At 45.8% G+C, this 60,625-nt stretch overlaps 1 protein-coding gene and 1 long non-coding RNA gene across 2 annotated transcripts; one reads left to right on the top strand and one right to left on the bottom strand.

Moving 5' to 3' along the window:
* The first annotated feature begins 30,842 nt into the window (after nucleotides 1–30,842).
* PPIF (peptidylprolyl isomerase F) lies at nucleotides 30,843–45,157 on the top strand. The gene is made up of 6 exons (XM_007660804.3): nucleotides 30,843–31,132; nucleotides 35,622–35,652; nucleotides 36,821–36,909; nucleotides 40,537–40,633; nucleotides 41,705–41,780; nucleotides 43,540–45,157. The coding sequence occupies exons 1-6, from the start codon at nucleotides 30,944–30,946 to the stop codon at nucleotides 43,673–43,675; spliced, it is 618 nt and encodes a 205-aa protein (XP_007658994.1). The 5' UTR covers nucleotides 30,843–30,943; the 3' UTR covers nucleotides 43,676–45,157.
* LOC114810181 lies at nucleotides 34,781–41,757 on the bottom strand. Its single transcript, XR_003757902.1, has 3 exons — nucleotides 41,675–41,757; nucleotides 35,916–36,007; nucleotides 34,781–35,013 (listed from the first exon to the last, which is right to left on the bottom strand). It is a non-coding gene; the product is annotated as an uncharacterized LOC114810181 (long non-coding RNA).
* Nucleotides 45,158–60,625: the final 15,468 nt, after the last annotated feature.

The raw sequence follows: 60,625 nt of genomic DNA, 5'->3' as shown, positions 1-60,625 counted from the left end.
ACATTGCTTTGCCCGTTGTTTCTCCAGGCCCTGAGCGATTTTATCAAGGGATTTTTCTTTTGAGTTGAGCGTGGCCATTTCAAAGCAGAAATGTTTAGGACCATTCTGGAAAATTGGTCATCGGGCAACTGCAAGGCTTTGAAGTGGCCAACCTCTTGGGAGAAACAGAAATGGAAGGGTGTGGGGAGTGGAGACTGGCAGAGAGGGAAGAGGCTTGAGTGTCTTTTTTTTTTTTTAATCTGTCAAAGGCTTCTTTGCACAATGGAATGCCCTGAAAGTGACAGCTTCAGATCATGTGGATAGAAATGCTTAGAACCTAGGGAAGGTTAACAGGAGGTATGTTTGGGGGGTGGGCGGGTTGCGGGGGGGGGGGGGGGGGCGGGAGGGGATTCTTTTTGGTCTTTACTTAACATGCTGTTGGGAGTTTGCTGCATGTTCAAGACTATCCCTCAGCTGAATTCAGGCACAGTGTATTTCCCAATGAAAAAGGGTCTTCTCTGTGAACATTTGAAAATCGGACCTATTTGAATATGTTCACTGCCATTTTGCAAAAGTTGGTGGGTGGGAAAGGAATACTAATTATGATGAGCGTCATTTTTTAAGCTTTTATCTATGTATCAGATTTTCAGTAGCATTTTTTTCTGATTTTTTTTTTTTTGAAATATATCGTTTCCCCCTAAGGAAGCCCGAAAAAACCCACAGAGATCTAAAGCTCTGCTGTACTGACAGGACGTAGGACTGGCAGATATATACTGGTGTCTGCAGCAGAGACTCAAGGGACGTCTGTACATATGTAAATGACAAATAGAGACCTGTTAACAGAAAAGCATTCATTTTCCTTGGAATGTGCATTGTTTTTATTTTGCAAAAAAAAAAAAAAAACAAAACAGCTTGGAGCTCCATCTTATGTGGAAAATGGATCCTGTTTGTTAGCGTTTGTGAAGTCTCGGCCTTTGTTTCACTTATGTAATATACTCTGACCCTGTGTGGAAAGACATTTTTGTTTTTGTTTTACCTACATGTAATATTTAGCTTCAGTGTACTAGTCTATCACCTGTGTATTTTTAGGGTGCTACAAAAATAATGAAGAAAATGAGGGGATTAAAAAAGAAGATTGTAACCAAATTCATACTTTGTACAATTTTTGATATCATGATCAGAGGAGAATTCAGTGCACACACATACCACACACACACACCCACACACACACAAACACACAATCAGAAGTAACAAGCAAAAATGGCCATTGTCTTTGTTTGTACATCGTACGTACAATTCAATCATTTCATACTTAAAACTGGTCAGAAAAACTAATTGTGATTTCTAGTCTTGCAAAACTGTATGTAGTTAGATGATGTGACAACCTAATATTTATCTAATAAATATGTATTCAGATGAAACCTGTATATTAGGTGTTCATGTGGTTATTTTGTATTTAAAGATCAAATTATTTGACTATTGCTAGACATTTATATACTCTGTTGTAACACTGAAGTATCTCATTGGCCCATGTTATTTTTTTTTTCTAAATAAATTTGCAAAATTGAGGTTTGGTGAATTAGCCATTTTGTAAATACTAAGGATTTTTTTACAAACCAACGAGCAGTTTGTGTGTTGATTTTTTTAAAACCACTCCAAACCACCACGTTCAGATTGAAGGAATGGAGAATTGTTGTGGCAATCATTGGCGTGAAGTGGGTAGAAGGGGAGAGAGACTGAAGTTCAGTTTGTATTCCCCAAAGCCAACAGACACAAATTCAAGCTTCTGGTGATGGACAACACCTCAGGCTATGCAGTTTGTATTATGCAGGTCATCCACCGACCACGCTCCTTAGACTGGCCGCAGCAAAAGACTCTGAAATCGTTTCGCGTCCTGTGAGTCACTACGGTGGGATTTTGTCCCTTGTGTCGGTGTGTGTGTGCGTGTGTGATCTGTAATATGAGATTCTTGTCCGGTCTTTTCTGTGGAGAATCCATTTTGATGGCATTTCATTGGACCTTCAGTGCACCAGCCCTTTGTAGTTTTTTCCTGGGTTATCAGTCTCCTGTGGGGGTTTCATTGTGATAATAATAATAATTATAATAAAAAACAATCAGAACTACGGATTGGAATTCAATTCGGAAATCAGATTCGTAGATAATTGATCTCACCACAGATACCTTAAATGGGGTGAAAATGGCATCTGGAAAGAAAAAAACGGTGGGTGGGTGGGGACTTTGGAAAGAAGCATACAAACCGGAAATGATTTGAAGAGGAAAAGGTGGGTGGGCTGTCAATACGGTACTATTATTGCATTAATAAAAGGAAAGACTATTAACCTCACTTATGCTTCTGTCTTTAATGCCTTACAACATCAAATGTCACCCACGGTCGTGTTTAGCCACAAAGTTCTTACATTCAAGGAGCACTCCTTCCCTCAATCCCCCTAGGCTCTCGTCGTCTTCCCTAGAGAAGTCAAAACCAAGGAATCTCCAGGAATATCTGCTTGTCCACTGCCTTCACACAAAGTTTTCTTGGGCCCATACAACCCCCATTCAGACCTCAAAAAATGAGGCAAATTCTCTTTTCATTTGCCACTTGGGATTCCAGGAGTACAGGAACTGTACTCTCCCAAGGTCTTAGTTCAGTGCTCTACACAAAGTAAGTGCTTAATAAATACCGTTGATGGATTGGTTGAAATAAAAGATGCCTCCTCAAGGAGTCTCTTTTTTTGCTTGCCTTTGCCCTGGGAAAGCTTCTAGTCAGTGGAGAGCTTGGCCATAATCGAGTGGGTGGGGGCGGTGGGGTGAGGGAAGTGAACAAGGAAGAACTAATTTGAGCTGTTGCTCTGCCTGACATTGTAGATGGAAGGAAAGCAGGACCCGCAGATCACCAGAAATTCTCCATTTCCATGAAGCAGCGTCACAAGAAGGCCACCACGCGCTCCGCAAACCAGCCCCTCAACCCGCCCTCGCGTTTGATTTGCTGGCTCATGGTCTCAACTCCAAAGAAGGAAACCTGCTTACCACCTTCATTAGGCTCCATGTCCCTGCCATTACATATGCCATTTTTACTGGCAGGAGCATCATCTTCTCAAATTAAGGTGAAATAGCTCTTATCTGAATAACCCCATCTCACAAAATCTTGTCCTGCCCCTCTTTCCAAACCCTGATCCCTTTCTCCCTAAAGCCTAGAAGCAGTGTGACCTAGAGGATAGAGCACAAGCCTGAGAATCAGAAGAACTCGGGTTCTAATCCCTGCTCCTCCATTTGTGTGCTGCGTGGCCTTAGGCAAGTCGCTTGGCTTTTCTGCGCCTCAGTTACCTCGTCTGTAAAATGGGGATTAAAACTATGAGTCCCATATGGGGCAGGGACTATGTCTGACCATATGAGCTTGTATCTATCCCAGCGCTTAGCACGGTGCCTGGCACCTAGTGAGCGCTTAAATACCATATTTAAAAAATCCAAAATGCGGGATTTTCAAAAGCCCCACCAGCAGGTATGTTGTTTTTTTTAAGGTGTAGTGGGTTTTGTGTGTGTGTGTGTGTGTGTGTGTGTAAGTGTAGTTCATTATTCTGTCGTCGGTGTTATAGGCTATGCAGGCGGAAGCCAACCCAAAGGCTACATGCCGGGAGCGTGTAGAGGGAGCCACACACCAAGTCATAGCACCAAATAAAAGTAGGATGACTCCACCCCTATAGCAAAGAGAGGGCAACACCAATTTCAGCAATCTCTTTCTACAGCTCCCATCACTGAAGATGACTCTCAAAGAAGAAGAGCCAGAGAAGCGGTGAGAAGCAGTGTGGCCTTGGGGAAAAAACAGAGGCTTGGGAGCCTGAGGACCTGGGCTCTAATCCTGTGAAATGGGGACATGGACTGTGTCCAACCTGATTATCTTGTATCTACCTCAGTGCATGGTACAGCCCATTGTAGGCAGGGATTGTTTCTCTTTATTGCTGTATTGTACTTTCTACATGCAGCATATGCTCAATAAATATGAATGAATGAATGAATGAATGAATGAGTGAATGAATGAATACAGTGCCTGGCACATTGTAAGTACTTAAATATCTTTTTTTAAAAAAAAGTAATGTGCCCAGTGGAAAGATCCGGGGCCTGGGAGTCAGTGGACCTGATTTCGAATCCCTGCTCTGCTACTTGTCTGCTGTGTAACCTTGGGCAAGTCGCTTAATATCTCTGCGCCTCAGTTACCTCATACGTAAAATGGGGAATAAATCCTCCTCCCTCTGACTTAGACTGAGTTCCAGGTGGGACAAGAAATGTGTCCAATCTGATTATCTTGCATCTACCCCAGCATGACATAATGGATAGAGCACAGGCAGAAATCCCCGCTTGTCTGCTGTGTGACCTTGGGCAAGTCATTTCACTTCCTCTGTGCTTCAGGTACCTCATCTGTAAAACGGGGATTGAGACTGTGAGCCCCATGTGGGATAAGGACTGTGTCCAACCCGATTTGCTTGTATTCACCCCAGTACTTAGAACAGTGCCTGGCACAAAGTAAGCGCCTAACAAATACCATGGTTATTATTATTATTACCCCAGTGCTTGACACATAATAGTAATGGCATTATTATCATAACAGTGACAGTGACGCAAAATACTTTACAAATACCATAAAAAAAAAAAACAGCCAACCAGCCAGCATGTGAAAACATGGCTTTAACTCCAACTTTCAATGAATTCACCCCCATGAAAGAAGCCAAAACGCCTGAAACCACTCGGCATGTCTAAAAGCAGATAGAGTGTCTTCTTAGTAGCCTTACCAGGCCCATTTTCATCCTGATGATGCTGCTAAGAATGTTGGAGATTGAAAAAATGCCACTATTATCATCCTCTTCAAGGAGAAAAGGGAGAGACTTGCCTGCAGAAACGAACACGGATTGTCACTCCACTGCTATAGATTTCCTTGTCGGGCTGATCCCTGAAGAACATCATGAACAGCGCAAGCCTAGAATCGTAATGTGACTTTAGACCAGAGCAGGGCTTAGCAAATAAGAACGTTGCAGTGTATCAGAAGTGAAAGTGAAGGAACAGTGTCACTGCTGCCTGGTGTTTGAAGACTGTACCAAAGTGTTGGATGGCAGCAGTAGAAGTAACCTAGTGACTTTCGTAGTTCAACTGCCCTGAGAGATTTGTCAATATCTTAAAATGATTATGTGATGAAATGTCTGACTCATGAAATCAATGGAGCCTTGTTTGAGGTGTCAGCATTGGCGTTATAGAAGAGCTGTGCATTTGCTCTTAGCTTGTTCGAACTGTTTTACGTTGTCATGCGTAAGGAATTAAGGATTCTATAGCTAGGATCACCCTGTCCTCTGGGAAAACCAAAACAAGCTGGACAACAATCCTCAAGAGTCTTTCAATCAATCAATCCATCAATCACTCATATTTATTGAGCACTTACTATGTGCAGAGCACTGTACTAAGCGATTGGGAGAGTACAATTCAACAGAATTAGCAGACATATTTCCTGCCCATAATGAGCTTACAGTCTAGAGGGGGAGACAGACATTTATTTGAATAAATGAATAATTTTTGAATCGCTCCTCCCGGTGCTGTTAAATTCTGATGACTGTGCTCTTCTCAGAAGCAGAATGCGTTTTGGCCTGACAATTTATCTGAAGGCAGGGGTTTGAAACCAGCCAGAACCTTGGAAAACTCTATGTTTGGGGTACCAAGGATCTCCATTGACAACAAGAAGCTAACTGCAAGCATTGAATTCTGCTGTCCTGGGATTACGCTCTTTAATGATATCAGGATAGACAGGGATAGAAAAATCAAATTGAAAACACCATCCTGCCATTTGGAAGTGAGAAGGTTCAGCACCAACAAGATATTCATTCATTCATTCAATTGTATTTATTGAGCGCTTACTGTGTGCAGAGCACTGTACTAAGTGCTTGGAAATTACAATTCAGCAATAAAGAAAGACAATCCCTGACTACACCTGGCTTAAGTCTAGAAGGAGGGAGTCGGACATCAAAACAAATAAACAGGCATTAATATTAATAAATAGAATTATAGATATATGCACATCAAAACAAATAAACAGGCATTAATATAAATAAAGTGCTGTGAGGGGGGGGAAGGGCAAAGGGAGCGAGTCGAGATGACGCGGAAGGGAGGGGAAGCTGAGGAAAAGGGGGGTTTAGACTGAGAAGGTCTCTTGGAGGAGATGTTCCTCTATAATATCAAGAGACTGTGTCTCTCGTTTTACAAAACCTTAGTAGACGGCATAATATTTAATATCTGTCTCCTTCACTTACATAACAAATTCACTAAGGGCAGGGATCATTACTAATGCTATTGTACTCTCCCAATAATTTAATACTCTACGCTGGGAGTCAGAAGGTCATGGATTCTAATCCTGCCTCCACCACTTCTCTGTTCCGTGGCCTTGGACGAGTCACTTAACTTCTCGGTTACCTCATCTGTAAAATGGGGATTAAGACTGAGAGCCCCATGTGGGACATGGATTGCGTCCAATCTAATAAACTTGTATCTTCCCCAGCACTTAGTATATTTCTTGGCACACAGTCAGTGCCTAACAAATACTAAAATACTAATACTTAAAAAAAAAGTAGGAGCAGTGTCCTCTCTCTCCACAGTGCCTAGTTGTTAGATTCTAGGATCTTGAAAACATCTCAGAACCAGGAACCAACTCAGAACCAACACAGGAGAGAGAATTTAATCCATGCGGCATTCTATGAAAGATGGTCTTAAATGACAGAAAGAGAGAGTGCGCAGACATAAGCATGCGTGCACATTATCTCCTTCGTTCATTTATTTATTCAATTGTATTTATTGTGCTCTTACTGTGTGCGGAGCATTGTCCTAAGCCCCTCGGGAGAGTTCAATAGAAAAATAAACACAGTGAACTTATAGTTTAAGGGGAAGATGGACATTAATATAAATAAATAAATTACAAATATGGACATGAGTGCTATGGGGCTAGGAAGGGGGATGAATAAAGGGAGCGAGTCAGGGCATTGCAGAAGGGAGTGGGAGAAAAGATAAGGAGGGCTTAGTCGGGGAAGGCTTCTTGGAGGAGATGTGCCTTCGATAAGGCTTTGAAGGGGAAGAGAGTAATTGTCAGATGTGAGGAGGGAGAGCGTTCCAGGACAGAGGCAAGATGTGGGCTGGGGGTTGGCGGCAAGATAGGAAAGACTGAGGCACGGTGAGAAGGTTAGCATTAGAGGAGTGAAGTGTGTGGGCTGGGTTGTAGGAGAGTAGTGAGGTGAGGTAGGAGGGGGCGAGGTGGTGGATTGCTTTAAAACCAAAGGTGAGGAGTTTTTGTTTGATGTGGAGGTGGATGGGCAACCACTGGAGTTTCTTGAGAAGTGGGAAAACACATCGTGAGCATTTCTGTAGAAAAACGATCCAAGCAGAAGAGTGAAGTATGGACTGGAGTGGGGAAAGAAAGGAGGCTGGGAGGTCAGTAAGGAAGCTGATGCAGTAATCGAGGCAGTAGAGGATAAGTGACTGCACGGTCTTGGAAGTCAGAGGTCATGGGTTCTAATCTCGGCTCCGTCACTTCTCTGTGCTTCAGTTACCTCATCTGTAAAGTGGGGATTAAGCCTGTGAGCCCCAAATGGGACAACCCAATAACCTTGTATTTACCCCAGTGTTTAGAACAGTGCTTGACACACAGTAAGTGCTTAACAAATACCATCATTATTATTATTATTCCCAGACTGAAGCCTCCCCTTTCCCTCTGCTCCCCCTCCTCTCCTCTCCCACCCCACCCTCTGCTCTTCCCCCTTCCCCTCCCCTCAGCATTGTGCTCATTTGTATATATCATTTATTACCCTATTTATTTTGTTAATGAGGTGTACATCCCCTTGATTCTATTTATCTTGATGATGTTGTCTTGTTTTTGTTTTGTTTTGCTTTGCTGTCTGTCTCCCCCGTTTAGACTGTGAGCCCGTCACTGGGCAGAGATTTTCTCTAACGGTTGCCAAATTATACATTCCAAGGGCTTAGTGCAGTGCTCTGCACATAGTAAGTGCTCAATAAATACTATTGAGTGAATGAATGAACGTGGTAGGAGTTTGGATGGAGAGGAAAGGATGGATTTTTGCAATGTCACGAGGGTGAAACCGACAGGATTTAGTGATGGATTGAACATGTGCGTTGAATGAGAGAGAAGAGTCAAGGATGACGCCAAAGTTACGCTTGTGAAACAGGAAGGATGGTGGTGTCATCTACAGTGATGGGAAACTCAGGGATAGTACAGGGTTTGGGTAGGAAGATAAGGAGTTGGTTTTAGACCCGCTAAGCTTGAGGTGATGGGAGAACATCCAAGTAGAGATGTCTTGAAGGCAGGAGAGACTGCAGAGAGAGAGAGAGAGAGAGAGAGAGGTCAGGGCTGGAGATGTAGATTTGGGTATCATCTGCATAGAGGTGGTATTTGAAGCCGTGCTTCGCTGATTGGCGAATCCCATCTCCTGCTCGAAGATCTCAGTTTCCCAAAGATATTCTGGGAAATGTAATCCTTCTGGGGCTTGAGAAATGGTATTCCCCTAAGAGGACTGCAAAAATAAATTCCCTACTCCTCCTTCAATCCTCCTCGATTATAGTTCTGCTTCTATCAGGGACTTGAATAGTTCACTGTCAACTCTGCCGATGCAGTATAGGGCTCAGTTTTCCGAATTTACACAACAGACACTGTAGATAGAGCTGTCACCTGTCCTTGGAACAGATGTTTCTTCTCAAAATGTGATGGGTTATCTTGGCCTCATTTTGGCTGCCCCTGGCTTCCTTCTTCTCCATGCTCACAAAGAACATCCGCTCCTGGGAAGTTGACCGTTCCTTCACTCGGAAGTGTGAGTTTGCTCATTCTGGCCACAAGGGCCCTCGGAACACATTAGCGTGTTTGGAGGGGAATTCGAAAACCTCCTTTTACCTGCAAAATGTTTTTTTGTTTTTGTTTTGGAAATCTTTCCTCCTCCTATTTCCTCTCCCCATTGTCCTCACCTCCTAAACACTTACCCTCTCGCCTCCACAGAACTTATGTACAGATCTTTAAATTGTATAATTTATTTAATGTCTAACTGCTGCTAGATTGCAAACTCCTTGAGAGCAGGAATCATATCTACTGACTATTATACTCCCCCAGGGGCTTAGCACAGAGGTCTGCTAAGTTCCTTGTGCAGAGCACGCCCTGAATAACTATGATTGATTGATCATTTCCACAGGGCTGAAAGGATGGCTCAGTTGCATCCTTCTGAATCAGTGTCTGCCTTCACTGTATCCAAATCAAACCATGCTGTTTACTGAGTGTTTACCGTGGGCAGAGCACTGTGCTAAGTGATTGGGAGAGTACAACAGAGTTGGTAGATCTGTTCCCTGCCCACTATGAACCTACAGTCTAGAGGTTTACAAAAAAGCCAGTCTCCCTCCTTGGGTTCTTCCCAGAATCCTGGCTCAACCTTATTATTATTAATAATAATAATAATAATAATAATGGTATTTAAGTCCTTACTATATGCAGGCATTTTACTAAGCCCTGGAGTGCTTGCAAGCAAGTCGGATTGGATACCGTTTCTGTTCAAAGTAGGACTCACAGTCTCAATCCCCATTTTACAGATGAGGTAACTGAGGCCCAGAGAAGTTAAGTGGCTTGCCCAAGGTCACACAGCAGACAAGTAGCAAAGCCTGGACTAAGATCCAGGACCTTCTGACTCTCAGGCCCATTCTCTAACCACTACACCTTGCTGCTTCTCTACACCATGCTGCTTCTCCTTTCTCTCTCCTCTCTGAAAACCGTTAACTGTTCCGGTCCCCAGTTCCCCGCACTACTGGGGATTTGTCCATGAGCCTGGGCTCAAGCAGGAAATTAAGGGTTGTGGAGGCTGCCATGCCACAGTTTTGGTTTTGCCCAACATGACGTTTAGAGACTAGTAATGATAGGAGGTCTGAGGAAAGATCAGACTCGGGAGGGGGCAGCTGGAGAGATGTGGGATGAGCATTATTTGGATTCTGGCTTGGAGTGAGCTTCTGGAAGCAGCCTTCCCAGGTTCTGCAGGAGGCTGTAATTAAAGTTCCAGGCTCCAGAGAGAATTGGGAACTGCCAGCGCTAGGATCGGACAAGTGGGTGAAAGGCTGGGACTCAAGGGGTTTGAAGCAACATCATCCAGCTGTGAATAAAGCACCGGCCTGGAGGTTAGGAGGACTTGAGATCTAATAATAATAATTGTGACATTTGTTAAGTGCTTACTCTGTGCCAGGCCCTGTTCTAAAAGCTCTGTTGGATATAAGCAAATTAGGTTGGACAAAGTCCCTGTCCCACATGTGGTTCACGATATTAATCCCCACTTTACTGCTGAGGTAACTGAGGCACAAAGAAGTGACTTGATCAAGCAGCAGACAAGTGGCAGAGCAGGATTAGAACCCAGGTCCTTCTGGCTCCCAGGCCTGTGCTCTATCCACTAGGCTACGCTGCTTCAAACCCCTTCAGTCCCAGCCTTTCCCCCACTTGTCCGATCTGCTGTATGACCTTGGGCAAGTCACTTAACTTTTCTAGGCCTTAATTACCTCATCTGTAAAATGGTGATTAAGACCGTGAGCCTCATGTGAAGCATGGATTGTATCTGGATTAAACGATTAACATATACCTACCCCAGGGTGTGGTACAGTGACTGGCACAGAGTAAACACTTAACAAATACCATCTTGGCAAGAGGCGAAGCGGCGGCGGCGGGGCCTGTCAGGGGAGTGGCAAGACCGGAGCAGGACCTCCTGGTCTCCCTCCTCACCCCCGCTGAATCACAGAGGTGACCCCCGAGGTGACGCCCGAGGTGACCCCTGAGGTGACCCTCCCCCAGTGGACCGTGGGGTCCCCCACCACCGGCCTCACCATGGTAAGGCTGGCTCCCGGCCCCCAGTCCCCGCCCACCCCGGAACCCCTCTCTAGCATTCTATTCTCTTATATTAATAATGGATATAAATCTATCATCCCCCCTTTATTCATATTGGTGCCATCAATGACCCTTTACTTGTTCTGATGCCCATCTTCTCCCCCTTCTAGACTGTAAGCCCGTTGTGGGCAGGGTTGGTCTCTCTTTGTTCCTGAATTGTACTTTACCAGCGCTTAGTACGTGCTTTGCACACAGTAAGCACTCAATAAATACAATTAAATGAAATACCATTTAAAAAAATCTTTTAGGGCAGTGGCCCTGAAACTTTCAGGGAGAGGACCTCTTTAAAGGTGGGAAGAGCCCACAAGGTACACGTGCTCAGAGCAATAGCTTAGTGACATTTATCATTACTGAATACAGCATGTAAAGAGATTTCATATTGCTTTTCCAAAGGTTTTAGAATAGGCCATAACTTATAACATGTAGATCTAGGTGGAGACATTATTTTTATGTCGGTCTACCTCTCTAAACTGTAAGCTCCTTAATTATTTTTTAGTTAATTATGGTATTTGTTAAACTCTTACAATGTGCCAAGCACTGTACTAAGCACTGGGGTGGATATAAAATAATCAGGTTGGACACAGTCCCTGTCCCACATGGAGCTCACAGCCTAAGTAGGAGGGAGAAAAGGTGTCGAATTCTCATTTTATAAATAAGGAAAGTGAACTGCAGAGAATTAAAGTGACTTGCCCAAGGTCACACAGCGGAGAAGATGTAGAGCCAGTTATTAGAAGGCAGGTCCTCTGACTCCCAGGCCCATGCTCTTTCTGCTAGACCATGTTGCTTCTAGGTAGAACACAGGCAAAAGTAAAAATCACAGATTAAAAGAAAAAAATCTGTTCTCCTTATAGACAGGGATCTTATCTACCAACTCTGCTATACTGTACATTCCCAAGCACTTAGTACAGTGTTTTGCTCACAGTAAGTGTTCAAAAATGCTATTTATGGATTGACTGACTGATATGGAAAATAGACACCCCTAAGAAACCACGTCATCATAGGAAGCAGCCTGTTTTATCACAGGGTCTGTCCACACCACAGTATGTGGGCATGAAATACCTGAACGAAGAATTGAAATTACAATAGATTAAATACATCACTATCTAAATAGGGAGGAGGGGTATAACTATGTACAAGAGCTCCGGGAGGCTGGTGTGTTGAGCCGACCTGGGATGCTATTGCAAACAATTATTCTGACAGTGACATTTTTTGAGTGCTTACTGTGTACAGAGCACTGTACTAAGTGGTTGGGAGAGTATAATGGAGTTGGTAAAGAGGATCCCTACCCACAAGGAGCTTATTCTTTAGGGGGAGGGCTCATCAGCATCCCTAGAGAAGCAGATCCCCAGTGGCCGACTTGAGACTCAGCTCTGAGGCAGAGAGAAGTCCAGAATCCAGACTGGAGATCCCAGCTCAAGTGCCTGGGGAGGAGACCCCAGGATTCAGGTGATTCAGGTGGTTCAGGTTAGTGTGGGCAACAGGGTGGGATGAGGGGGAAGGCAGAGGGAATCAACCCATCCTTTCTGATCTCCCAACCTCCTGTCTCTCTCCACTTCAGTCTATACTTCCCTCTGCTGCCCAGATTATCTTTCTACAGAAACACTCTGGGCATGTCACCCCACTCCTCAAAAATCTCCAGTGATTGCCTATCAACTTCCGTAACAAACAAAAACTCCTCACCATTGGCTTCAAAGCTCTCCATCACCTTACCCCTTCCTACCTCACCTCCCTCTCTCCTTCTACAGCCCAATCCGCACACTCCATTCCTCTGTTGCCACTAACCTCCTCACTGGGCCTCGTTCTCGCCTGTCCCGTCATTGACCCCTGGCCCAGCTCCTACCTCTGGCCTGGAATGCCCTCCCTCCTCACATCTGCCAAACTAGCTCTCTTCCCCCTCTTCAAAGCCCTACTGAGAGCACACATCCTCCAGGAGGACTTCCCAGGCTGAACCTCCTTTTCCTCTGCTCCTCCTCCCCTCCCCATTGCCCCTACTCCCTCCCTCTGCTCTACCCCCTTCCCTGCCCCACAGTACTTGTGTATCTTTGTACATATTTATTAGTGTATTTATTTTATTAATGATGTACATATATCTATAATTCTATTTATTTATTTTGATGCTACTGATGTCTATCTGCTTGTTTTGTTTTGCTGTCTGACTCCCCCTTCTAGACTGTGAGTCCGATGTTGGGTAGGGATTGTCTCTATCTGTTGCTGAATTGTACTTTCCAAGTGCTTAGTACAGTGCTCTGCTCACAATAAGCGCTCGATAAATACGATTGAATGAATCAATCAATCAGTCAGTCGAACAATCATATTTATTCAGTCAGTCGATCGTATTTATTGAGCGCTTACTGGGTTCAGATCACTGTATTAAGTGCTTGGGAGAGTAGACTGTAACAATAAACAGTCACATTCCTGTCCACATCGAGTTTACAGTCCAGAGGAAGGGAGACAGATGTTAACATAAATAAATAAATTACAAATATGTACCTAAGTGCTGTGGGGTTGAAAGGGGGGGGGGGAAGAACCAAGGGAGCAAGTCAGGGTGATGCATCAGGGAGTGGGAGAAGAGGAAAGGAGGGCTTAGTCAGGGGAGACCTCTCGGAGACATGCCTTCAGTGAGGTTTTGGAAGGGAGGGAGAAGAATTGTCTGTCGGTTATGACGAGGGAGGGCGTTCCAGGCCAGTGGCAGGATGTGGGTGAGAGGTCGAAAGCAAGATAGACGAGCTCGAGGTAGAGTGAGAAGGTTAGCATTAGAGGAGCGAAGTATGCGAGTTCGGTTGTAGCCTAGAGCAGTGAAGTGAGGTAGGAGGGGACAAGGTAATTAAGTGCTTTAAAGCCAATGATGAGGAGTTTCTGTTTAATGCAGAGGTAGATGGGGAAACACTGGAGTTTCGTGAGCTCTTATTGAGCCTTACCATGTGCAGAGCACTGCGCTAAGGGCTTGGGAGAGTATAATACAACAGAATTGATAGACATGTTCCCCACCCACAAGGAGCATACGGTCTGGGAAACAGCAATTATTTCATGTGGAGCTCTCGGTAAATACCACTAATTCATTTGTTGATTGATTATCCAAACCCAGTTGTCTATCTAATCCCAATTTCTTGGGAAGTTCATGTTGAAGACAAACCTGAATACCGGGAGGCTGTGGCCTCTGGTTTTTAGTGCGGGCAAGAGGGAAGCAGCATGGCCTAGTGGATAAAGCACAGACCTGGCAGTCAGGAACTAGGTTCTAATACTGACTGTGAGCCTCAAGTGAGACAGAGGCTGTGTCCAATGTGATTAACTTGTATTCACCCGAGTGCTTAGACCTGAGCTTGGCACGGAGTAAGGGTTTAAAAATACCATTTTGAATACCATTTTTTAAAAAAAAGCTGGGGTTATATGTGGTTAAGGGGGAAGAGGGAAAAGGGAAGGGAAATTCTTCCCATCCAGATTAATAACCCATTGCTAATTTTCTCTAAGTGCTTCAGGCCCAGATTTACAAAACGAAGATCACCCTCAGCCACTGAGATCCAGAAATTGACTCACCTTTCCTAGCCGGGTCATTAATTACATCTCTAATTGGTCCTTGTCGCAGTATTAGCTTCCGTGTAAATATGCCGTGACCCAATCCAGGTGTGTGTCCAACCAGCAACCTTAAAGACAGTGTGGACTGCCCCAACAGGGACTGACAAAAGAGGTGATGCTATTTTGATGTGATCTTTTCCTCTTGACTCATTCCAGTCCAATCTGGACTGCCCATCTGGCAAAGTGTCACAAGATCGCCTTGCTCACTGAAGCACAAAAGGCTCTAGGAAATGATCCCACTGTCCCCATGATATCACATTACACCGAGAAGAAAAACCACAGTAACTTGTTATTCTGATTGTTGTAAATATTACAGGTGTGAATCAGCCTGATTATTTTCTCTGGGTTTTTTTGTTTTATGATATTTGGTAAGCACTAACTTACATGCCAGGCGCTGTTCTAAGCGCTGGGGTGGATACAAGGTAAACAGCTTCGACACAGTTCATGTCCTTCATGGGGGTCACAGTCTTCATCCTCGTTTTACAGAAGAGGCAACTGAGGCACAGAGAGGTGAAGTGACTTTCCCCAGGTGCAAATTCTGACCCCCTCTCAGGGGCTCCCAATTGGAGGAGCAGAGTTCTACTTTGCACAGCAGTGGCTTTAAAGCTCTGTGGGGGGTGAAAAGAAAAATCAAAGATGTAGAGTAGCCAGTGGGGGTGAAGCAGGACTCCTAAACCACAACTGACGCTGGTCTATAACTCCAACTGAAAACCAGACAAACAATTACTGCTTGCAAGGTTCTCTAAGATCATAACGCCATGTAACACTGCAGTCTTCTCCCCCTTCTCTTTTCAACCAGCTGGAATATTCTAAAGGAATGGGAAAACCTGAATTAGCTTCGGAGGCAATGACGGGAACAGTACTCGTAGTGAGAGGATGTATTAAGTGCCCAGTGGGTGCTACTCTCTGTATTAAGAGCATGTGAAGTTCAAAGCTCTGGGTATGTGATTACTCTGGGGTGGCAGAAGAGAGCTCTACCTCGGAAGCTTCGCCTTCCTCATGCCTGGTTTCCTAGCTGATCTTCCCCTAGACGAGTACCTGTACCTGAAGAAGCTAATTCCCTGCCAGAGTTTGCAAAACCGATGCTGCTTCCTCCAAGGGGTGACTGAGGACAGCTCCCCTCTCCCCGCTCTCTCGACAAGGAGAGACTACAACTAGAGTAGGGGCCGATGGGAGCCCGAACCCATGTCACCATCTTGGTGACTGGGTGGGTTTGGGCCGAGTCACGGTGCATCACCTGGATGGGAAAGGTCACAAAGTGTCCAGATGCCACAAAATCAGAGAAGATGATTCAAGGACAAGGGCCGAAGCTCTTTGACTCAGCTACCTCCGGGCCGGTTTGAGACCCAGTGGGCTACCTCTATCAGTCCCCTCCTTTCCGGCTGCTATAATGGCCATCATGATTCTCAGGAAACACTTGGGAGGCCTTGGGGAAATTTATTTGCTTTAGGTTTGCCTGACCTGTTTCCTCCATTAGACTGTAGACTGGATTTGGATTGGTTATAATTCAGTCATATTTATTGAGCTTTTACCTTGTGCAGAGCACTGTACTAAGAGTTTGGGAGAGTACACTATAAGAATAAACAGACACATTCCCTGCCCACAACGACCCCAAGCCTTACTGGGGCACCTGCTCCTGTCCTCCAGACACTGCTCTCCAAGACTCATCAACCCAACTGCCTGGCTCCAACCCAGGTGAGAATGTTCAGTACAGTGCTCTGCACATAGCAAGTGCTAAATAAATGCAATCATTACTACTTCCCAGCTCTATTTCCTTGAATGATCAGAGCATCACTCACAAAATCATTAGAATTTTTGGCACACCTTGGGCACTGACACATGGAGCATTGCCAAAGAATGAATGTGTCACACCCGGAAAAAGTATCCCCAGAGCACAAATTGAGTCTGAGCAACTGAGTTTGGGTCATGGCGCTCCAGGCTGACAATTTGCATGTCATCGTGTTCCTTTCCTGACAGGCTCCATGTGATGAGCGGCTTTACTGTCCACTCTCCACTTCCAGTTGGAAAAGATCTCTAAAAGCCATCTGCCTCTCCCCCCATTTCTAGAAAGGGCCAGGGAAGTCCTGATTTTTAAGAAAATCCCCCCAAAGAGAGGGTGTAGTTCTTATCTCTTTATGTCTTCAAAGAATCCTAGATTTGGGAGGCAGGGGGAGGAGGGGGTGGGGACGCAAGGGGAAATGGAACCTGAAGGGGTCATCTAAGCCAATCCTCTGCCACCAGAAAGAGAGAAAATGGAAAATACAGCATCCAGGACAAGCAACTTGGACCTTCCTCTTGGTACGGAAGAGTCGTCTCGTTTTCCAAAGGAAACTTCAACACACCTGTTCCTTACAGTCTCTATTACTTCCTCCTATTGGAAGTTAATTTGAATGTCTTCCGTCACCTGCTCTATATTGTTAATTCCTTGTGAGTAGGGATTATCGAGGACAGACGTTGTGTCTGCCAACCCTCCTGTATAGTATTTTCCTATATGCTTAGAACAGGGCTGTGCACTCGGTAAGAACTCGGTAAAATATCACTGGTTGATTGATTCTTCTCCTGAGTCAAGAAGGGACAAAATGGGATTTAGTTTTGAGACAGCAATTGCTCTAACCTCATCTCCAGAAGTGGACACTGTCCTACCCAGAGCTTTCCAACTTCTTGGCTCTTCTAACATCCAGCTTGGAAACACTGAGCCGGTCACCCGCATTCAGGGATGTCCCTCACACAATAATAATTAACAGTAATAATAATAATCGTGGTATTTGTTAAGCGGTCATTATGTGCCAGCCACTGTACTAGCATTGGGTTGGATGTGAGCAAATCGGGCTGGAGAGAGTCTTTTTTCCATGGGAATCACAGTCTTAATTCCTATTTTACAGATGAAGGAACTGAGGCAGAGAGAAGTGAAGTGTCAAGGGGGAAGTCAGCTTGTCCCATCATGGTCCCAGGAAGAGAAGCTTAAGGATGGTTCATGCTCTTGCCCAGGCCTTGCCAGGTGAGACTGAAAATTAGAAAATGCAGATGGTGTGTGATACCCTAGAAGAATCTCAATGTCTATGAGGCAACAGGTTTCCCGCTGCTCTCCAGATGGAGCAAAAAAACAGGAAAAACAGAGAAGCAGCATGGCCTAGTGGAAAAGAGCACAGTCCTGGGAGTCAGAGGACCTGGATTCTAATCCCAACTCTGCCATTTGTCTGCTATGTGACCTTGGTCACTTCTCTGTACCTCAGTTCCCTTATCTGTAAAATGAGGACTAAGACTGTGAGCCCTATGTGATACATGGACTGTGTCCAACCTGATTAGCTTGTATCTACCCCAGCATTTAACACAGTGCCTGGAACATAGTAAGCACTTAACAAATACCATTTTTTTAAAAAAGCCTTTACTACATCAGTCATCAATGATAATAATTTTGGTATTTGTTAAGCGCTTACTATGTGCCGAGCACTGTTCTAAGCGCTGGGGTAGATACAAGGTCATCAGGTTGTCCCACGTGGGGCTCATGGGTTTAAACCCCATTTTCCAGATGAGGTCACTGAGGCGCAGAGAAGTCGAGCGACTTGCCCAAGGTCACACAGCTGATAAGCGGCGGAGCCGGGATTAGAACCCATGACCTCTGACTCCCCAGCCCGGGCTCTTTCCACTGAGCCACGCTGCTTCTCAGAGGTGGCACAGAAGGGAAGGAGGGTTAAGGGCCCCCGGCCGGGCCCGAGTCTGACGTGGAGTCAGGGCGGGGGGGACGTCGAGAGAACCCCCTCGGCCTCGGGGACCGCTCCCCCAGACACCCACTGACCACTTAACTTGGATCTTGGGAATCAATCAATCATAATTATTGAACACTTACTGTGTGAAGGACACTGAACTAAATGCTTAGAAGAGTTAGAATTGGTAGACGTTCCCTGTCCACAAGGAGTTTACAGTCTAGAAAGAAAGTATACCAAAAGCCAGATATGCGATCCCTGCCCTCCAAGAGACTACAGTCCAATAGGGAATAAAGACAGGTTTAAATTATTTACATTATTATTTATTATTATTGTCTCCCTCTGATTTGTCCTGTGAACCCCATGGGTACAGGAACTTTGTCTGAACTGATTATCTTGTATCTTCCCCAGTGCTTAGTACAGTCCTTAGTACTTAAGTGCTTAGTACACATAGTAAGTGTTTAAGAAAAACCACAATCATTATTATCACCATCAAACAGTGGGACTTGGTGGAAGAACAAGGAAGTATAAAAGTATTAGGCTGGAACACAATGAATATATAAATGAGAGTTAAATTTTAGTATATTTTCATATAAATAGCATATTCATTTATATATTCATTATGGAATTCACATGGAATATACAGATAAATATATTAAGATATACTAACATTTCTATGAAAATATACTAAAATTTTCATATATTTATATGTACATTCCATTGTTTTTAGTCATTTTATCTTGATGAGTCTGTACTTCTTCCTGCTGAGGCTTGCCCATCGGCCAGTTTTTACTCTCTGTAAATCATTTTTTCAGACTCCCATTCCATTATAAACTGAAGACAGAATATATATGGCTTGCTTCTGCTGTACTCTCCCGTGCACTCAGCATAGAACCCAGCACTCAGGTGTTTATTAAGTGCTGTCAATTGATTGAAGTAAAGATAAAAACTGGTCCATAAAGACTGAGGACAGGAATTAAGCACATGATATTGGTCATATTGGGTTGACATGACTGGATTGTTATGAATTAATTGGAGAAGCTTCCTGGAGGAATTCCAGCCAGCTTCGCTTTAAAATGATATTTTAAATCTGTTTGCTTTTACTTTCTTTAGGCCCCTATCCCTCTGTAGGACAAAGTTACCCATCACCCTAATGAGCTTGTGTCCATATCCCATTTTGTGTTTTAGAAAGTCCTTAAAGCCTGTTCTCCAGATCATCTAGTTTCCATAGCTCAGTCCTTTCCTTCTTTATTTTCTTTAATGGTATCTAAGCACTCACTATGTATACTGTACTAAGCACTGGGGTAGATACAAGCTAATCAGCTTGGACATAGTCCATGTCCCACACGGGGCTCACAGTCTTAGTCCCCATTTTACAGATGAGGGAACTGAGGCCCAGAGAAGCAGCTTGCCTGAGGTCACACAGCAGACAAGTGGCAGAGCCGGGATTAGAACCCACGTCCTTCTGACTCCCAGGTCCGGGCTCTATCCACTAGGCCTCGCTGCTTCTCCTGACCAAAGAAAAGCCAGTTGAAAGAGAGAATCAGGTGTGGCCTGGTTTGCTCTTTTACCCCGGTGTTATGTAGCCATGCTGGGCCTTAACTGACATCGGCTCGGATTTCCCTTCAGGAATCCCAACAATCTGAGGAGAGTCTATCCGGCACTCCAGGCCCTGGGCGGGAGTTCTCTCCCATGGCTGGGGAGATTAGGACACTGAAAATGTAAACAATTGTACTGTGCCTAATAATTAATTATCATTAAGCTATTAATTAAGCATTTACTTTGTGTCGGTCACTCTACTAACCCAAGAGGGATCCAAGATAATCAGATGAGACACAGTCTATGTCCCTCAAGCAGTTCACAGTCTAAGAGGTAGAGAGAAGGGTGTCATCCACATTTTACAGTGGAGAGAGAAACTGAGGCACGGACTTGCCCACGGCCTCAAAGCAGGCCAGTGGCAGAGCTGAGGTTAGAACACAGTTTCCTCACAGCCAGTCTCATACTGCCTCCCTGTGTTCTTGTCCATAGTGAGAGGTTCCACGCTTTTCAGTTGGAATTACTTCGGCAAACGATGGTGAAAATAGTGGTTTCTTTTAACAGTAGCACTCTGGGAGATTCAATTAATTACACCAAAGACCGGTGTCTTCGGTTTCAAAGAAATACTTTCTCCAAATATTTTCCTCCCAAATTAGTTCAGTGCGTTAGTTGTTTTATTAATCATCATCATCATTAATTATTAAATGATTATTGTGGTATTCAAATGCTCACTCTATGCCAAGCACTTAGCTAAGCACTAGGTAGATGCAAGATAATGAGGAAAGATACAGACTCTGTAACGTTTGGAGTTCACAATCTAAGAGGTTGGTTTATCACTATTTCAAGGATGAGGAAACCGAGGCGCAAACACAAAAATCAAGTGACTGGCCCAAGTCAACAACAGGAGTGTGGCAGAGCTGGGGCTGGAACTCCAATCTCAGTCAATCAATCCAATTTATTGAGTGCTTACTGTGTACATGTACTAATATGACAGCGTTGATAATAATAATAATAGTAATTGTGGTATTTGTTAAGTATTTTCTTTGCGCCAGGAACTGTACTAAGCTCCGGGGTGGATACAAACAAATGGGGTTGGACACAGTCGCTGTCCCACATGGGGCTCCCAGTCTCAATCGCCATTTTACAGATGAGGGAACTGAGGCCCAGAGAAGTGAAGTGACTTGCCCAAGGTCACAAAGCAGACAAATGGCAGAGCTGGGATTAGAACCCATGACCCTCTGACTCCCAGGCCCGGGGCTATATCTGCTATGCCTGTCCAAAAAGAGTTTACAGTCTAGAGAAGGAGGTTATAATGCGTATTCTATGGTCTCCTGGTCCATAGTCCCATGGTCTTTCCCGCCCTTGGCAGAAAAAGATTCCTATCTGCTCTGCACACCCTGTGTGGCAGGGTTTAGTTACCTCATCGCTGCATTGTGGGGAGAGAATTCCATGCTCCTTGTTGAAGACTAAATCTGTTTAGAACCCTAAACGGGAATAGAGGTGGTGCAATGATGGCTCCAGAGGCCAAGATAGTAAACACTTCAGAAGACTCACCATCTTCCGGTATTACACTGGCCCTCGCTGGGCCAGGGACTTTCATTTGACAGGTCTATTAATAAATAGTCACATGCACTTAAAAAAAACAACCCAAAAAACCAGAAATCCAGAAGTGAAAGTAAAACGTCTGTTCTCTGCAAGGGGATTCTACAAAGAAGAATACACATTCACAAGCCCCATAGAGCCTTTGCATACCAAGGAGAAGGAGAGGAGTATGGAATAGTAGAAAATGCTGGTTATACAAATAACCAATGGAAGTGTTCTTGAGGTGTTATGTTGTTCTAATAGAGTGGGGGAGAGAAGACAAAAGCCCTACTACTTGGCTCAAGAAGCTAAAGCTGTTATCTAGGTTTAGAACTTTTTGCCAGTTGGGGTTCAAATCTAATTCAGAATTTGTGGAACTGACAGCAGTTAATAATAATCATAATGTAATAAGCATTGGGATCGATACAAGAGAATCAGGCCAGACAAGGTCCCTATCTCATGTGGGGTACATAGTCAAAGCAGGAGGGAGATCAGATATTGAATTGAATCCCCATTTTACAGCTGAAGGAACTGAGGCACACAGGCCTGTGCTCTTTCCACTACTGATGGGTTTTATACAGTCTCCAACGGGCAGAAATCTAGGTCACGACTGCTTGTTGTGGGCAGGGATTGTGTCTGTTTATTGAAAAACTACTTTCCCAAGTGCTTAGTACAGTGCTCTGCACAAAGTAAGCATTCAATAAGTACTATGGAATGAATGAATGAATAAATGAATGAATGAACTTCTACTGCTATGACAACACCTACTCCTAGGTACCGTCTCCCTGAGCAAGGCCAATTAGCTGGACTGCAACAGGACAGCCATTCCCTGGGAACCCACCGCTTCCATCTCGCAGGTTTGAATTTAACCTTGATGATTCCTGAGCCATGATGGGGGACCTGTTGAGAGGAATGGGGGACCTGAGCCTTCTCCTATAAAAAAGCACAGGACAAACAATCTAGGAAGCATGGTGGGGAGAAGCGTTATAAACCGTGTATTCATCACTGTGAAGTAAGAATTGGGATTATCACAACTTGCTGCTGGTATGTATCACTACCTTTTCGAGCAGAAGATGTGATTCTTTTTATAAAGGGGAACTGAATACTGTTCGTGGCATGCGTTTGCGGAAGTGCTGTGTGTATACAATAGTCTAGTCTAAACATGTATATACAATCAGTGCATTTTTCCACCCCCATCCCTGTGAAAATATCCCAGAACAGTCCATCTGTGGGCTCCAGATAGACTGATGGTCAAGAGACCAGACTTCAGGCCTCCAAAATCCCCTCCTCCATCCACTTATCTTTCCCCATTCAGTCTATTTACTTTCCTGATTGGTGTCTAACATTTATTAACCAGGCCCTGCCACTGGGTAACCTTGGGCAAGTCACTTAGCTTCTCTGCCTCTGTCACCTCATCCGTAAAATGGGGATTAAATCGTCCTACCTCTGATATAGACTGTGAGCCTTATGTAGGACAGAGTCAGGGTCCATCCTGGTTGAGTTGTATCAACCCTAGTACTTAGAACAGTGCTTAACACATAGTAAGCGCTTAACAAATACCTTAAAAAATACAAATAAGCATCTACTGTATGTCTAACACTCTCTGAAACAGAGTCTCTGGGTTCTTTCTGAATTAAAGTTTCCTATAAAATGAAATCTTTGTAACAGTGCGTCATAAGCATATAGCAGATATTTAATATATAGACATAGGACTGGACTGTAGCAGTGAGATTCAATTTGGAATAAAGTGTAGGAAGAGACAAGTGAAGGTAACATTCCTAAGATGAAGATTCAGCATTTGTATTTTTCCATGTCTTAGAACTGAGGTTTGCCTGTCATTCCTGATGAGAAACATTATTATCAAGATAGTTGATACAAAGCATAAAAATGAATCATAATATGCCCATGAGGTATGACTTTACGAACATTCTGAATATCAATAAAAATATGTGCTTAATTCTCTTGTACTAGTGATCATGACTGTTTAGGAACATAAAGCTGAATGTTGCAAAAGACATTATAAGTAAGAACATTGTGGAGATTTTTTCATGTGTATACAAAGTCTTTGCTACACATCTCATAGAATTGAATTTATACGTGAGACTGAAACATATCATAATCAGGGCATTCTCCTTGTCAGAATGTGACAAAATAGAATTCTTCTCGTGGGGGGAGGTGAAAAGTCCACAGAAGACATTCAGCAAATATTGTCCCTACAAGAGCACAGACATCCAGGATAGAAATAGGTTAAAAGGAAGGATCGATTAATTAAGAGAGCTGTACTAAACCTGGGTACAGTGGAGGAGGCCTGAGACGTATATATATGCTACTTGTTAAAGTGCTTAATATTTGCAAAGCAATATAGTAAGCACTGGAGTGGATCCAAGATAATCAGGTTGGGCGTAATTCCTTGTACACATGGGGCTCACAGTCTAAATAGGAGAGAATAGGATTGAATCCCCATTTTACACACGAGGGAATTGAGGGACAATGATTTACCCAAGGTCACACAGGTGACAGAGCCAGATTTAAGACCCAGGTCCTCTGGCACCCAGGACCAGGCTTTTTACTCTAGGCCACGCTGCTTCCCATGCTTTTTTTCCCCTTTTCCCTCTGCTCCTCCACCTCTCCCTTCCCCTCCCCACAGCACTGTACTCGTCCGCTCAACTGTATATATTTTCGTTACCCTATTTATTTTGTTAATGAAATGTACATCGCCTCGATTCTATTTAGTTGCCATTGTTTTTACGAGATGTTCTTCCCCTTGACTCTATTTATTGCCATCGTTCTTGTCTGTCCATCTTCCCCGATTAGACCGTAAGCCCGTCAAACGGCAGGGACCGTCTCTATCTGTTGCCGACTTGTTCATCCCAAGCGCTTAGTACAGTGCTCTGCACATAGTAAGCGCTCAATAAATACTATTGAATGAATGAATGAATGAATGAATGCTTTGTCCTTACTTTCATCCAGTTAGTTGTTCTGGAAGTTCCCATCTTCAAAGCCCTTTTAAAATCACATCTCCTACAGGAGGCCTTCCTTGATTGCTCATTTTCTCACTTGCCATTTCTAATTCCCTACCTGCCCTTTCAGCTCTTTGCCCACCACTTAAGGGTCTAAGGACTCACAACCCCATAACACTTATGAACATACCTATCTCAAGACTCTATTAGTTCTTCCTAGCAGCATGGCCTAGTGGGAAAAGCATGGACCTAGGAAATCAGAGGACCTGGTTTCTAATCCTAGCTCTACTACGAGAAGCAGTGTGGCTCAGTGGAAAGAGCACGGGCTGGGGAGTCAGAGGTCATGGGTTCGAATCCCAGCTCTGCCACTTGTCAGCTGTGTGGCTGTGGGCAAGTCACTTAACTTCTCTGGGCCTCAGTGACCTCATCTGTAAAATGGGGATTAAAACTGTGAGCCCCACGTGGGACAACCTGATCACCTTGTATCCCCCAGCGCTTAGAACAGTGCTTTGCACATAGTAAGTGCTTAAGAAATACCACCATTTTTACTTGCTTGCGGTGTGACCTTGAGCAAATCACTTAAGTTATCGGTGCTTCGATTTCTCAACCGTTAAAATGGGGATTCAATAGCTGTTCTCCTTCTTACTTACTATCGGGAGCCCCACTTGGGACAGCAACTGTGTCCATCCTGTTTAATTCATACCTCATCCCCACACTTAGAACAGTACTTGACACATAGTAAGTACTTCACAAATGCCATCATTAAATACCATCATTACCTATAATTTATTTTAGTGCCTGTGTCTGTCTCCCCTGACTGACAGATCGTAAGTTTCTTAAAGGTAAGGATTGTGTCTACTAACTCTATCATACTCTCCCAAGAATTTAGAACAGTTTTTTGTACCTGGTAGGTATTCACTAAATACTCTTGAGTAATTCAACACTGCCCATAGTCACCCCCCAAGTAAAAAATGATTCCCCTCCATAGTTCCAGCGGCCCAGTCCTATCTCACCATTTGGCTTAAAAACGAAAGTTGACAGTTCTGGGATCTCTTTTTCAGGGGAAGAAAAGCACTAAAAGAAATGACTCCTTGGACCCCTCAAATTTAGACCGTGTTCTTCGAAAGTGGGTTTCTCTGTTATTCCAAATCACTCTGTAGATCATTTATCAATCATTCAGCCAATGCCAGTAATAGCATTACTCTTCCTCCATCCCATGAGTACCTACTGAGAATAAAGCCCTGCACTAAGTGCTTGGGGAAAGTCCAGCAGAAGCAAAACATGCCTTCCCCATCAATCAATCAATCATATTTATTGAGCTCCTACTATGTGCAGAACACTGTACTGAGCTCCTAGAAAAGTACAATACAATATAGCAGGTAGACATGATCCCTGCCTATAAGGAGCTTACTGTCTAGAAGAGGAGCTTGAAAGGTTGCAAGTTTGCAGTCTATAGGCCATCACGCTGGAAAATAATACTCTTTCTGGAGAATACATTGTGCTTGGAGCTAACCGTGGGGGAGAATTTAGTCATTCTTCTCCCTGCATAGCCGTAGCATCAGGGGGTTTATTCTAAGGAGACAGTAGCAATTTCCCTCAGGAACTGGCGTCCCACTCCACGTACCTTCATGCCCTCCTAATTATGCCAAAGTTAATAGATGAAATAACCCAGTGAGGAAGAAAGATGTGAGTGTGTGAAACTACAACAGTGAAGACATGCCAGAGGGAGGGCTAAGATCCACTTAGAGATAAAGGGATCCACACGTGGGAGCAAAGCCATTAACTATTACTAATGAATCTATACTACTAATGAATGATGTGGCATCTATAAATAGAAAATAAATGTGACACAGTCAGAAATGACACATATGAGGTATCACGTGAAATGAGAAAGCCCTCATGGTGTCAGGCATATTTGACCCATTCCATAATTCATCGCTAATTTCCTCTATCTACTCACTAACATCCTTAATGAGGCTGGATTTTTGAAGAAGCTCAGTACGGTTTGAATGACCTTGGCGCTAAGGAAAAGGACTGATGTAGAGAAGCAGCATGGCCTAGTGGAAAGATCCTGGGAGTCAGAGGACCTGAGTTTTAATCCTGACTCCGCCACTTGTCTGCTATAAGACCTTGGGCAACTCACTTAACGTCTCTGTGCTTCGGTTACCTCATCTATAAAATGAGGGGTAAGACTGTGAGCACCACATGGGACAACACGATCACCTTGTATCTCTCCCAGCACTTAGAACAGTGCTCGGCACTTAGTAAGAGCTTAAAAAATACCATTATTATTATTATTCTTTTTTCTTGGGGACCTGTACCTCCCTTTCGACGTCCGTTTTAAGGTATTGTTCTTCAGGGGAGAGTATGTGGTCGACATTTCTTGTCGCAACCCCATTAAAAAAATGTTGGGATTTGCCATTTAGTCAGAATGGGGCCTCACTAGATATCATTTGAGACTTGCATTTTCCGGGGAGAAGAGAGGAATGGAAAGAGAGAAAGTACATGATGAGGGGTCTGGGAAGCATGCCAGTTTAGAGACAGCAGGTTTCCCATCTTTTTTTTTTTTTCATTAAAATTTGCTATGTTGCTGACATTATTGTGATGGTATTATGGTATTATTATTACAGCCTAAGGAGGAGAAAGAGTAGGGATTTTATTGCCATTTTAGTGGAGGAAACTGAGGTACAGAACACTGTAAGCAGTTTGCCCATAGTCCCATGGCAGGCAGGTGGCAAAGCTGGGATTAGAATTCAGATCTACTTGGGTTCTAATTGATGGGGGGAATTGATAGGGTATTTGAATCCAGAATCAGGATTTTGAGTCTGAATAAAGAATCTAGCAGCAGCAGGGATTTGGATTTTAATTAAGTTTAGAGATTCTGATGACTTAATTAAGGTTGGTTGTTGGTACTGTGTTTACCAACTGCTTTACTGGGACAAACCATTCCTCTGAAATTAAGCCCAAACCACCTAATCTCCTTCCCTGGATCTTCTCTTTATCTGACTTTTAAATTTAATTGGAACCTGCCTTACTAATTTTTTGGGAAAGGGCTTTTTGTTTTTGGATATTTTCCTTCCACTCCTGTTGCCGGGTCAAAGAAAGACAAAATGGAAGAAGAGCATGAAACCGGCGCTATTGCCAGAGGAGCAATTTGGGCCAATCAGTTGTTGTGTCCAAATGTTTCACATCTCAGTGGCGAAGTTGGAGTCCACCGTCCAGTAAAAGGAATAGAAAGGCTTCATACTTTCCTCTAATAGTATTATCATTATTTTATTAGCTTTCCCGAATTAAATCAACTGGATGCCAGAAGCTTGAGGACTAGTTGACCTTTGTATACAGTTACATTTTGAATGGAAAAAGAGCATTTAAAGAATATTTTCACGTTTGCTGCCTTTCATTTTCTAAATAAGGCAAAGAGGGCAGTATGGTGTAGTAGAAAGAGCATGGGCTTGGGAGTCAGATGACCTGGGTTCTAATCCTGGTTCTGCCAGTTGCCTGACTAATTAACTGAGTGATTGCTCTGTGACCTTTGGCAAGTCACTTAATTTCTCGGTGCCTCAGCTTCCTCATCTGTAAAATGGGGATTCAGTTCAACACCTTATCTCCTTCCTGCTTAGACTCTGAACCCCATGCGGGACAGGAACTGCCTACCACAGTGTGTAGAACAGTGTTTGACAAATAGTGAGCGCTTAAATAACATTAGAAAGGGGGGCCAGAAGAAACCACCGTGGAGTTACAAAGATGGGTGTGAACGATCAACAGAGCTGCTTCTCAGACAAACAGGAGGCAGATATTAATAATTATGGTCTTTGTTAAACGTTTACTATGTGCTAGGCACCGTACTAAGTGCTGGAGTGGATACAAGGAAATTGGGTCGGGCACAATCCCTGTCACACGTGGGGCTCACAGTTTCAATCCCCATTTTACAAATGAGGTAACTGAGGCCCAGAGAAGTGAAGTGACTCACCCAAGGTCCCACAGCAGACAAGTGGCGGCACTGGGATTAGAACCCATGACCTTCTGACTCCCAGGCCTGTGCTCTAACCACTATAATAATAATTGTGGTATTTGTTAGGCACTTACTGAGAGCCGGGCACTGGACTAAACGCTGAGGTGGATACAAGGAAATCAGGTTGGACACAGTTCCTGCCCCTCATGAGGCTCACAGTCTTAACCCCCATTTACGGATGAGGAAGCTGAGGCCCAGAGAAATAAAGTGGCTAGACCAAGGTCACACAGCAGACAAGTGGAGGAGCTGGGATTAGAGCCCATGATCTTCTGACTCCCAGGCCCGTGCTCTATCCATCATAATAATAATAATGACTGTATTTGTTAAGCGCTTACTATGTGCCAAGCACTGTTTTAAGCGCAGGGGTAGATACAAGGTCATAAGGTTGTCCCACGTGGGGCTCACATTTTTGATCCCCGTTTTACAGATGAGGTCACTGAGGCCCAGAGAAGTGCAGTGACTTGCCCCAGGTCACGGACCTGACAAGTGGCAGAGTGGGGATTAGAACCCACGTCCTCTGACTCCCAACCCCGTGCTCTTCCCACTAAACCACGCTGCTTCTCTATTATGTATTATAATAATAAGAAGAAGAAGAATGGTGGTATTTGTTACACGCTGACTATATACCAAGCGTGTATATAGTCCCAAAGGAGTGAAGTGACTTGCACAAAGTCACACAGCTGACAAGTGGCGGAGGCGGGATTAGAACCCGCGACCTCTGACTGCCAAGCCCGCGCTCTTGCCCATCAAAAAATAAAAGAAAATAAAAAATGGACGTATGCATGATCCAGACGCAGGAGTTGTGGTTCCAGGTTGAGCTGGGGAAGAAGGCTGCGCTCTCCGTCCCCTCCTTCTCTCCTTTCCCACTGCTTTAGAGAAGCAGTGGGGCTCGGTGGAAAGAGCCCGGGTTTAGGAGTCAGAGGTCATGGGTTCTAATCCCGCCTCTGCCACCTTTGGGCAAGTCACTTCACTTCTCTGAGTCTCAGTGACCTCATCTGGAAAATGGGGATGAAGACTGTGAGCCTCACGTGGGACGACCTGATTACCCTGTATCTAACCCAGTGCTTAGAACAGTGCTCGTCACATAGAAAGTGCTTAACACGTACCATCATTATTAGTAGTAGTAGTAGTGGCAAGAGCCCGGGTTTGGGAGTCAGAGGTGATGGGTTTGAATCCTGACTCTGCCACTGGTCAGCTGTGTGACTGTGGGCAAGTCACTTCACTTCTCTGGGCCCCAGTGACCACATCTGGAAAATGGGGATAAAGACTGTGAGCCCCACGTGGGACCACCTGAAGACCCTGTATCTCCCCCAGGGCTTAGAACAGTGCTCTGCACATAATGAGCACTTAACAAATACCAACATTAATTAACTAATGAATGAATTAATCACTATCAAATGGGAAGCAGCGTGACTCAGTGGAAGGAGCCCGGGCTTGGGAGTCAGAGGTCATGGGTTCGAATCCCAGCTCTGGCACTTGTCAGCTGGGTGACCGTGGGCAAGTCACTTCACTTCTCTGGGCGTCAGTTACCTCATCTGTAAAATGGGGACGAAGACTGTGAGCCTCACGTGGGACAACCTGGTGACCCTGTATCTCCCCCAGCGCTTAGAACGGTGCTCTGCACATAGTAAGCGCTTAACAGAGAAGCAGCGTGGCTCAGTGGCAAGAGTCTGGGCTTGGGAGTCAGAGGTCATGGGTTCTAATCCCGAATCTGCCACTTATCCGCTGGGTGACTGTGGGCAAGTCACCTCACCTCTCTGTGCCTCGGTTACCTCATCTGGAAAATGGGGATGAAGACTGTGAACCTCACGTGGGACAACCTGATTACCCTGTATCTACCCCAGCGCTTAGAACAGTGTTCTGCACATAGTAAGCGCTTAGCAGGCACCAACATTATAACTGTTAAATGATGAATTAACAAGTCATTAATTATTAATGAAGAAATAATGCCGATTGCATAATGACTGCTAATGAAGCAGCGTGGCTCGGTGGAAAGAGCCCGGGCTTTGGAGTCAGAGGTCAGTCATGGGTTCGAATCCCGGCTCGGCCACTTGTCAGCTGGGTGACTGTGGGCGAGTCACTTCACTTCTCGGTGCCTCAGTTCCCTCATCTGGAAAATGGGGATTAAAACTGGGAGCCCCACGTGGGACCACCTGATTCCCCGGTGTCTCCCCCAGCGCTTAGAACGGTGCTCGGCACACAGTAAGCGCTTAACAAATACCAACATTATTATTATTATTACTTCTCTGGGCCTCCGTGACCTCATCTGGAAAATGGGGATGAAGACTGGGAGCCGCACGTGGGACCACCTGATTCCCCTGTGTCTACCCCAGCGCTTAGAACGGTGCTCTGCACAGAGTAAGCGCTTAACAAATACCCACATTATTATTATTATTATTATTAATGAATGATGGCTATTTCCCCGCCGCTCCCGTCCTTCCCGCGCCATGGCCGCCTCCGGCCTGAAGGTGTCGCTGCCGAGCGGGGCGGGGCCGGGAGGAGGAGGGGGGGGCGGAGCCGGCGGCGGCAATAAAAACCCGGAGCGCGGAACGCGGCCCGTCTTCTCTGCTGTCGCTCGGGAGCGGCCGCCGGTCGCCATCGGAGGGTCGGGCCGGCTTTGCGCTGGTCCGCCGGGGTCCCCCCGGTCGTCCGGAGGGGGATGTGGGGCCTCCGCGGCGGGGTCGGGCTGCTGGCGGGCGGGCCGGGGCGGGGTCCGCTCCGCGTGCCGTTCCGGGTTCCGGCGGGGCCCGGCCGCGGGAGCTGCTCGCCGCCCGCCGCCCGTCCCAACCCGCGGGTCTACCTGGACGTGGGCGCCGATCAGCAGCCGCTCGGACGCGTGGTCCTGGAGGTAAGGCGGCCCCGCGGCCTCACCCCGGGACTCCGCGCAAGGTCACGCCCCTCCCCCGCCTCGCCAGGACCTCGGGGCTGCAGCGCGGCCCAAGGAGGCCGCGCCACCGGGCTTCCAAGCCCCGTCCCCCGGCCCCGCCGCCCGGGGACCTCGTGCAAGTCCCTTGTCGGGGCCTCGGGGGCCTCGTCTCCACCAGGGGGGTGGAGGCTGGAGTAGGGACTGTCTCTACCCCTCCCCCCCAGCGATTAGTCCGGTGCTTAGCACATAGTAAGCGCCTAATATTCTACCTGGGAGTCAGGAGGACCTGGGTTCCAATCCCGGCCGCTGGGTGACCTCGTGCAAGTCCCTTTTCGGGACCTCGGGGGCCTCGTCTCCACCAGGGGGGTGGAGGCTGGAGTAGGGACTGTCTCTACCCCTCCCCCCCAGCGATTAGTCCGGTGCTTAGCACATAGTAAGCGCCTAATATTCTGCCTGGGAGTCAGGAGGACCTGGGTTCTAATCCCGGCCGCTGGGTGACCCTGTGCAAGTCATTTCTTGGGGCCTCGGTTCTCTCATCTGTAAAAGGGGGGTTGAGGCCGGGACCCCCACGTGGGGCAGGGACTCTGTGCAACGCGCTTAGCTTGTATGTACCCCGGTGCTTACTACAGTGTTTAGCACATAGTAAGCGCCTAATAAATATGCCTGGGAGTCAGAAGGACCTGGGTTCTAATCCCGCCCCTCGGCTACTGAGGGACCTTGTGCAAGTCACTTCTTGGGGCCTCGGTTCTCTCATCTGCTAAGTGGGGGTGGAGGCTGCGGCAGGGACTGGGTTCAACCCGATTAGCTTGTATGTACCCCAGCGCTTAGTACAGTATTTGGCACATAGTAAGTGCCTAATATTATGCCTGGGAGTCAGAAGGACCTGGGTTCTAATCTTGCCCTCAGCTGCTGGGTGACCTTGTGCAAGTCCCTTCTCCGGTCCTCGCTTCTCTCATCTGTAAAATGGGGATTGAGGCTGGGAGCCCTAAGGGGCACCGGGACTGCGTCCAACCCGATTAGCTTGTATCCACCCCAGCGCTTAATACAGTGTTTGGCACATAGTAAGCACTTAATAAATATTATCCCTGGGAGTCAGAAGGACCTGGGTTCTAATATTGACTCTGCCACCGGTCTGCTCCGTGACCTTGGGCAAGTCACTTCTCTGGGCCTCGGTTTCCTCAGATGTAAAATGGGGATTGAGACTGTGAGCCCCGTGTGGGACAGAGACTGTGTCCAATCCAATTACCTGTATCTACCCCAGAGCTTAGAACAGTGCTTGGCACATAGTAAGCACTTAAATGCCAGAATTATTACTATTTTTGTTACCATAACAAATACCGTACTCATTATCATTGGGGCCTGGTTGTTCCAGAGCAGGAATAATAATAATTATGGTATTTGTTAAGTGCTTACTACGTGCCACACACATAGTACTAGTCACTGGGCTGGATACCGCAAATCGGGTCGGATATAGTCCCTGTCCCATAGTCTAAATCCCCAATTTACAGATGAGGGAACTGAGGCACAGAGAAGCGAAGTGACTTGCCCTAGGTCACAGAGCAGAGAAGTGGTGGAGCCGGGTTTAGAACCCATGACCTTCCGACTCGCAGACCTGTGATGTATCCGCTACGCCATGCTGCTTCCCCGGTGTGTCTGAGCCTTGTGCCCGTGCGTTTTTTTGGGTCCGGGACCTCGGTTGGAGGACGCCCCCGGGACCGGGATTGGGTCTACTGCTTGCGCAGCTCACCCGGTCGGGTGACCAAAGAGACAAGCAACGGGAACTGAAAGTGACTTGGGTCAGGCTTGCCTGAAAGTAGTTACTATTGCACTGTCCCAATAATAATAATAATTATTAAGTGCTTACACTTGATAATAATAAGTGCCTGATATAATCATCATTATAATGATTAACTGCTTCCTATGTGCCAGGTATTGTACTAAGCGCTGGAGTGTCTCAAGCAAATTGAGTTGGACACGACCGCTATCCCTTGTGGGCCTCACGGTTTCAATCCTCATTTTACAGATGAGGTAGTGGAAGCGTGGAGAAGTGATGGTTCTGAGGAAACTGAGGCAAAGTGAAGTGACTTGCTCAAGATCACACAGCAGAACTGTTGGAGCTGGGATTAGAGCCCATGGTGTTCTGACTCCTAAGCCCGTGACTCCAAGCCATGGAGCTCTGGAAGCAGCGTGGCTCAGTGGAAAGAGCCCGGGCTTCGGAGTCAGAGGTCATGGGTTCGGCTCCCGGCTCTGCCACTTGTCAGCTGTGTGACTGTGGGCGAGTCACTTCACTTCTCTGGGCCTCAGTTACCTCATCTGGAAAATGGGGATTAACTGTGAGCCTCACGTGGGACAACCTGATGACCCTGTATCTACCCCAGCGCTTAGAACAGGGCTCTGCGCATAGTAAGTGCTTAACAAATACCAGCATTATTATTATCCATGACACCATGCTGCTTCTCTAAACCCTTCATATCTGCCCTTCCCGTGTACCTTGGCACAGTTTTGTTCTCCGTCCTGACGTTGAGCAGGTCTGGACACGCCGGGGCTGTAAGTGGGGGGTGGAGAACGTGCCTCTTCTTTATTCTCTTCTTCCCAAGGGACTATCACAGGGTACAATAGGAGACTATGAGCCCCCCATCTGGGGTGTGGGCTCTGTCCAACCTGATTATCATGCAACTCAGCACTTAGTACCGTCCCTGGCACACAGTAAACATATAAAAAGTGGCTCGCACCAACCAGGTACTCAATGATTGCTACTTCTTTCAATCGATTTTATTTATGGAGCACTTGCTATGCCGGAACACTGTACCGAGCTCTCGGGTGAGTTCAGGACGACGGAATTAGCGGACATGTTCCCTCCCCATAATTCTCAGTGACCCTGGGCAAGTCACCCACGACCCAGGGCGAGAGTTCATCCTGACCTACTTATCAGGCCGGTCAGGAGGCCAGAGCTGATTATTTCCCTTCTGCAAGCCCGGCCTGAATTGTAGTAGGTAGGGAAGAGTTACATCTTATCTGCCTATTTGGGGTCTTTGTTCTTTCTTGGAGCAGGCTCCAGCCTACCCACTGTAGAACTCTTTAAACAGCTGAATTTATGTATTTAGTTTCTCAGTCTCCATTCTCCTTCCTCGCATATTCCCAAGACAATGGAAAAAAAACCCTCGGTTTTCAGATTGAGGTCCTTGGAAAACAAGGAAATTACAGCATGTCAAACTCTACGATGGGAATTAATTTGCCCTCTTAGGCTGTGGAATCTATCTGCCCATGATCTATGTGAGTGACTGAGAAAAGACAAGTGTTCCCAGAGGAGTAGGAAGACTGGTCTGATCAAAATGGGTTGATAGGGATATTAAAAAGTACGTCCTGGCCTCAGGGGTGGATGCCAAGAAGAGAAATGTTGCACAGGTGTTTTGTTTCTTGTCGTTCTGGGGTTTAAAAATTATTATTTATGGTATTTAAGCACTATAACTATACTAAGTGCCAGGGTAGATACAAGATAATCCATTCGGACACAGCCCTTTGTCCCACGTTGAGCTCACAGTCTTAATCCCTGTTCGCTGGAAGAGGTAACTGAGGCACAGTTAAGTGACTTGCCCCAGGTCACACAGCAGACAAGTGCCAGAACCGGGATTAGCGTCCAGGCCCTCCGACTCCCGGACCGTGCTCTTTCCACTAGGCCATGATGTTTCACTTGTCATTTGGTGTTCCTGAGAGAGATGAAACATGGGGTTGAATGTTTCACTGGGATTTGCTGGGTTGTTTCGGGACTTTTCGATGCTTACAGGTCGTGAAGTCTCTTCCTATAGTTGGGTACAGTACCGGGATTCTCTTTTCCGCCTATTTGAACTGTGAGAGTGGTTAGTCTGCAGGTGGAATCCAAAGGCAACAATGTCAGGACAGATAAGTGCATAATTAGGCTTGGAAAAGCCCCTGTGAAGAGGTTGTGCCAGGCCTGGCAGGGTTGAAATGTAGCAGAAAGCCACAGGCTGAAAAATTTTAAAACTGAAGTTTGAAACTACCTCATTTACATCACCAACTCTTTACCGCTGAGACTTGGACTCAGTGTGTATGACTCCTACCATCCCAGCTCCTGGTCTCTTACTGAACAGGGCTCTGATGGTATGAGGTTTGAGGATTTTTTTCATCTGGGGCCTGCCTGCCAGCCGGTAGGAGGTCCTGTTTGCATCAGTGAAGACTATGAGGCGGCCAGAGGCTTTGACTCCCTGACTTTGTAAATAGTCAATAATTGGTTTTGAAGAATTTGAATCAAGTCCCTGATACTGTTCTATTCTCCCACATTACTGCCAGCATAAATTAAGATATTTTCTAGCCATATCTTTAATTGTAGATTCTACTCCTGTGGTCTTTGGTGCACACAAAGGCTAAGCCTTGGGCATAGTGGGAATTGTATTAGCTGTTCTCCTCTTTGTGCCTCACACTGACATGACTCTTTCTTTTCATCTCCCAACAGCTTAAGGCTGATGTAGTCCCCAAAACAGCAGGTAAGCAAACCGAGTGAAAACCGAACTGCTCCCTTGATAAGAGTACGGAGTTTGACACACATTTATCAAAGCGAGGGAGAATCACAGACCCTGTCCCTGATGTCTCAGTTTAAAATGAAGATCTGTACAACTGAAAGTTCAGTCTGGTTTCTCCCAAGGGCCTTACGTAGTCAGTTTCTGTAGCCTCCTCTGAGCATTCTTGAGTTCCTGTGTCTGTGCCAACCTGAGGAAAATACCCACAGAAGACCCATGCTCTTTAGTACCTGGTAGCAAAACTGCCACTGATGCACTGATTGTGTGGTCCTAGTGGACCCAGTTTCTTAATAGCCAGAGAGGAGTAGAACAAGGGCGGTTTCTAGAAGAGGGAAAAAAAAAATTAAATGTCATGATCGGGAGAATTTCCAGTTTGGGATTAAATCGGAAGGAACTGATGTTGAAATCGTCTCATGTGGGGAAGTGTGAAAATCAACTAATTAGAAAGATGCATGAAAGGAGGAAAAGTATCAGCATTAAGTGCTATCTTTTTTTCCTTTAGGTCATGGGTTGTGCTTTCTTTTGAACAAGCAACTGCTTGTCTTTATTAAATTGAGTGGAGGTCAAGTTTTTCTGCCCCCACCCTAGATGTTGTGATCAGGACTGCCTGCTGTACCATGGGACTCTCTTTTGAAATAAACTCAGGGCCTAGATTCCTTCTAGGAGCCCTTCAAAACAAAACTAGTAGTTCAGCTGGCTACTAGTCAGAAAGGAGACATTCTTTGTTGAATGCTGAAGTGTCAGTCGGTATTTATATTTTTTTGGTGGCAGGGGAATGAGAAAATTTTAAATTGATCTAACCATTGAAGAGGTGTTAAAAAGCTTTGACTCAAAACAACCTTATGTCATTAGCCATACTGTAATTTTCTCCATATAATTGGCCTGTATCGAGTACTTATTGTATATCTAGCACTGTACTAGGTGCTTGGGAGAGTCCAGTTCAGCCAGGAAGATGTTAATCTAATTATGGTACCTCTTGTGGTCAGTATGTCACAGACTTGTCTGTGTAGGAGGATGCCCCGCACCATCCACACACTCACTAAGGACGAAGAAGCCTGCCAAACTAGGCAGTCAAAGGGGGGAGATAGATGGATGTAACTGTTCTAATTATTATCTTTTATCTTTTTAATCTTAGAGAACTTCAGAGCCCTCTGTACTGGTGAGAAGGGATTTGGGTATAAAGGATCCACGTTCCACAGAGTAATTCCTTCGTTCATGTGTCAGGTAACACTTTAATTCTGTCCTTCCTGGTGTGTGAGAATGTAATTGTGAATCTTTCCTTGTACCAGAAATGCAACTTCAGAGATTGACTAGAATGTAACTAGGGTCCCTTTCAGAGATTGAGGGCCAGGAAAGGGCATGAGGGAGATCTTTGGTCCCAGAAACACTAAACAGCTGCTCTCTGTCATCTCTTTTGAGGATAGAACCGAGGGAGAAGGGCTGCCTTGTAGTAAGAAGGATACTTGTGGCACTTGAATACTAGTGGTATTTGTTAAGCAGTAACTATATGTCAAGCACTGGGGAAGGTACAAGATGATCAGGACAGACATGGGCCCTGTCCACACAGAACCCATGATTTGAGGAGGGAGAATAGGCATTGAATCCCCTGAGGTAACTGAGACACAGAAAAGTGAAGTGACTCACCCAAGGTCACCCAGCAGGTACATGCTAGAGACGGGACTAGAACCCAGGTCCTCTCTCAAGCCCATGCTCTTTCCACTCACTAGGCTATGCTTTTTCTCATTAAGTGTAGGTCAGATATAAGAAAGAAGCAAGACAAGGGTGTGAGCCCATCCAACAGATTGCCTGAAGGGTCATGGAATCTTCCATAACTGAGGGGGAAGCACTACACAGTAGGGTCATCTGGAAAGGACCCTGCTCTAGAGGTCAGGAGACCTGGGGTCTCCTTGGCTGGGCCATGGAGCAGCTCTGCCTCTGGCAAATCACTTCAGTCCATGAAATATAGTTATGGAGCATAAAAGACATGTTCCCTCCCCTTAAGTGCTTAAAAAGTAGACTCCACAGGCTGAGTGCAAAAGTGCTGAGATAGTATTTGGGAAACAGCCTCCTGAGGGAGTTGGGGTTTCAAGAGAGCTTTGAGGATGGGAGAACTGTGGTCTGGTGGGATTGGAGAGGGAGAATATGGGGTTGGGGATGGGAGAGACGCAAGCAAGGGTCCGTGAGCAGTTAACTGACATTTGCTAGTTGAAGTATATGTATCAAGGTCTCTTTTAGCCAGGGAAGATTTGTGAGTTCCTGGAGGGCCAGCAGCCCTATCTCACCTGAACTGTGCACATAGTAATCACTTAGCAAATGCAGTGTGTTTTTACAAGGTAGAAAGAAGGACTGTGAGATACTCCCTTTTAGCCTAAAGGTTCTGGCATTGCTCACTAGTTTTGCCACACATCTGTGGGCTGAGGAGCCATTGAGCAAAGAAGCAGACACTCTAGTTGGGCAGCTGCCTTCTAGCACCCGTGTTTTGTCACCAGCAGTGTTATACTAGTTCTGTGAGGAAAGACATGGCTGTGTCTCCTGGTTGAGTCTTTTAACAAATGGAAAGTAGGCATGGAATAGTCTGGCCCAAGCCTGCCATGGCAGTGAGCTAGGCCTAGAAGGTGAGCTCCTCACAGCCCTTCGTCCCTCCCCCTCTGTAAGGTCATCTTTTTCTGGAGGGTGAGGATTAGAGGGAGGCAGTGTGAAGGTGCCCTTCCACACAGTCCGGTGAAATGGCTCACAGCAGTTACCTCACTGGAAAAGCAGTGTATTCAGGTGTGCATCTGTCACCCTGACTCAAGAAGTGGTGACTTGGTGTCATTGGAGAGGAAGGCAGTAACTACCTCCAGCTGGGGAACCGGACTCAGCCAAGGCTGGGAGAGATTACCAAAGTGTGACTCCCCCTTTATGCCTCGAGCACCAGCTCTTTCAACAGAACTGCCTCAGGTGTTCTCAGGCATGAGGAGGACAGGGGATGGGAACATTACACGTTCCTAGGCATGGCTGCTCAGTGTATTTGACCTCGCTAGTTGTAAATATTGTTACGTTGGTCCTCCCTGTCATCCCTTGCACCAGAAGCTTCGTGTGGGCAGGGAATGTGTCACTTGGTTATTTCTCTACTTCCCAAGTATCTAGTACAGTGGATCCCACCTGTAAATGCTACCACTTCAGTGCAGAAAGTAATCCAGAACCAGGTGCAAGTCTGCTCTGGTATTAAGAAAATTCGGGAACAGGAATTAGAGTGGGGAGAAAGGCCGCTGCACCCCCTTTACTCTTTGCCTGGCATTGTCTTCGGTCCCATTTCCCCTGCACCCCGTTGAGGTGAGGGTAGCCACCGGTGTTCCGACTTGAAACTTGTCTTTCAGCACTGCCCACCTCCCTCATCTCTTTCTTTTGCTAGCGGTTTTCTGGAGAGAAAGGGAAGAATGGGAGGGCACCTAGAGTGTATTTGCGACTGATTCAGAGTCATAGGACTCCTTTCATGACCATGGTGTTGCTTTCAGGTGTCGCTTGTTCATGAAGGATGTCTTCATCTTTAATGAGCACCCTTCGGGGTGGGGTCTGCACTGGGCAGTCCCTTCGCCGGAACTCTTGCTCTAATGCCTTCATCACACCCCATTAGCAAGCAGTGAGGTGCGGAGAAGGGAGCGGAAGGGATCAGTGATGAGTCAGATTCATCTGCACGGTTGCTCCCATTCTTGAGAGCTGATGGAGACAGCACTGGCCATGCCACTGTAAGGAGATGTATATGTGGGTGAAAGGTAGGGAGCCAATTAGGTGACACAGAGAATGGGGAGGGAACTTTGGGGTTAGGCAGGTATTCCAGGCTGGGATTGAAGGTTCTGCCTGGGAGCTTGTGGAGGGTAAAGACTCATTCAGAGAGACCCACTCTCCAGCCTTTCTAGTAAGATGGTTTTGGTGAGAGCTAAAAGCCCCACACTGCCAACCTTACAGTTGTTAAATTGTGTAAAAATCTGGGGCATCGTCTGGTGGCAGGCCCAAGGAAAGCTTACTATGCCCGAATGGCAAAACCAGCCCAAACTCTGTCCCTGACCGCATCCATCCCCAAGTGGACGAGGACTGCCTCCCTTGGATGGCCATACAAGGATAAAAAGATGTAAAAGGGATCCTGCTGGAATCTCATTAGAAGAAACCCTCAGCCCTCAATTCTTGACCTTGCTTAAAGAATTTCCTCAACTTAATGCAGGGTTTAGCCTAGACCTGGGTAAATGGGGTGAGAAGTTTATTTTTTTCTTTTTTTTTCTTTCCCTTCCCTCCCAGTTTAGTGGGACTCTTCAAAACTATTGGTTAACCGCCCCCCCCCCCCCCCCGCTTTTCCTTGGCACAATCCTAACCCCCATAGCTATATGCAGTTATCCAGTTAGTTCTGTCTTGATGTCCCTCCCATAAAACAGCCTGCAGGAATCTACAAGAACACTGGCTCAGTAAGTCCCATTGGCTGAAAAGTTTTGTGGCAAAAATCACCAAAGAACCCCAAGTGGGTTTTAATAGTACTCTCTGCCACTGTATGTCAGAAAAAAATCCATTTTTTTTTCCACGATCAATAAAACCGGCATTAGACTTAAGGGCACTTCAACTGGATCAGAGTGTCTAAAGAAGGAACATCCAAAGTAGGCTCTTTCTTCCAAAGAAGAAAGCACTTAATGTTAAGCTATTTTCATTTTTTTTGCAAAGGTAAAAATCGCATTTGTTTTGACAACTGGAATTCCAGGTTTGGATTAAGAATATCTGGAGAGAAAAACTGCTTTTATTTTTGGAGGGGTCGGACGCAAGCAAGCAGGGCTCCCCTTTCTTTATTTCCGGTTGACTAACCCTTAAAATGGTTTCTCCCTCCAGGGTGGTGACTTTACCAATCACAATGGCACAGGAGGAAAATCCATCTATGGCAATCGTTTTCCAGATGAAAACTTTACTCTGAAACATGTTGGAGCTGGTGGGTGCATTTCTCCCCTCACCCCCTTCCCCTTCCTAATCCTTCTGAACCTTAGCTATAAAAACATTGGTTTTAAGAAATGGGAGCACAGCACCTAAAATGGGACAGCTTTTGGCCCCATTTCCAACCCAACTGGGAAACTCTCCCAGTGTCCCACACACCCACAGCCTCAGCTGAAACCCACGGGGGTGTGGTGGGCTGGGCTGCAGTTATCTCCCTGGCTCAGCGTCTGGACTGTGGCTGCCTAAAATCCTCTCCTACAGCTTTCTGGATGTGTTTGGGTGTTCATTGGGTTAGGGGGTGGCTCTTCAAGAGCAGAGACTTCAAGAAGATTGTGATCCAGCCAGTGCAACAGTACAACAAAGGATGGTCTCAAGAGGCATTGTGTTGGTCAATCACTTCCAGCACATGGCTGGACATCTTGTCATGACATTATCTTCTCACCCCACTGACAGCAGCTTAGTGTCTATCCACCACTCCCACTTAGAGAGAGATTCACATGCGCTTCCTGTCTTATTCTATTTCCCAGAACTTGACTAATACATGCTCTAAAGTGTTTAAACCCTTGGCTTATTAATGGTATTTAATGAGCATTTACTAGGTGCTAAGTGTTGGAGTAGATGAGATGATCAGGTTTGTCCTTTCCCTGGTGTATAAGGAATGCACCTTTTTAAGAAGTAGGGAAAACAGGTGTCTTCTCCGCATTTTACAGCTGAGGCAGCAGAAGCACAGAAGGGTTTTTCAGTGGCCCTTAGCCTTAGGGGCTGTTGCTCACAGGAGTTTCCAATTGGGGATGCAAAATTTGTCATGCCCCCTTCTCTTCCCCACCACCAAACCCTCCCCCCGCACACACACTCTCATTCTCTCTCTCCCCATCTCTCCCTCGCTTCCTCCCCCTTGCTCTCTTCCCTCTCTCCCTACCTCCCTCATATGCTTTATTGGTTGGACTCCCATCCTTGCTCAATCCATCTCTAAGGCCAGGGAACTACTGAGCAGGGCTGTCCGAAAATCTCCAAGACAGAGACTGCCTGCCCTGTGTACCCGTCCTTGATGTTCTTATCTTTGTTGCAGGTGTTCTGTCCATGGCCAATGCTGGTCCCAACACAAATGGTTCGCAGTTCTTCATCTGTACAATGAAAACAGAATGGTGAGTTCACTTCTCTCGGGACAAGGGACAAGTAGGGGTGAGGATCTGCTAGACTCTCCTCCTATGTCTGAGGAGTGGTGGGAATGTGGTAGAGTGGGGTGGGAGGAGTCAGGAGCAAGTAAGGATTGGGGCTGGAGTAAAGACCTTCCCCAGTAAACCATGCCACAGAGTGGGGGAAACAAGAATCCACTGGTACAAGTTGGGCTCTCTGAATCAACCAATGGTATTTGAGTGCCTACTGTATGCCAAGACCTGTCAGCACACAGACCCAAGTGTAGGGTAAGTGCCATACCCTTAGGCAAGCAGTAAAATTGGCAGGTGTTCTAAACTATGCCCATAGGGACTAAGCGGGTGGAAAGGAAAAGCCCAAAATGGAATAAAATGTGTAGGGCACTGTCTGACTTTCATCACATATTAAGGTTTGTGGAAAGCAAAAATACTCTCTGAAGCCTTACATAAATTTGTGAAACTGGCACTTTATAGAATTTACAATGAAGTTGCTTCCCTAGTAATGGAGAAATACAATCCTCAGTGGGCAGGAAAGAGGGCAATGGGCTCAATCACAAGAAGAGTTTAACTTGCCAAAATAGGGTATGGAACAGTGATCACAGAGACACAAAGCTGTGATTAGGTAAACTGATTGACAAGGGAAGTGTTATTATATAGATGTATCAATGCTGGGTGGGCGAGCAGCTTTATGGTCATATAATCCTTAAACCTGCAAGATTTCCAGACCTTTGCCACCCAGTTTCTGAGAAGTTTGACAGTCATGGGCTTGTGTGCCCACCCTCTCACCCTCTTTCTCATTCATTCATTCCATCGTATTTCTTAAGCGCTTACTGTGTGCAGAGCACTGTACTAAGTATTTGGGAAAGTACAAGAGTGACAATCTCTCTGCCCAAAACTCCACCCTGCCCCAACCACATCATACAGCCTCAGTCAAATAGAAAGTATAATAGAGCAATTATCCGTGGGCAGTTGCTCAGTGAAGTGTGTGATGGACCCTAGTGTGTGACCCTAGAAGTCTCTTTACACCACTTAGGGCTTCACCACTGGCGTCTCTGTTCTGGAGAAGGTGGCTGGGATAAAAGGCAGCCTTCACTTGCCTTTTATCCCATTGAAGGAGGAAGGTTTTGCTAGCATCCTTGGAAGTCTAACCTTGGGGAAGTTGGTGTCAGCTGAGGGTTGAAGAATGGACAGAAGTGTGAGCAAACAGGCCAGGGGAAATAATTGCTGGGTTTTCTTCATCTTCCTTCTCAATCAACACAAATATTGACTTTAGACATCCCTCTTTTGTTGTTCCTCCTCCTCTCTCTCCCCCTCCCCCCCAAGCTGATGAAAAGAATCCTGCTCATGGTTCTTTTGATGCTGAGAGATCTGCCTGATTCTGTGTGTCTGCCTTAGGACTTCTGTTAACACTCCTTAAAAGAGCCATTATACTTTTTTCATTTTGGACTATTTCCCCAAAATGGGGTAGAAGCCAGAGGAGGTGTTGCTAAGCAACATGTCCAAAACCCACAGAGCAGTAGGTTTATGGGCATCTAAGAATCTTAACTGTCCATGCAGACAGTGAAGTTGAAACTTGGCCACTGATCATCTGGCCAGAGAAGTGGGATAACTAAGGACCCAGCAGGTCTAAGTTGGTTGCTCACACTGACCAAATGATCTGGACTGTTGCCAACTCAGCTCCATTTGGGGATGTAGTTTGTTTAGTGTCTGGGTGAGTGGCCTTTTCAACATTTGTTTCTCTCCCTCCCAGGCTGGATGGAAAACATGTCGTGTTTGGCCATGTCAAGGAGGGTATGGACGTCGTGAAGAAAATAGAGTCCTTTGGTTCCAAGAGTGGAAAGACTTCCAAAAAGATCGTAATCATGGACTGTGGACAATTGAGCTAAACATCCCTGGAAAGTGTCTGACCCAGAGTTAGTTTGGACTGTACTCTTTCATGGGGAATGGAGAAAATAATTTTAAGTTTTTAGCTTCTTTTTTGTGTGTGTGTGTGTAACTTGAGCTCAGTGAATATATCATAGCCAAGGCAGATAAACTGTGAAGAATGATCTTTAGTGCTTTACCTTAGTCTTCTGCCACTACATAATCACATTTATGGCACAAGGAGGATCTTTTAGCATGAGCCCACCTAGATGAACTTACCTGTTATAATTGCTGTTGTTTCTTTTAAAATGGGTACCCACATCTCACCAGACCCCAGTCACTAGTTGAAAAAGCCTTTCCTCAAATGTAAAACCCAGAATTGATCCCTCACCCAACATGCCCTGAGAACTGCAGAAGGAATTACAGTTCTGAATAGCATCTGGTACACAATGCATTTTTCTTAAAGGGTAATAATCCAGGTGAGACCCATTGTCTATCCACTCATAAGGGGCTAGACTAGATGGTAAGCTCCTTGAGGGTGGGGGTCATGCCTACTCATAAGACTCTCTCAAGCACTTTTACAGGGCTCTGTATTAAGCACTCATCAAATGTCATTGATTTGTTCAGGAGGTGGGTTACTTAGAGGTTCCTCAAAATAGATTAAGTGAATGCAGTTTAGTTTGTGTTGGTTTTATTTCTAGGGGACATTTGTTTTCCAAATCAATAGAGCAGCAGTCACATGGGCTGAAGTTTCTGATACAGGATATTGTGTGTAAGCACATTATTATGCCTGTGAGAGTGACTCACACTTTTTGTGGAGGTTGCTATTGAATTTGAGGGAGACGCACATCCTTATCGTTCAGTCCTTGAAAGAACTACACCATTCTGAGCCATTTGGTTGTTGAGGGGTGAATAAATTAGCCTTTCAACTTCTAGTCCCACACTGATTTTTGTAGTTCTCTCTTCCTTAACATTTCAGTATCCAACTTGGAATAAGATATATACTGTTTTCCTACTTGAAGTTCAGTGCTCACTTGGAGTCTCTGGTATATTCGAGCTCTTTTGTTCTAGAGGATGCCCAGTCTTGACTCCAGAGAACACTTGGAGCTGAGGAACTTGATTCAGGTTGTTTGGGAAGAAAACTGTGAAGTAATTCAAGCCTTTTTTTTTTTTTTTTTTTTTTGCAATTTTTAAGCCAAGCCTTAAAATACCTGAATAAGTATGAACACTTGTCATATAATGAATCAGAGTATTCATTCAGCATTTACTGTGTGCAGAGCACTGGACTAAGTTCTTGGGAGAGTACCTAATGTGAATTTATTTGCCATTTAGAAAAGTTGTAAATTACTCTTGAGGTTGAAAATCTTCCATGAGAGGCTAAAGGGGAAATGTGAGGGGTTTTTTTTTAATTGTTAATTTAAGTTTTATAGGATTTTTAGTTTGACAAATTTCTACCCTTGGCTCTGCTCAGTTTTAAATGTAAAAAATAAAACTTATTTTATTATACATGCCTCATGTCTTTTCTTAAAGAAAACCCATTCAGATACCAAGTATATGAAAAGCTCATAAGGAGGGTTGGCCTTAGTGACTTCCTCTTGCCCTGGTATAATATTTGGTATCCTAGACTCAACTCTTTTAAACTTGTTTCTATGCATAGGAAGTACTGGACCACCAGTCACAGAGCAGCTTTACCCTCAAAGCCCTACATCCTCAGGGCAATCGTGCTTACATTTGAGGCCAGGAAGGTGAGAGAAGTCACACATTTGGGGATTGTTGGGTCAAGAATGGGCATTCTTCCACTCCAGAAGACTTTTCCCTTTGATTACATTTGCACAATTTTTGGTAACCTACCACTTGTCATCAGCCTACCAAAGCTTATTTTAATAATGATGGTATTTACTAAGTGCTGGGATGGATGCAAGCAAATCGAGTTGGACACTGTCCCTGTTCCATGCGGGGCTCACAGTCTCATTCCACATCTTACAGATGAGGAAACCGAGGCACAGAGAAGTAAAGTGACTTGCCCATGGTCACACAGCAGACAAGTGCCAGAGCTGGGATTAGAATCCATGACCTTCTGACTTCCAGGCCTGTGCTCTCCATTAGGCCATACTGCATTTATTTTGAATGTTCTGGGCTGTGAAGCTGCATTTTACAATTTATGCGTACGTTGCCTAATCCACAGGAGTATTCTGCAAGGGCTAGAATTTTTTTAAGTGGTAGAACTTTCTTTCCAGTCATTAGCAACAGCCATCTTGCTAGTAACAGGCATCTTATTATCCCTCCACAGAGAGCAGCGATACTTGTGAAAGCTTATGCTAGCCACGGGAGGACAGACACTAGTCACCCTTACTTTCAAAGTTGCAGTTGAGAACCATCCCCTTCTCCACACCTTATCTCACCTTGACTTCACAGAATCCGTCCTCTCCTGGTTCTCCTCTTACCTTTCTGGCCTTTCGTTCTCGGTCTCCTTCGCATGCTCCTCCTCCCCCTCCCATCCTCTAACTGTAGGGGTTCCTCAAGGGTCAGTTCTTGGCCCTCTTCTGTTCTCCATCTGCACGCCCTTGGTGAACTCATCCAGTCTCAGGCTTCAACTATTATCTCTATGCAGATGACACACAGATCTACATCTCTGCCCCTGTCCTCTCCCCCTCCCTTCAGGCTCCTATCTCCTGCCTCCGGGAGGTCTTCACCTGGATGTCTGCTCGCCACCTAAAACTCAACATGTCCAAAACTGAGCTTATCTTCCCTTCCAAGTCCTGTCCTCTTCCTGACTTCCCTATCACCGTGGATGGTACGACCATCCTTCCCATCTCTCAAGCCCGCAACCTCTGTGTCATCTTTGATTTGGCTCTCTCCTTCACCCCACATATCAGATCCGTCACCAAGACCTGCCGGTCTCACCTTTATAATATCTCCAAGATCTGCCCTTTCCTCTCCACCCAAACGGCTACCTTACTGTTACAGGCTCTCGTAATATCCCGGCTAGATTACTGTGTCAGCCTTCTCTCTGATCTCCCTTCCTCCTGTCTCTCCCCGCTCCAGTCTATTCTTCATTCTGCTGCCCGGCTCATCTTCCTGCGGAAACGCTCTGGGCATGTCACTCCCCTTCTTAAAAACTTCCAGTTTTTATCAACCTCCACATGAAACAAAAACTTCTCACTCTAGGCTTCAAGGCTCTCCATCCCCTTGCCTTCTCCTATCTCTCCTCCCTTCTCTCTTTCTACCACCCATCCCGCACGCTCCGCTCCTCTGCCGCCCACCTCCTCACCGTCCCCCATTCTCGCCTATCCTGCCGTCGACCCCTGGGCCACGTCCTCCCGCGGTCTTGGAACGCCCTCCCTCCTCACCTCCGCCAAATTCATTCTCTTCCCCTCTTCAAAACCCTACTTAGAGCTCACCTCCTCCAAGAGACCTTCCCAGACTGAGCTCCCCCTTTTCCCTCTGCTCCCTCTACCCCCCCATTCAGTTCCCCTCAGCTAAGCCCTCTTTTCCCCCCTTTCCCTCTGCTCCTCCCCTACTCCCTTCCCCTCCCCTCAGCACTGAGCTCATCAGATCAATTGTATATATTTTTATTACCCTATTTATGTTAATGAGATGTACATCACCTTGATTCTATTTATTGCTATTGTTTTAATGAGATGTACATCCCCTTGATTCTATTTATTGCTATTGTTTTTGTCTGTCTCCCCCAATTAGACTGTGAGCCCATCAGTGGGCAGGGATTGTCTCTTGTCGATTTGTACATTCCAAGCTCTTAGTACAGTGCTCTGCACATAGTAAGCGCTCAATAAATACTATTGAATGAATGAATGAGAACAGGTGCGGGCTTTTTACCAGAGGCAAAACTGCCATGTTGGTATGGCTGAAGTGGGCCTCAGGGGACAGAGCTGTGGATGCTGCAGCTGCCCCTTGGTCCTGAGAAGTCCTGGAAGGGGAGGCCCACCTGAGGCCTGCAGTGGTAACGGGGAAGAGGTGTCTGAGCTACTGTTTTTCTTATCCTGATGGGGCTTTTCGGGAGCCCTGACTGGTCTAGCAGGATGCTAGAGGGTGGAGCTGCTGCCTTACTATCACATTGGTGGAGGTGGCAAGAAGCGCAGTCTGGAGATCAGCTCTGCAGGATCTAAGCCAGCGTCATGGCTCGGGAGCTGCAGACCCATCGCATCCCATCCTAGGGGAAATGTCCAGCCCACTTGGCTGGGGTGGAGCAGGACCCCAACTGGGGAAAAGTGTGGCCTAGCAGATAGAATCAAAGGTCATGGGCCCTAATCCCTGCCCCGCCACTTGTCTGCTGTGTGACCTTGGGCAAGCCACTTTAACTTCTCTCTGCCTCAGTTACCTCATCTGTAAAAATGGGGATTGAGACCGTGAGCCCCACATGGATCAAACGAGTTACTTTGTATCTACCTCAACGCTTAGTACAGTGCTTGGCACATTAGTGCTTAACAAATACCATCATTATCATTATTATAGAGCACAGGTTTAGGAGTCAGGATCTGGGTTCTAAGGCTGGTACTGCCATTTGTCTGCTGTGTGACCTTAGAAAAGTCACAACCTCTCTATGCCCATTAATTGTAAAATGAGGATTAAGACTGTGAGCTCCATCTGGGACTATGTCCAACCCGATTAGCTTGGTTCTACCCCAATATTTAGTTCAGTGCCTGGCACATAGTAAGCACTTAAATACAGTTTAAGAAAAAAAAAACCCTCAATGGTGACTGTCAGTACCTCTTCCCTCTCAGTTTCCACCTTTTCTTCTTCTTTCCCCTTTTAACTCCCTTTGTTCCTCCCTCTACCTACAGAGCTCTGGCATCAAGTTCACCTTTTCCTCGGAATTAAAAGTTGGCCGCCCTGAACAGAAGCTGATTTGCCTTCACCTATTAGTCTAGATTCACTTTTCCTTATTAGGACTTTGATGGCATAGAGACTGTGCCTGATACAATCATTTTCTTTCTACCCAGCCCTTAGCGCAGTTCTTGCACACATAGGCACTTTAATAAATACCATCATTTACAAGATCCTGCTTGCTTAATAATGGCACCTCAGACTGTCAGACACAGTACCTCTCCTAAATGGGGTTCACAGAGGGGAAGGAGAACAGGATGGCCAAGGGCCTGGGAGACAGAAAGACCTGGGTTCTAATCCAGGCTGTGCCATTTACCTGCTGTGTGACCTTGGGCAAGTCGCTTCACTTCTCTGTGCCTCAGTTACCTCTTTTGTAAAATGGAGATTAAGACAGTGAGCCTTATGTGGGACAGGGACTGTATCCAAACCAATTACACTGTATTCATTCAATCATATTTATTGAGTGCTACTATGTACAGAGCACTCTACTAAGCACTTAGGAGAGTAAAATACAGCAATGAAGAGTGACAATCCCTGCTCACAATGAGCTGACAGTTGGGGGAGGTGGTGGTGGGGCAACAGATATAATAATAATAATGTCGGTATTTGTTAAGCACTTACTATGTGCAGAGCACTGTTCTAAATGCTGGGTAGATACAGGGTAATCAGGTTGTTCCACGTGAGGCTCACAATCTTCATCTCCATTTTACAGATGAGGTAACTGAGGCACAGAGAAGTTGACTTGCCCACAGTCACACAGCTGACAAGTGGCATAGCCAGGATTCAAACCCATGACCTCTGACTCCCAAGCCCGGGCTCTTTCCATTGAGCCACACTGCTTCAGACATCAATATAAATAAAATATCTACCCTGGTGCTTAGTACTGGTATGTAGTAAGCGCTTAACAAATATCATGATAATTGGGTTCAGCTGACAGATGAGGGATTGTGAGGCACAAAGAAGTGATTTGTCCAAATTCTCACAAAAGGCAAGTGGCAGAATCATGATTAGAACCTGGGTCTCCTGACTTCCTTTAGGCCATGCTACTCTAACATTTTCTGAAACCTCACTATATTTGTTTGTTCTGTTCACCTGACCTTCGGTCCCATCTCTCTCCATGGAACTGTTGTCAGGATCTTTGCCTCTTGTCTCCACCCTGGGGAGTTGACAGTCCTCCTGAGCTGCCTGGCTGCTCATCTCCTCTGCCTGTTTGATGCTCGTTTGCACCCCGAAGGATCTTGTGAATCAGTGGGGTCTAGTGGAAAGAGCTCAGGCCTGGGAGTCAAGGACATGACTTCTACTCCTGGCTTGTCCGCTTTGTGACCTTAGGCAAGTCCCTTCATACCTCTGTGCCCATTTCCTCATCTGTAAAATGGGGTTTCACTACCTGTTCTTCCTTCCTCTTAGTGAGTCCCATGTGTCTGACCTGATTAAGTTACATCTACACCAGCAATTAGTACGGTGCAAATACCACAATGATTATTATCATTAATAATAAACTGCTTAAAGAGCCAGCTGTGCTCTATGTAGTGTGTCCGGCTGTCCTAGCTCGCTAGAGGGTACTCTTCTACAACCAGCCCACAAATTTCACTCCTCTAATGCTAACCTTCTCACTGTTTCTTAATCTTGTCTTGCCGCTGACCCCTTACTCTTATTCTGCCTCTGGCCTGGAATGCCCTCCCTCCTCAAATCCTACAGACAATTACTCCCCACACCTTCAAAGCCTTACTGAAGGCACATCTCCTCCAAGAGGCATTCCCTCACTAAATCCTCCTTTTCTCTTCTCCCACTCCCTTCTGCATGGCCCTGACTTGCTCTCTTTACTCATCCCCCCTCCCAGCCTCACAGTCCTTATGTACATATCTGTCATTCATTTACTTACATTAACGTCTGTCTCCCCCTCTAGACTGTAAGTGCATAGTGGGAAGGGAATGTGTTTGCTTATTGTTGTATCGCACTCTCCCGAGGTCTTAGTACAATGCTTTGTACCCAGTAAGTGCTCAATAAATAAAATGAATGAATGACCCCATCATAGCTCTGTAGACCTTTAATTTGGGATGAAGTTTGGTGTCCTCTGGTTACCAAACTTTTACTCTCTGGCCTCCCTGACTTCACTACTAACCTCACCTCTCCATAAGGGTGCGAAGGGGTGGACGGGGTGAAAACTAAATTGCGTTTAAACACTACAGATTCCAGGATGCTTTTGGAGCTGATGTTCACCTGGGAAATTTTATTTCCTTCAGAATGAATGATTTGAAACTGATGACTTCCTATCGCTACTCATGACTGGAAGAGCCAGGTGGTGACCAAATCCAGGGTTATTTCCACAGACAATGCAATCTGGGCTGATGAAACCCAGCCTGGTAGGCAAGTATAGGAGGTCACTCGGATCCAGCCTTCAGGAATACCCCAAGTTACAGCCATCCTGTGACGCATACAGCCGGGGGAATCAGGGATACGCCCTCTGTCACCTGATGCCTTAGTACTCGAAAAATCCCAACTATCCAGCTCCGTCCTACGGAGAACTAAACCAGTCCCCGCCTCCACTCCACCTGGGTGGTGATTAAGCAATCAACAATGAATGGATCTTGGAGGAAGCTCTGCTCACACTTTATGTCAGATATCTTCAGAAGCAGTGTAGCCTTTAGGAAAGAGTGTGGGCCGTGGAGGCAGGGAACCTGGCTTCTAATCTCAGCTCCTCCAATTGCCACCTGTGTGAGCTTGGACAAGTCATTTAACTTCTCCGTGCCTCAGTTCCTTATCTGTAAAATGGGCATTCTATCCCTGTCCTGCCTCCTACTTAGACTGTATCATGTGGGAAGCGATCTGCGCCCAATATGATTAACTTGAATCTACCCCAGAACTTAAAATAGTCCTTGACTCAGAGTAAATACTTAAATAACATTATTATTATATCTTCAACAATAGGGAAGCAGTGTGGCCTAGTGGTTAAAGTATGGGCCTGCAAGGGTAAGAAGACCTTGGTTCTAATCCTGACTCTGCCACTTGCCAGCTGTGTGACCTTAGGCAAGTCATTTAACTTCGCTATTCCTTAGTTAAGCAGCATAGCTCAGTGGAAAGAGCCCCGGCTTGGGAATCAGAAGTCATGGGTTCGTATCCCAGCTCTGCCACTTGTCAGCTGGGTGACTGTGGGCAAGTCACTTAACTTCTCTGTGCCTCAGTTACCTCATCTGTAAAATGGGGATTAACTGTGAGCTTCACGTGGGACAACCTGATCACCTTGTATCTACCCCAGAGCTTAGAACAGTGCTCTGCACATAGTAAGCACTTAACAAATACCAACATTATTATTAGTGTCCTCAACTTCAAATAGGGAATCAATACCTGTTCTCCCTCCTATTTAGATGATGAGCCTCATCCGGGGCAGAGACTGTGTCCAACTTGATTAACTTGTATCTACCCCAGCACTTAGAACAGTGCTTGACACATAGTAAGTGCTAAATAATCATGAAAAAATACCTTTGCTTTGTATAATGTTTTTATTCCCAAAGCGCTTTCTCTAATTATCTCATTTTTGCCCTCCCAACAATCCCATGAGGTAGGTAGGAAAGGCAAGTATCATCCCCATTTTTCAGAAGAAGAAACTGAAGTACTTACCCCATAGTCACATAGCAGGACAGTGGCAGAAGTTGGACTTGAACTCGGGTCTTCTAGCTGGCTCCCAGACCTGCACTTCTCGGCTAAAACCCTGCTGCCTCCCCTAAAGGAGTAGGGAAGCCCTGAGCAGAGAGCAAAAAGTTGTTGAACTGGGAAGACAACTTAATTTAGAAATGGTCCACGTGATGTCTATCAGTATGACTCCTTATCACCAGCTTTTAGGCAATCAGCTCTCGCCCTCCTACCTTATCTCACTGATTTCCTGCTACAACCCGGCCTGTCTGCCTCCCTCCTTTAATGCCAGCCTAGTACTTGGGCCTCATTTATCTTAACGTCAACCCCTTGCCCACGTCAGCAATCTGGCCTGGAAATCCCTCCCCCTTCGGAAGCGACAGCCCACCACTCTCTCCTTCAAAGCCCTCCTAAAATGACATCTCCTCCAAGAGGCCTTCCTGACAGCCCTCAGTTCTCCCTTCCTAACTGCCTTCCTTCTGGGTCACCTAGGCATTTAAGTCTGTACCCCTTAAGCGCTTGCTATTCACCCCACCTCCAGCCCTTATGTACTTATCATTTATTCTGCCTTTTAATGTAGTTCCGTGCTGAGAATACTGTAGGAAGTCAATAAATTAATCTGATATAACCCAGCGATGTCCTTTAAACAGTTTTAGGGCCTACTCTGTCTCAGCCACTAGGTGCCAGCAAATGCCTATTTGCTTCTAAGCAAGTTTGCAGCCACAGAGTGATTTGGTGACATTGCCTCCTACCTTGATGCCCTGGGCTTTTGGGTGGCTACCATGGGCCTCACAGGAGTAGGTGAAGAGGAGTTGACTTCTTTGCCCCGAGGGATTCTGAGTTATAAACTTCTCACTCTAGGCTTCGAGGCTCTCCATCCCCTTGCCCCTTCCTACCTCTCCTCCCTTGTCCCTTTCTACCGCCCACCCCGCACGCTCCGCTCCTCCGCCGCCCACCTCCTCACCGTCCCCCAGTCTCGCCTATCCCGCCGTCGACCCCCGGGCCACGTCCTCCCGCGGTCCCGGAACGCCCTCCCTCCTCACCTCCGTCAAACTGATTCTCTTCCCCTCTTCAAAACCCTACTTAGAGCTCACCTCCTCCAAGAGGCCTTCCCAGACTGAGCTCCCCTTTTCCTTCTGCTCCCTCTGCCCCCCCCCCCTTCACCTCTCCGCAGCTAAACCCTCTTCTCCCGCCATCTCCCTCTGCTCCTCCCCCTCTCCCTTCCCTTCCCCTCAGCACTGTACTGGTCCGCTCAACTCTATATATTTTCATAGTTACCTCATCTCTAAAATGGGGATTGAGACAGTGTGGTCCGTGTGGAATATATACTGTGTCCAAACTGCTTTGCTTGTGGCCACCACAGGGCTTAACACAGTGCCTGGTACACAGTAAGTGCTTAACAAATACCACATTTATTATTAGCACGTATAGGGAAGCAACGTTGCCTAGTGGATAAAAACACGGACCTGGGAGTCAGAGGACCTGGGTTGTAATCCCAGCTGTGCCATTTAATAATAATAATAATGATATTGGTATTTGTTAAGCACTTACTATGTGCCGAGCACTTTTCTAAGCACTGGGCTAGATACAGGGTAATCAGTTTGTCCCACGTGAGGCTTACGGTCTTAATCCTCATTTTACAAATGAGGTAAATGAGGCACCGAGAATAATAATAATAAAAATGTTGGTATTTGTTAAGCGCTTACTATGTGTTCTAACCGCTGGGGTAGATACAGGGTAATCAGGTTGTCCCACGTGAGGCTCACAGTCTTAATCCCCATTTTACAGATGAGGTAACTGAGGCACAGGAAAGTTAAGTGACTTGCCCACAGTCACACTGCTGACAGGTGGCGGTCAGGATTAGAAACCATGACTTGTGACTCCTAAACCTGTGCTGTTTCCACTGAGCCATGCACTTGCCTGCTGTGGGATCTTAAGCAAGTTACTTAACTTCTCTGACCCTCAGTTTCCTCAACTGTCAAATGGAGATTCAATCCCTGTTCTCCCTCGTACTTAATAATGTTGGTATTTGTTAAGCACTTACTATGTGTAGAGCACTGTTCTAAGCACTGGGGTAGATACAGGGTAATCAGGTTGTCCCACGTGAGGCTCACAGTTAATCCCCATTTTACAGATGAGGTAACTAAGGCACAGAGAAGTTAAGTGACTTGCCCACAGTCACACAGCTGACAAACGGCAGAGCCGGGATTCATGAGCCCCATGTGGGGCAGGGACTATGTCTCACCTGATGAAATATTACCTAGAACAGTGCTTGACACACAGTGAAGAATTAGATACCATAAAAAGCATAGATTCAAAGCAACTAATAATAATAATTATGGTATTTTTTAAGCACTTACTATGTTCTAAGCTTACTATGTGCTTGGATATAAGCAAATCAGATCACACACACCATCCCTGCCTCATGTGGGGCTCACAGTCACCATCCCCATTTTACAGAATCTTCCTTACAACTTCTGTTCCAATACCACGAGATTTCTAAGGCTTGTGTACTCACTCCCCATTAGATCATTTTCATGCTTATCTGTAAATTCTGCTGCTTCTCCCTCTCTATAATTTATTTAGTGTTGATCTCCTCCACTGGTCTGTAAGCTTCTTGAGGGTAGGGATCATACTGAACAAAGTTGAAGTGCTCCCAGGTGCCCTGTACAGCACTCTGCACACAGTAAGAGTTCAATAAATACTATTGATTGATTAACTCAGAAAAAAATTTCATATTTTTAAGAGGACTGGGCAATATTGAACATATTGTTTAGACAGCAGAAAACATTCTGGACTTGGCTGATCCCTTCTTTATTTAGGTCTCATTAAGATTCCAGGCCACTATGGTCATCCCCATTTTTTCTCTGGGGCAGTGGAGGCATAGTGCCAGGCAGCAAGAGGGAAGAGAAGGAGAAGGGGAGAAAGAGAGAAGAAGAGGGGAAGAAGGAGGGGGAGAAGAGGAGAGGGGAAGGAGGAGGGGGAGAAGAGGAGAGGGAGAGAAGGACGGGGAAGGATGGGGAGAGGAGAGGCAAAGAAGGAGAGGGAGAGACTGGGGAGAGAAAAAGAGGGAGAGGAAATGGAAAGAGAGAAGAGGGGAAGAAGGAGGAGGAGAGAAGAGGAAGAGAGAAAGAGAGTGAGCCCGTTGTTGGGTAGGGTTTGTCTCTGTTGCTGAAATGTACTTTTCAAGCGCTTAGTACAGTGCTCTGCACACAGTAAGTGCTCAATAAGTACAATTGAATGAATGAGAGGGAGAGAAGGAGGAGGGGGGAAGAGGAGGGAGAGAGGAGGGGGAAAGGGAAAGGAGAGAGGAAGAAAAAAGAGGGAGAGAAATGAGGAGAGAAAAAGAAGGAGAGAAGGAGGGGAAAGAGGAGGGGGAAGGAGAGGGAGAGAGGGGGAAGAGAAAAAGAGGGAGAGAAGGAGAGGAAAAGAGAGAAGGAGAAGGAGGGGAGAGGAAAGGGGGAGAGAAAGAGAAGGAGTGGGAGAGAGGAGATGGAAATGGGAGAAGAGAAGGAGATAAAAGGGAGAGAAGAGGCGAGAGAAAAAGGAGAGGAAGGGGAAGAAGAGAAGGAGTTGGAGAGGAGCAGGAGGGAGAGAGGAAGAGAAGGAAGGGGGAAAAAAAGAAGGAGAGAAGAGGGGGAGAGAAGGAGAGAGAGAGAAGGAAGGGGAAAGAAGGAGAGGTCCCTATCTCCTTATCTAGGAGCACTAAAATCTGTCTCATCCTGGTTAAGAAGAAGTGGCCATTTCTACTTCATCAAAGAAAAAATGTAGAATGTTGCTCTTTCACCACAGGCATAGCAGATGTTTTGGTTTTCCTCCCTTTCAAAAAGGAGCAGCATATTCTCCCACTGTTTGCACAGAAACTCTTTGCTAGGTATGAGCCTCAGATTCTCTAGGGTTTTTTAAATCAAATCAACCCCCCAAAAAAACAACTTTCCTACTTTATCTCTGTTTGGGCAGAGAAAGCATTAGTGTAAGTGAAAACCATTTCAAGTCACTCAAATGTTAATCTTAATAATAATAATTGTGGTATTTGCTAAGCATTTACTGTGGACCAAGCACTGTACTGACCTAATTATCTTGTCTGTATCCCAACATCAGCACCGTGCTTACTACGTAGAAAGTGTTTAATAAATATCACAACATTCTCCATAAAAACATAAAATTATTTGAAGATGCAATGTAGAAATTCAAACTGATTTTTCTGCCAAGGGATTACAAAAGAAGCAACATGGTGTAGTGGAGAGAGCATGGGCCTGGGAGTCAGAAGGTTATGAGTTCTAATCCCAATTCTGCCACTTGTCTGCTGTTTGACCTTGGGCAAGTTACTTCACTTCTCTGTGCTTCAGCTACTTCGTCTGTAAAACGGGGATTGGGACTGTGAGCCCTACGTAGCACAGGGGCTGTGACCAACCTAATTTGCTTGTATCCACCCCAACACTTAGTACAGTGCCTGGCACATAGTAAGCACTCAACAAATACCATTATTATTATTATTATTATTATCATTATTGTGATCAGAGCAATTATAAGGTTGTTAGCTCCTTGGGTCAGGGATCATGTCTACCAACTCTATTACATAATAATAATAATGTTGGTATTTGTTAAGCGTTTACTATGTGCAGAGCATTGTTCTAAGCGCTGGGGTAGATACAGGGGAATCATGAGAAGCAGCGTGGCTCAGTGGAAAGAGCACGGGCTTTGGAGTCAGAGATCATGGGTTCGAATCCCGGCTCTGCCACTTGTCAGCTGTGTGACTTTGGGCAAGTGACTTAACTTCTCTGTGCCTCAGTTCCCTATCTGTAAAATGGGGATTAAGACTGTGAGCCCCACGTGGGACAACCTGATTCCCTTGTGTCTACCCCAGCGCTTAGAACAGTGCTCTGCACATAGTAAGCGCTTAACAAATACCAACATTATTATCATTATTAGGTTGTCCCACGTGAGGCTCACAGTTAATCCCCATTTTACAAATGAGGTAACTGAGGCACAGAGAAGTGAAGTGACTTGCCCACAGTCACACAGCTGACAAGTGGCAGAGCCGGGAGTCGAACCCATGACCTCTGACTCCGAAGCCCAGGCTCTTTCCACTGAGCCACGCTGCTTTATTCTTTCCCAAGTGCGTAGTACATTGGTCTACACATTAAACACTCAATAAATACCAATGGATGATTAATTATCATAATAGTCACAGCAACGTCAGTCACTTCCAAGCACTTAGTACAGCGCTCTGCACACAGTAAGCGCTCAATAAATACTATTGAATGAATGAATAAATGTGGGGCCATTGGTGGAGGAGGGTTGGTAAAGATGGCATAAACTAGACCGCAATGATGAACTCATTGTGTTTATACAGGGGCAACCCAGAACTGAATTTACATAACTTTCAAACTTGTCTAGTCTTTGCTGTTGAGTTGTTTCCGGACCATAGCAACACCACGGACACATCTCTCCCCGAATGTCCCACCACCATCTGCAATCGTTCTGGTAGTGTAGCTACGGAGTTTTTTTGGTAAAAATACAAAAGTGTTTTACTGTTGCCTCCTTCCCCGCAGTAAACTTGAGTCTCCAACTTTGAGTCTCTCCCGTGCCTCTGCTGCCCAGCATGGGTGAGCTTTGACTTGGAGCAGATTATTTTCCACTCGCTAGCCACTGCCGAAGCTTGGAATGGAATGGATATGCCTCTGCTTGACTCTCCCTCCCAGAGTCGAGACCAATAAGTAGAGTACTGGAAACTCTGCAGGTGCGACACTGAGAGGGGAACTTCCAAACAAGGGTTGAAGGAACCAGTCTTGGGTAGCAAACTGCTCTTTTAGGGCCTCAATGAGTGGCCTACGGAAAGAACACGGGCCTGGGAGTCAGAAGACCTGCGTTCTAATCCTGACTCTGCCACTTGCCTGCTGGGTGACCTTGGGCAAGACTCTCAGATTCTCTGAGCTTCTCTTTCCTTATTTGTAAAATGGGGAGTCAACACTTGTACTTCTTCCTAATGAATTAATTAATGTTGGTATTTGTTAAGCGCTTACTATGTGCAGAGCACCGTTCTAAGTGCTGGGGTAGACACAAGGGAATCAGGTTGTCCCACGTGGGGCTCACAGTCTTAATCCCCATTTTACAGCTGAGGTAACTGAGGCCCAGAGAAGTTAAGTGACTTGCCCACAGTCACACAGCTGACAAGTGGCCGAGCGGGGATTCGAACCCATGACCTCTGATTCCAAAGCCCGTGCTCTTTCCACTGAGCCATGCTGCTTCTCTAGTAAACACCACCTCCAGGGGTTTCTTGATTCCCCGATTTGGGGTGAAAGAACATCGTGATATAATAATAATGATAGTAATAGTTAAGGTATTTATTAAGTGCTTACTCCGTGCCAGGCGCTGTACTAAGCACTGACGCTATACTAAGCTCTGATATGTTGGAAAGAGCTCAGTCTTGTTCTACCAGGGCAAAAGGCCTACAGTTTTTCAAAGCAGACTCGAGCGATCAATCAGTGGCATTGGCTGAAGACTTGCCATGTGCTGAGCACCGCTTGGGAAAGGGCAACACAGGAGAGTTGGTAGAGACGATACCTGCCCGCAAGGGGCTTGCAGTCCATGGGGGGAAATGGATATTAAAGTAGATTAGGGAACCTCTAGGAGTTTACAAGCTAGTAGTGGAGACGGGCAGTAAAATAAATCACATCTAGGGGAAACTGCAGCCCTGGGTTCTAATCCTGACTCCAGCACGTCTGCTGTGTAACCTTAAACAAGTCACTTGATTTTTTTTGGCCTCAGTTACCTCATTTGTAAAGTAGGAATAAAAGTGTGAGTCCCATGTAGGACAGGGACTATGTTCACTCTGATCGTATCTACCCCAGCGATTAGAACAGTGCTTGGCACATAGTAAACGCTTAACAAGTACCTCCGTTGGCTCCTTCTGGACATTTAACTTGAGTCTCTGCCATGCTACTGTTTTCCGGCACAGGTGAGTTTTGACTGCCAGGGCAAAACATACAAACATATGAATTGTATGTTCATAACTTCTATGAGGCTGGGGGCTGGGTTGAATATCAGTGCTTAAGGGGTAAAGACCCAAGTGCAGAAGGGAGGGCAAATTTGGTGGGGGGAAAAAAAGATTAGGCAGGGAAGGCTTCTTGGAGGAGATGTGATTTTAGTAAAGGCTTTAAACTCAACCTGGATTAGTAAAAAAACTGGGTTGAACAGAAGGTAAAGGCCTCTATACCTTAATCTTTTATCTTCCTCTCTGGCACCTCCAGATTTGAGTGCATATTTCCCATCCTGATCACTGATGAACCCAGTTCTCCTACTTTGAAGGGGTTGCATTTTTGCAAAGGCCTGCATTCAGGAACACTCACAGACTGTAAACTCATTGTGGGCTGAGAATGTGTCTTGTCATATTGTCGTATTGTACTCTCCCAAGTGCTCAGTACAGTGCTCTGCACACAGTAAGCACTCAATAAATACGATTGACTGGCCACTCTCCAGAGTCTGACGCCAGGCCCGGGAGCCCAACCGTTTCTTCCGACAGTGCATCCACCCCCTGGGGAAGCAGCCAGAGATAAATTCCATCCAGGCTAGGGTCAATGGTGGCACATCCTGAACACAAAATATTGTATAACAGAGAATAATATTACTGTTGGAGAAGCAGCATGGCCTAGCGGAAAGACCTGGGAGTCAGAGGACGGGTTCTAATCCCACCTCTGTCATTTGCTTGCTGTGTGACCTTAGGCAAGTCTGTGGCATTTAGCATTCCCTGTGACTGGAGTAAGCCACACCCACTGTTTAGATTTTTGTGGTTCTCTTCCTACCAAGTGGAACAGGTCTATTACACCAAAGAAGATTTTTTTCCCCCAGTGGAATGGAAAATATTTCTTCTTGCCCCACAATTTCAAAACAGAAACCGAGAAGTGAAAAGCTGTATTGCTCACCCACAAAGTCCCCAAATCACTGATCATAATAAAAGTCAGTGTCCAGAAAACAGGGAAAAAGCAGTCCTCGCTTTCTCCTAGTGAGACACGTGGACAGAGGAGATTTTCAGTCATCTTTTAGCCCAAGACACACTTTGTTTTCAACTGTAATAATAACACCTGTGGTATTTGTTAAGTGCTATTTGCCAAGTCTGGGACTAGATACAAGATAAGCTAGTAGGTGGTCTTTCCCTTACCTTCCAGAGGTGAAAGACAATGGTTACCTCACTGTAGCCACTTTGAAAGGATGGAGGAAAGCAAGACTGAATTCCTGAAGCTCAGTGTGGCCCAGTGGATAGAACTCGGGCCTGGGAATCAGAAGGACCTAATCAGAAGGTTCTAATCCTGACTCTGCCACTTGTATGCTGTGTGACCTTGGCAAGTCACTTCACTCCTCTGTGCCTCAATTCCCTCATCTGTAAAATGGGGATTAAGACTGTGAGCCCCATGTGGGACGGGAACTGTGTCCAACCTGATTAGCTTGTATCTACCCCAGTGCTTATTACAGTTACTGGCACTTAACAAATACCATTA

Source organism: Ornithorhynchus anatinus, chromosome 3 (genome assembly GCF_004115215.2).
Source record: "Ornithorhynchus anatinus isolate Pmale09 chromosome 3, mOrnAna1.pri.v4, whole genome shotgun sequence".
In the NCBI taxonomy this organism is placed as follows: domain Eukaryota; kingdom Metazoa; phylum Chordata; class Mammalia; order Monotremata; family Ornithorhynchidae; genus Ornithorhynchus; species Ornithorhynchus anatinus.
This window is presented reverse-complemented; position numbering and strand designations above follow the sequence as displayed.

Coding starts and splice junctions, on each gene's coding strand:
- PPIF (XM_007660804.3), top strand. CDS start 30,944: ATGTGGGGCCTCCGCGGCGGGGTCGGGCTGCTGGCGGGCGGGCCGGGG. Junction 36,910..40,536: donor TTCCTTCGTTCATGTGTCAG/GTAACACTTTAA, acceptor TTCTCCCTCCAG/GGTGGTGACTTTACCAATCA. Junction 40,634..41,704: donor TCTGAAACATGTTGGAGCTG/GTGGGTGCATTT, acceptor TCTTTGTTGCAG/GTGTTCTGTCCATGGCCAAT.